Source organism: Sinohyriopsis cumingii, chromosome 19 (assembly GCF_028554795.1).
Source record: "Sinohyriopsis cumingii isolate HCF-2022 chromosome 19, ASM2855479v2, whole genome shotgun sequence".
Classification (NCBI taxonomy): Eukaryota; Metazoa; Mollusca; class Bivalvia; order Unionida; family Unionidae; genus Sinohyriopsis; species Sinohyriopsis cumingii.
Genome location: NC_142979.1, coordinates 32,873,610 through 32,935,193, shown reverse-complemented (window position 1 = coordinate 32,935,193; position 61,584 = coordinate 32,873,610). Strand labels below are relative to the sequence as shown.

Here is a 61,584-nt window from a genome sequence, read left to right as displayed (position 1 = left end):
CGCAGGTTTGTTTGCGCATTGTAATGAACATATCGTCCATCCGTATCAACACAGATTTGAGGGGTTGATATATCGTACTACAGTTATACCAGCTCCGACACTGAAAAGCATGAAAACAAGCAAAACCACACACATGCAAAACTGAAGATTTGACAACTGTAGTTCCCAAAATGTATGTACAAATTGACATTTTGCAGAAATACATTTTTTTATAATTATGGATTTTATTTTGTTTAACTTACAATTAAGACATATTAACTTAATGACCGTCTGTCTGCTTTGGATAGTGAAATATTGCAGTTCTCATCCTCCTTGACTTGTATGTTGCATCTGACACAATAGCCCATACCATATTATTTCACCACCTCCAGCATGTGTTTGGTATTCAGGATACAACCTTTAGTCATATTTAGTCAACAGAACACAGATTGTCTTCCTAAATGGAAAACACTCCAAACCAGTTGATCTATGTTTTGGTGTTCTTCGAGGCTTTGCTTTCGGTCCCATTCTCTTTATTGTAAACACTTAGCTTTTCTCAAGTATCATCGAACCAGTGTCTCGCCAACTGCACGCTGATGACATTTAAATAATACAAATCTAGCTGCGCAACTGAAGTTGAGGATACCATTCAAGGCGTAGAGAGGCGCTTTTCGGATGTGAAGTCATGGATGGTTTACTTCCTTAATTTTTGTCAGCATGGTTTTGTTTTGAAATTTCATAGTGGGTTTTTTTTTTTAAAATCTTATCGTTGCATATGTTTGTATCTAATATTGTAAATCATTTGGAGCTTTTATAGGCACTGAACAAAGTCCAGATTATTATTATTATTATTATTATTATCATTATTCAGAGAAGTCAAGTGGATGAAACTCCTTTGTTACCTAAACATACGTATCTGCCGAGTTGAATAATATCTCAAACTGGATAGTAAATTTATAGCTAAATAGCTTAGGCGCTAATTACCGACAATGGTAGAGAGTGCTAACGGATGTATTACTATACTGGCCCCCTCCCTTACTTTTGGTTACTTGCATATTAGTTGATGAATACCTTTTAGTACTTCCTCCGTTCAAATAGTATTAGCAGCCATATCTGCAAGTATAATACAGACCATGCACACTCATTTTAAAACGGTCAGGAGCTTTCCTTGTAAAACCAGAAGAATCAGTTCCTAACAATTGGAAAAGGAATGTTCTGGCTGATGAGACGAGAGGAACTCTTACATCATTGTGATGATAAGGTGATTTCACATTTCACAACACATTAATGTTTGCACTGGCTGATTGAGACAACAACTACGTCAGACATCCGGTGTTCGTTAAAGGACGCTATAGTGTCCTCTTTGTTAGAATGTCATCATTCTTCAGTCAGATGTGGGTTTTCCTTTTTAGTGTCTTTTCAAATACATCGGACACTTTATACAGACGACTCAAAATGTATTCATACAGGTTTGTAGCATTTATGTTAGTATAAACTAGAAGCTAGACTGCAAAGCTGCCCAAGTGAGAACGTTATTTTTTCCATGCCGTTTGGAAAGGCTCTCATTTTACCCGATAATGCTATTTCGATGGCCCTTATAGTCAGGTGACCATCGCAGCTGCGCAGATTATGAATCACGGCAGGTACCTGTATATTTACTGGGTAGATGAGCAACTTGAGATAACATGCGTGATGAGCGCCTGCACGTTATCGTCCGGCAAAATGGCATTGATCTTGCACGTGGTATTGGTCAAGTTTCTTGCCGCAGACTAGTAATTCTGACGCTTCCTGCTATTTCCATTTCATCGAACGCCATGGTCGATGGATTTCGGAGCACATGTCTTATCTCTTCAAACTCACGCTCGAGGCTCTGGATGAAAGCGCGATAATCTCGTTGCCTTTGCATAACACTGGCTCACTGGATACTTAATCATAGCGGACAAACACGAAGCAAAAGCTATATGTAACTTGGTCGGAGATGTTCTGCGTACTGCTTTTATCCGGAGTGCTGGCAGAGCCTCCCCTGGGAGTTATCCCGCCTCGATATTCACATAGATGTATAGAACACGCGTCTGGCGATGGTGGTTCTGTGAGGTTAGGATGTTTTTACATTCCTCCTGTAAGGATACGCGCTGCGGCTTTCTTAATTTATACCACAACAATATTTGGCACGGTTTCCAGTAGGTCAACGCATCTTAGGACGTGGAGGCACTTGCTGCATACGTACTTCTTATTTTTGCATTTGTTTAGCTTGTATACCATACGGCTTTGGTCTTTTATCCAGACGTAGTAGCTCCTTTCTGCTGTCACAGCGGCCGTTTCACTTTGGGCACCTGCCGTGTTAGCAAGCAGCAGATGAAGAACGCGTGGTCTTAGTTCCTTGCTAATATGTAGCGGATAGAGTCTCGGTAATTGGGACCCCCGCTGACTGCCATGTATATAATAACATGCGTTTAAATATACCGAATATAGGTCAAAACCGTCTACTACTTAGGTATAAAAAGTATACACATACAAGGGACAGTTTCATGATGTATTTGTAGATCTATAAGGGCCCCCATGTATTAAGTGCACCGGGCCCCCAAAAGCCTTAATCCAGCTCTTCTGGTTCCCTGTCCTTCCATGATGTTTCAGACACGCACGTGGAGCAACACAGGACAAGGGTATCAGGCTACACAAACTCATGCAATGGAATTTTGTAGAAAATCTACGAGGTGTTCTGACTGTATATCTTAATTACGCGTTTGAAGTATGGTCATCAACGGTGGCGGAAATTTTCTTTCCGACTGCTTTAATTGGAAATATTTTAAATTATAATCTGATATCCTACTGATAACACGTGAGCGTTCTTAGCCACAATAATGGAGAGTATACTAGGCTACATTGTATATACATTAATTATATAGTGCGCATATTGTCCATTTTTTCCCCAAAGAAAATATTTTTTATTTATTCCAAATTGGTATAATGGTGTTTAGCAATTTACATAATGTTGCGTTGTAAAAGAGTCAACCACTCGAAAGATAATGTTATAAATATAACCGGTATGCGGTGGTAACCCGCTGTCAGGAGTATGATGAAAGAACAAATTCCTCCCCACATGATTAACAAAAGACCATGCAACGTGGTAAGTTGAAGTTTCGCTCAGTAGAGCAAAAACTGCCAGGCATAAATATATCGTCCTCCGTTTATAGACGCACATAATGCAACCAATCCACTACAACTTTGAGGCTATTCTGAATCTTCATCGTTGGTTTCTTCCGACAATACTACTCTGACATTCACAGGCGGGTCCCTTTTTCTAATCTTTATGAGGAGTACGAACTTGTGACTTGTACTTCCTTTTGCTGAAAATAGCCACATTTTTGCTTTTGTATACACTGAGAAGAGTATATTTACTTTTTCTGCAGATAGTGTTCGAATGAACCCTTTATATACTCCCTTAAAATCAGCTTCAGACATCCTTTACTACCGTTAAGGAATAATTTCTCTCTCTCTCTCTCTCTCTCTCTCTCTCTCTCTCTCTCTCTCTCTCTCATGAATACTATAAGAGCAGACCAGGAAGTTTCTGATCCGTTCTGGGTTTTCTCCGCTTTGCTCGTAGACCAGTATAGCTTATGCGATGGGCTTGCATCCATCGTCGGTTGGCAGTTGTACATTGTCGCCAGTTCTCTTTAACTATTTGGAGGAGAGTCACGAAACGATCTTTGGGTCTAATTTGTCCTAAAGAAAATAGTACCCAACAAACATTAAATATAGCTGCCAAAGGTGGCCATTTGGAAACTCTTGTTATCGTCAGACGGATTACAATATCGTCATGGGAATTTTACTAAAGACTTTTTGCCACATGGTGCTGATATGATAGCCACTTTGGCGCTTTAAAATCATTGTACTACTCCTCCTGAACGAATGGTCATATCTACACGCGGTTTTCATTTAAGACTTCTTATGATTTGTTACATCACAGTTTCGAATAAAACAGACTTCACTCTGATATCAATCGTGAAAATCTTGCTATCATTATTTCTCCCTAACTGACGTCATATCCACACGGGATTTTCACTAAAATATTTCTCGTGATGGTAGTTGGTAAAGATTGACAACAGTATGGTCTCCCAATATCGCTGCCACGTCGGTTATCATGACAATCTTGCCTTGATTTACTCCCAGGAAATGGTTTGTTGACTCGAAAAGGGTTTCACTAAACCATTTCTTGCAGTAAGAAGTTGGTCTTACACTAAAATGAATCTGATTTTATCTCTAACATGTCTGCCTGGTGGGACTCTAAAATGGATGATGACAATGACATTCGATTTATAGGTCAAAACTAACTACTCGAAAACTGCGAGTGTAACCGATATGAAAATAAATTAGGTTGGCGTTCCCATCAAGACAGACACGCCAATGACCGATTGGTTATGCTCTATAAATTCGCACAAAAGCTCATGACTATTTCCCTAATCACCTTACACAAGACGCTGAGTAGACATATACGCCCCATCATATTCGTTAATGAAGGTTCTGATATGATAACCCTATCTACACCTTGGCGGATCGAACAGATATATTGGTGATTTGTCCTTGCGACATCTATTGGATTTCATGAGTTGCCTCCTTTAATATGTAAAGCATTGACCATGGGCTGAAAATTGTGAAAGCAATTGACCTAAAAAATGGATACTTTGTAAATTTAACATGTCTTTTTGTGGAAAATTGCTTTTTTTATCAGCCCATACAAGTTGTGTCCACCCCTTGTCTCGATCATAAAGGAACAGTGTTCAAATTTGAAAAGCTTAATTTTTATTGGGGACGCCGAATCCAATGAAATTCACAGACCATAATCACATAAATACCTGCTCTATACGCCAACGTATAGATAGGGCTATCACATCGGAATCTTGGCTCTCGAAGATCACGCCCCCTTCATTCAGCTAGATTCAAGTAATGACCAGTTATTATAAATACTCCTGCTTTCCTGTGACCAAAATGTGCAGTGGAACAAATCTCCACAAATATTGCTATATCATCCGAATTATCCTTCAAATCAGAAGATCAGGTAGTCCATACTTTTACGTCCTAAAACCATTGTTTTACTTGCTTTAATTATAATTTCTTATGTGTTGACTCATTTTAATATTACACTTTCGTAATTTTTCCACTACTGTTTCTTCTCTCACTAATATGCACAGACTCGCAGCTGTACGTAATCGTCGAGAGAGGGTCATACCGTATTTATGGATAGATCCTTGGATCAATCACCATGTTTCTTCTGCTTAAATGCAGCGCTGTACATGTACGATCTTCAATATTATAGGTGACTCTTGTACTACCTTTACGCTGCTTACCGTGTGCGTTATGTCTTGCATCGAAATACACTGCATGTTGATGTTACCAGATATAAACTACCAGGGCCTACGAATACCTCTACTTTATATAGCCCACATAGTGTTATCGTGGCCTGCTCTAAATTAAAGTCGCGCATACCAAACATTTCAGGCGTATCGTAAACACCTAGCTGTATGAAGTCGGACGTGGCATACCCTATGCCATACAGCCAGATGTAAAAGTTCAGTAGGCACGATAGTGCGCTACGAATTGTTACTAAGGTTAGGCTTTGACGCAATCAGCGTAATTCAGAGCTTAACTCGGTTCAGATATGAGTTTGCTGTACTTGTTTACTTTACAAATAATGTGGCAATCCTTTGTTATGCGCCAGACACTCTGGAAATATAATTGATTTCTCGGTAGTTGCTTACGTCAATACCAATGAGCAATCGATATCAAGTCTCTTTTCCATATTAGGGAATATGACGCAAATCACGTGATCAATAAAAGCACTTCCTGCACATGAGTTACTGTTCTTGTCCCCCTAATTCATGCGCCTTGAGGACAAAGGAAGAGAAGTAACGGGGAACGGTGTATATTTAGAATGTGGTGGATGTGTTAACAAATTTGATGCTCTTATTACCGCAGAGGTAGGACTTTTTAAAGTGTATATTACCATTACTATACGTATTTTATACTAGTAAACATCATAAAAACGCGTTTATGGCTGAGACTAAGCGCCAGTTCTAATCTCGTACGAAGAGCAGCCATTACTCCGTAGACTACCTAGGATTAGGTATTTTAAGACAACCACTAGGATATGTAATTTGGAGAAAAATAACACGGAAAGCACTTTAGAGCTATTAAAGGGCATTTATTTAATGATAAAGGAACTGGACAAATTTTTTAGGAAATCTATAATATATTTTTGCATTTATTCATTATTGATTGAATGGTTGAGAAAGGGAGGCAATTTTCAGTTACACGCCTTTGTAGTGATGAAGGTCAGAATATTGGGAAACAAGTTCCATACAAAAATATAAAATAGGCAAGGTTGGCATCAGGGTTTCTGTGTGAGTGGGGTACAATATAATTATCCGTTGATTTTTTTCTTCGATGCTATTAAAAATATTTCACAATCATACCTTGCCTTATAGAAGAGATGCGAATCAGCCGCACGCTTCGGTTGCATGACTGTAAGCATGGTAATTCCGAAATGTGAGATGAGTGTGAATAGGTTATAAGAAGCCATTTTGATTTATAAAGTCAAGGTCGCGTGTCACACGCAGCAGTATGCAGTTGTCTTGTTAGTATATAAATTCCAATTATTTAAAAAAATTATAAACCCAGAAGCCTTTTTGTATTAACTGTAAAATCGATAAATTTAATACTGAAAAGAAAACGAAAGCTGTATGTTTATTTTGATGTATTGTTGTGAACTTTGTCATATAGAAAGGGAGGCTATTCTGCAACATAGGACAAGTGACCTTGACATTTCGAAGTGGTGTCACTGATTTTTTGTATATTTAATTCACAATAATTTGTTATGGAATACAGTCGTGCTAGTTTGATGATATGATTTATTCATTTTGGAATGTTATGATTTGCAAAATTATTTTGAATGATGTTGAATTTTTACAAAATATTTATATTGTTCCCCCCTCACCTAGAAACTCTGTTGCCAACTTTGAATATATATTTTTTCTTCTTTGTCTCTAGTATTTGGAGATCTCTTACAGTGATCGAGTTTCAAAGGTGCATATTCAGTGTAATACATGTTGTTTAATAAATGACTCATCCAACAATGTACAAGTCTACCATGATATTTATGTTGTTTGAGTACAAATTTAACTTCTGAAATAAACAGCCGAGTTCTGAAATAAACAAGTTATCAGTCGACTGAAAGGAATCAGGCAAAATTTTCAGGAACATCTCACTTGGTAGCCCATATTTACATTTTTCCAGATCATGTAATTCCTTTAGTTGGCTTATACTTTGCCATCTTTGATATAAATCCTGACAGAAGCAAGTGGATGCCATTTCAAGTTATGTTGAATTAAATGTGATGACAGCTGAGGAATGCTGAAGTTGTCTTTTTAACAAATTTAAGCTATTTAATTGCTTTCTTCAACATTAACGATTGCTCCAGTGGTCTAGTGGTTAGAGAATATGCCTTGGATGTGGGAAGTTGCTGGTTTGAACCCCAGCCAAATCATACCAAAGACATAAAAATGGTACTAATAGCTGCCTCGCATGGAGCTCAGCATTAAGATGTTTGTGTTAGGGCTGGTTGCCAGATGTCAGGATAATGTGACTGGCTGTGAAATCATGCTACATGTCTGTGGCATGATGCCCCAGTAATGACATTACTATAAACTACCACACTGCAGACATCATTATTGATATTAACCACAGTATGATGTTATTCATTACTTTAAATAAAGATAGTCCATTTGCAACAACTTTGGCATCCCTCAACTAACAGACTGGGCATCATGTTACAAAATGTTGTTTATTTTGGGTAAGATGTCAACCCAGGCAGGGGCCCCGAGTGGTCTAAAGTGCTTTCCGTTACGGATCACTGCCATCTCACCTCTGCCTGCGCCGGTTCGAGTCTCAGATTCAGCCAATGTGGGTATGTGAGAAAGCTTGCCAGTAGCTTCTCATGGGTCGGTGGTTCTTTCCAGGGTTTTCCTGGGTTCTTCCTCCACCATTAATACTGGCCGCCATTTATAGCCTATTGTGTGCTGAAAAATGGCGTTAAACCCCACAACAACAACAAAAATTCAACCCAGGCAACATAAAATCAGGGTGGTCATCTTACACTGTATGACTAGGTCAAGTTCATGGTCCAGGTTTTGGGACATTTTCTTTTCGCATAGACTTTCAAATTTTTTTATAGTTTATTTTGATATAATTTGAAGAATGAAACATTATGTGGCTATTTCAAGGCTTGATATTTTCTAAAAAATTGAAGCATTTGCAGTGTTTCCTTTTACCCTCATTTTTGATTCAGTGACCCCAAAAATTTTAATTTGACCACCAGTTTTGATGCCAAAATTTAAAAAAAAAATGCTTTGTCTGACCCCCAATTCTGACACCAAGGGGATTTTTGACTCTCAGCTTTCACCTTCTCGGGGATACACTGATTTGAGTTCAATGAAATAGAAATTAAAAGATCTAGACTACATGAGAATTACTCTTCTGGAATAATGGTGGTTGTTGTTGTTGTTGTTGTTGTAGGGTTTAACGCCATTTTTCAGCACATGATAGGCTATACATGGCGGCCAGTATTAATGGTGGAGGAAGAACCCGGGAAATCCCCAGAAAGAACCACCGACCCACGAGAAGCTACTGGCAAGCTTTCTCACATACCCACATTAGCCGAATGGAATAATGGTATATCTTATGTATTTTTGACACGAGTGACTGGTAACTTTTTCAGGAAGAATTCTTGATTTTTTTAATTTTGTATTTGCTCAAGGCAAAATTAGCATCAGCCCCTTTGAGATTTGATGAATTGCTATAAAATTTGGTAAATATTTTGGTTTTTACTGGAAGATGCTCATGTTGCCAAATTATTGTGCACATTAATGTTTGTGAGAGTTGTTGCCCTTTTGGATTTTCAGTTGAACACTGTGTATGACAGAATGAACAGGTGCATGGAGACATTTGTAAATGTACAGATCATGTACACCATACATTTTATTATTGTCTGAAGTAAGTTTAAATACAGATTGCATTGAGATGATCTGCATGTATTTTGTAACAAGCTACTGATCACTGTTTCTGCCAGTCTGATTAAATTGAGATCTGCTTGTAACAGATTTTTGACAAGCACTGATTCTGCTCATTTTTGGAATTCCAGTGGTAATTGTCATTTTGATGTAACAGCTAGAAGGAATCAAAGAAAAGATTTTTTTGTTGTTGTTTAACTTATTTAAATAGCTTGATTCAATAAATTTGCCAAAACACTGGAAGAAACAAATAACCATATTCCCTTCACTTTCTTCATTTCATCTTTAAGCATCATAGCACAGCAGGGTTATGATCAAAATCTTTACATTCTGGACCTTACTGCTTGGGTCATAAATTTCATTTGCTCCTTGTTTTAAACATACATGGCTCTGTTTTGATATGACTGTGGAGTGAGATTTCTATTACATGCTGTTGTGCCCCTTAAATTGCTTGCTAGAGAGCCATCTAACTCTCTCACCAATCTTATTATTTAAAACAATGATTCTAGATTTTTTCTGAGTAACTAATCAATTTTTGTCCTAGATTTCGTGGCAGTTACCTTTCATGAATGCTGAATGTTTACAGGTTCCGCCATTTTGATGTATGAGTTCATGTAGCGTAAATAATAATGTGACATAATGGCGATGTTTAAAATTTTACGAGAGTGAATAAGTCTCCTCTGTTTTTTGCTCTCCTGAGTTTTTGAATGAAACAAGCCCAGGATTATGTGACAAGAAATCTTAAACAAGACACTAATATTATAGGGGAAACCAGCAGCACTTAAGCTAAAACAGTGACTTATAACAGAAAGACGTCTGAGTGCATAAAGCCAATAATGTTCCATTGTTTTCTTGTATTGCCACCCATAGAAATACCCAGTTCTGCAGATCTCTTGGTCTGTATTCTGTATCAAAACAAGATGCATTGACTTCATTCTATTAGTAAGTCTCGCAGAAAACAGGCTTAAAATGTTGGCACTGTTTGTGCTCTTTCTGAATGTTTTGTTGCATTGACATGGATTTTCATTACAAGACTTAATATTTCTAGTGGATCCTAAATGAAAATATCTCAGTAATGTAGATTTAATTTGTATTGCTTTTTTGGATTTTCTGAATGGTCATATGTTATGTATGTCTTTTTTTTGTAATTGCCCTTTGTCTTCAATCTAGTTAATGGTCTATTTAACTAATGACATTTATTTTGTAAACAACATAACATAGATAATATTTCTCTATGATTATATATTAAATATTCAGATATTATTAATAGTAAACATGCTTATTTAAGTTTGAGTTATAGATATATCCTTGATTGTGCCCTGGGAAGATTCTAGAAACAAAATTTTCTGTAAAGATGACACTATTTTAAGAAAATTAATTGCATCCAGTGTTATTTGGAGGGGTATATAAAGTTGTTTTGTTTAGGATTTACTCAATCCTAACTTCAATCTGAAGCAGAATCAGTTCTTTGGTATATTCAGTTTTTAATTAGGGTAGTTTTTTTATTTGAATTATTCACTGGAATTACAAAGTGCTCATTAATACTTTGGACTAAATCATGAATTTGGATTGTGATATATCTAAAGACTTAAGACGTTGCCATGTTCCAAGGTATTGTGACATTCAAGACTACAGGCACATCAACACATTCAGTATTGGAATTTATTTGGAGCACATTTTGAATACACATAGAACTATACATTTGTACTTGTGACTTTTGGGATTATTTGGGATTTAATTCACAATACTGTGACTTTTAAAATCTGTATTAATTGGAAATAAATTATTTGTTGAATTTACAACAGTTGTTGGTTTTGCTCTTTTCTGTTGAAGAGCATGGAGTTGTAAAACAATACACCTCATAGATTACACAAGTAATCCACATTGAGGCCTTCTGAGATACAATACACCTCATAGATTACACAAGTAATCCACATTGAGGCCTTCTAAGATACATATACAGATATATGCTGAATAAATCAATCACTTCCATTCCAACACATTAAGACTTGCAAAAATGGTACTAACAGCTGCCTCACTGGGTGCTCAGCATTAAGAGGTTAGTGTTAGGACTGGTTGTCCTGGTGTCAGGATAATGTGACTGGGTGGGACATCATGCTACATGTCTGCAGCATGATGTCCCATGCTAAACATCACTATAAACTGCCACACTGCAGACATTGTAGCGATATGACTGAAACATTGTTAAAGCTACATTAAAAATCATAATCACACACACACACAGACACAAAGTTACAGACCTAGAGTTCCAACTTGCATTTCATGGAGAAGCAAGAGGAGGAGGTTAGTAGTCTATCCACTTAGCAGGCAGATCAAGTAGGTTTTTTTGTTTCTACTTTCTTGTTAAAAAGCTTAAAGTTGTCTGCCCATTAAGGTGGCAGTTAGATGGAGTGATCTACCCTTGATACCAGATTTCGTGAAATCATCAATTACTACTACACTACTGCTTCTCATGCTGAGTAGCAAAAACTCTACAAAATCCAGGCAGGCAATTTCAAAGTTTTCAACCTTAAAGTAAGTTGGATGGATTTCATCTTTGAAGGGAAGTATATTCCAACTATAAATTTTCCAACTTCTCTGTTCTTCTAGTATCATTGATGGCAAAATTTCTATCACTTTGCCTCCTAAACACATTCAGGTGCCTTTGGTACATACCTGCACTGGTTGTGATGGTGTCCCATATCATTGCTGCAATAAGTACAGATATGGTGTATGATATTAGAAAAGTAATTTAATATGGTTGTATAATTTCCATTATGATTAGATATGTACAGTAAGTCTATAATATCTGGTCATAGTGTCCATTTCATTGTTTTATACATGATGCTTTCCTGATTGTTACCAGTATAGAATGTCATTGGGCCTTTCCTACAGGTAACAGTGACTCAGAAATGGATATTGTAATGTTTACTTCAAAAGTAAAAATAATAATGCTTCTTTGCCAATTTTATGTGCATGTTTTTAGTGTACTTTAGAAAAGGAATTGTATTAATGTATAGCTTCTGCCATGGTTGGATATGTACTGTAAGTTTTCTATAAATGGTTTATTCATAGCATCCATTTCATACATGTATTTACTATAAGTGATACTTCAGTGATTTTACCAATATGGGCGGGGCCCCGAGTGGTCTAAAGCGTTCGCCGTTACGGATCACTGCCATCTCACCTCTGTCTGCGCCGGTTCGAGTCTCAGATTCAGCCAATGTAGATATGTGAGAAAGCATGCCAGTAGCTTCTCGTGGGTCGGTGGTTCTTTCCGGGGTTTTCCTGGGTTCTTCCTCCACCATTAATACTGGCCGCCATATATAGCCTATCGTGTGCTGAAAAATGGCGTTAAACCCCACAACAACAACAACAACAACAACCAATATGGGCAGTCAAAAAATTGGAATTCCTACAGGCAACTTGTTGGAATTATTTAGTATCCCATCTGCAAGTATAAATAGTCACACTAGTAATTCTCAGCCTTTTCAGGCCATGTGTACTTATCATAGTGTGTTACAACTCTGTGATCACAAACTTAAGTAATAGAAAAGAAGAAAAACCAACAAGTTTTATCAAACTTAACAGTTTAATATCAAAGTTATAAATGAAAAATGTAAGAGGAACTTAAGGTATAATTAAGCGAATCCAAGCTATTCCTTTTAAAGGTATATGAAACTTCTAAAAGAGTGAAAAGTTCTTATAAATTTCAATACTGGAAATGTACTGGTCCTCCAAGAACCATGACATTGTCAAGATGGTGTTGTCCAGATCTCCTTTGCATAATTTATAACAGTTCCAGAATAATATTATTGCCCAAACAATTAGCACTTTCAGTTGTCAGTGAACTGTTCAAGCAAATGTTTTTCCTCTTGAAAAATATCTAAGTACAACATAAAATATGTCTGCAGTCTAACAGGAACACATGAAGTGTGAATGACTCTGTAAATCGAAATCAGTTTGATTGCTTAACTTTCTCATTATATATACCATATATTGCGACTGTTTATTGCAATATACCCAATGTGACAGCATACACTATTGATTTTATGTCGAATTAGAGTATTCACATTACCTAGCACAACCAATGGGTAGCCGCAAAATTTTTCTTGAAACATTGATATCCCATCAGTCACTGAGAAACTGCACCATAGGTGCCATTATAAGTCTTATTTTTAAGATTATTATTAATAATTGTCAACATAAAGATCTGTTTATAAATCCTATGTATACTATACTCAAGACACCTAGGTCAGACTGAACTTTACACATTACAGCCATGCACTAGAATTTTACAAATTAGATCAAATCGTGTACTAGGAGTTACAGAAATATAGATATATATATATAATATTTTTCCAAAATACAAGTCCAGCTCACAGATGTCAAGTCACCCCATCAAACAGATTTAATTTGCATACCCCCCCAACTTGTATGCTTTTACGACTGAAAAATGCACACATTCATTTTCATTCATGCCAGTGCCAGCCTGCAGCAAAGCAGTTCAGATTTGTACACCTTTAGTATAGTTTCCCTTTGATTGGGTAACCGATCGTTAAAATCGACAGGTACTCAGTAGATGTTTACTAAAATTTTCACAGCTCTAGATCTGGAACTGCGCATTCGAGTAAGCAGAATATGTCTTACCAAGGAATGAGAATTGAATTGGTGCATTGGTGGATTCCTTGCCTATACTGAACAAGCCATTACAATGATTATATGGTCCAAATGGAGGCAAACTTTGACCATTGGACCAACTTTCACAATCTGCACAATGAAGTTCCATCGCAGATATTGGGAAATCTCACTGGAGTCCAGTCAGGGATACCTCTGGCAATCACAATCTGTATGGCTGCAAATACGGGGGACTGGGGGGAACCAGTATGGTGCCATTTTAGGATGCAAGTTGAGTGTAACCCCTTCAGGATCATTATTTACATTCTCAAGATGAAAACCATTCTGGAGGCTTTTCATTGGTGGTTGGGGGCCCCTGGGTGGCTGAGTGTTCTCAAGCTCAGCCAGGTGGATATGTGAGAAAGCTGCCATTACCTTCTCTTGGGTCAATGGTTCTTACAGGGATTTACCTCCTCCAGTTACACTGGCCACCATCTGTAGTCGATCTTGCACTGAGATGTCACATTAAAAAAAAACTAAAGAACAACAATCATTGGTGGCTGGAGAAAGAACATTAGAATAGAGTTTTATTCTGTCCAACTCCACACTGGTGACATATAAAGTCAGTAGGGCAAAACCATGTCTTCAGACCTTTTTATTTTTGTTTGTCATTTTCAAAAGGGGTGTCCACAATGACAAATCCATGTCCAAGTTCATCATATCCTAGGCTGGCTAATGTATTGGCAGATTCATTATCCAACAGGAACAGGCACCAACTAATACAGACGGAATGGTCTCCTGCTACTCCAGTTGCCTGAAGAGATAGATCTATTGGTGACAAGGTCGAATACCAAAAACCAGACATTTGTCTCCCAAGTTCTTAATCCAAAGGCCTCGATAATCAATGCTTTTTCTATTGATTTTAATGGCCAAATGTATACACCTTGGATTTCTGTGGTCATAAGGAAGCAGAAGAATTGGAGTGTCTCATATCCTGATGACTTCATTCAAATGGGAAATCACCAGGAATTATTCCTTCATCAGCTTTAAACAACAACAAGGGATGATCTTATTTAATTACATCCTAGGGAGAAAACAGTTTTCAGCAGTGGTGGAGTGAGATTGGCCCCTCCACCTTAAAGTCATATGACAAGGGAATATATTCTCACATTGGTGTGAACCTTTTATACCACAGCGGGCATCGATGCCTTAATAGCTAACTTCTATGGCTCTTTGAGGAGAAAAAGTAGTGTGACTACCTGCCTGTTCAGACTTTCCATTCAATAGTCACTGGCACACTGCGTTGCCATGAAATAGAGGATATTGGACATGTCAGTTTTTCTGTTTTTTTTTTGGGTTACACATGTCCCGTGACGTTAGATCTTTGCCCAAGTGAAAATCATAGGTACTAACCTGGCTGAACAAGACACAATTTGAACTGCTCTCAGGAGTTTTGTCGGTTCACATCTCTTACAATCATGCCTCCTGACTGCATTGGCGATTGGCATGCAGAATCTGCAAATACATGTCCAATTGGTAGAACTGGCTATATGCAGTTCTAACAAGATGGGTCAGTGTAACTCATGAGGCCACAGTTCGTTGATTGTAATTCCTGTATGCTGTGGACATTTCATCTCTAGGCCATCTTCAGGATCCAGTGTGAGCTCAGAAGTGGTTCTTAAGGAAGACTGTGCTGCTGTGTCGAGGGAGATCACACATCTTACCCTTACATAGGTAAGGGACAATACATCAACATGGTCACTTTCATCTTGGATACAGTGGTCTGGTCAATTTACATGTTGGACTAAGCCCTACATCAATGAATTTGCTTTGCACCACAGCTCACAAAGTGAGCAAAGTCATCCCAAACATTGCATACATGTGAAATTGTTCTTACTATTCAAGCCGTTTTTGTCTCAGATGTCATTCATCCTAAAGAGCTCAACTTTGTGTGGTGGGACCAATAGCAAATGTGCAAAAGATTACCTTCTCAGGTTGTTTGATACCTTTAGAAGGATGTGACTTTGCCATTTGCAGGAAGGAGCAGACTCTCCATCTGAAGGAGCTCCCATACATCTTTAGACTATTTTCTAGTAGTGTTATCTAGAAGTGGCATTTATTTTCAAGATGTCTAACCATAGAGAGATCATTCACATTATTCCTGCTGGTTTCTACTATTCGTCACATATACAGGAATACATTGTGTGCTGCATCGCTGTTTTTTGTTAGTCTGGTTCCTTGATGCTTATACTCTTTGCATTACTCTCTTCTAAAGGTGGTGCTCTACAGTTTCATATTTTGCATAGGGTTAGAATTTTAAAGAAAAAGAATTTCCCCAACTTTCCTCACTGGTTATACTGGCTATTTAAAAAAGACCTGCATATCTTAGGTATAATTCAAAGAACCTTTAATTCCCATTATTTTGGTTATGATTGATGGGTGTACTATGGGTTATAGAGTATACAGCTTGGCCTTACTCCAGATGTGCACCTTTCAAAAAAGTGCTAGTTCCACTTGGTGATTTTCACTTCCTGAACTTCAGAGGTAAATTGTACCTTTTTTTTACATTTTACATACATGTATTTGGTAATTCATTCATTGCACTTTCAGAAGCTGGTATTGTCTAGTCTGGCAAAATTCATTTTCCCTGTTTTAATAGCTGCTATGGATAGTGTACTTTAGACTAATTCAGGCTGATTTTTTTAGCACAAGGAAGCAATTATTTTAGTTAACACTATGCATAAATCATGTACAATTTCCAAAAGTACAATATCCAAAGAAATATCATCCACATTACATTAATGTAGCATAGAGGTATGCCAACATTCTCTCCATTGTGCATGTTTTAAATGCAAACAGTTTCACCTTACATACTTCACTCTCTCAAAAGTACATAATAACTGGTGAGCACCCCCCCTCCATAGTGGAAAACATCACAAGAAGCATTTTAATCAGGGAACCAGACTAGTTATTGTTTCAAATTCACAATAAAATAAGATTCCTTTTGTTTAAAAAAAAATATGAATATTTAGCTCGTAAAACAGCTGTCATTATTGAAAGTCAATTTTTTGTATTATTGTTATTATTTTATTAATTCAGGAATTACAAGGTACTACAAACTCCAAAACAAGCATCTCATTAATACAATGTATGTGGGAACCAGAATTTTATTTCATCAGTTACTATTTTTACTAGGATGTCTTTTAGTCAGTCTTTTGATCACATTTGTTAATGAGTATGCTAATTTAAGTCATTTTAATTATATTACGCTCACCAAAAATGTTATACGCCAAATTGTTCGATTGATCACTTGAAATGTCTAGACCTGACACTCGACATGGGCCACTAGCCATCACACAGGTTGGATTTGCATGCCTTTTAACTTTATTTATTCCAACCACATTTATTTTATACAAAAGACGTAATTGATGTGGTAATACAAAGAGGTCAGCTTTTGTCATTGCAACAAAACAACAAATACTTGTGCAAATCACCGCTGCATGGGTTTGAGTCTTGGTCTTGGTCAGTGTGGGTACATGAGAAGGCTTGCCAGTAGCTTCACGTGGGTTAGTGGTTCTTTCCAGGGGTTTCCCGGGTTCTTCCTCCACCATTTATAATGTCTGCCATGTAATGGCCTGTCTTTGTGCTGGAAAATGGGGTTAAACTTACAACAGCAACATTAACCTAAAAGGGCACATAAACATTAAGGCATCATGCTTTGATTTTTAATTTAATTGTTGGTGATAAAACATAAATGTAGGTGAACTTAATCATTAAAGTTGATATATGAATGAAATAACATAGATCCTTGTTTATGTCAGAATTAACACACAGCAATGGACAAATAAGGCATCACACATTAAAACTGTAACGATTAATCAGCCATACTCTTAATCATGCCGATTATTAGAACAATCAATATCGGCAGAAATAATCGGTGCCGATATAAACAAATTTCCAAAATATAAATTCATTCATAACATTCATCTTGAAATCAGAACTAAATAGTTGAAATTGAGGAATAAATATTTAATTTGAGGGTTAATTGAAAGACAATATATTCTTAAAAGTAAATATTTTTTAACATAATTGCTGTATACTACCGCTGATTGTTTGCACACAACAATCACAGCAGCCAACCAGCCAATGAGGCCTCTTATGGCTGTTGAACTTCCAGCATACACATTAGCAGATAGCTAGGCAGATTAGATAGCTAGCGAAAATTCTAACTACTACGAAACTGTGACTCTCTATAGTTAATCTGTTATTTAGCCAGTCCTGCAATGCTGCTAATCAACGAATAGTGGTCACACGCTGAAGCAGCTTAACACGGAATTATAAATATGCAGCATTGATATTAGCGCATCAACAACATTGCCCCTGGATACCCCAGTTGCTTCAGCTCACGACTGCATTGTGCGTGCATCCAGCCAGCCAGGTGGACAACTCAGTAGTAACTTACTTGATTTAAAACATTGTTTCAAGAGCGCGAATCGATTGGATTATTAATACTGACTAGCGATTGTACACTATTAAATATACTACTAAGCTTATGCGTAATGTCGACCTCAAAACACTCAAGTTTAGTCTGGAATTACTTCAGAGAAAATGCAGTTGACAAGTCAGAATCAAATTGCATACTTTGCAAAGCATGCATTTGCAGAGGTGGAAAGGATTCTAAAAATTATATGACATCAATTCTTGTCCAGCACTTGCGCTAAAAGGGCATCGTCGAACAAGGCCTGTTTCTGGCAGATAAAAAAAAATGAAAGGATGCTGCACAGTTAACCTCAGCAGCTGCAGCAACTCCTCGTACTCTGTTGATTCTATGCTGCACCGGAAGCAGCCAATTGCATTTGATGACCTGAGAACTATTAGTTGGCACAAAGCTATTGCAGAGTTCATGGCAGTAGATGTACAACCATTTTCCATTGTTGAAGACATTGGATTTCGACATCTGGCCAAGGCAGAATCGCGCTATAAAATTCCAAGTCGGAAGTACTTTTCCACTTCTTTGATACCTGGCATGCATAAGGCAATACAAAGCAAGGTGTGTGATTTAGTTTCTGCCCAATATGACCTTAGTTTAACCTCTGATGTGTAGTCAGACCCGTCCATTGGCGTAGCCTTATTGAGTCTTACGGCACACTTGCTGAGGAAAGACTTTTAGCGGAAACAGATGATTTTGAAACAGATGATTTTAGCAGCAACACCTCTTGATGTGATGAATCACACACAAGAGAATATTTGGCGAGCAAACTGGACAATTTATGCGAGGAATACAACATTCCCAAAACTCATATTCATGTTCTTCTGCTTGACGGATGTGCAAACATGTTTAAAGCAATGTCTGGCTGAAATTGACAGCATCACCTGTTTTGCACACACGCTGCAGCTCGTTGTCAGTGATGGCATTCTGTCGCAACGAGCTGTCAAAGATGTTTTGGCCATCTCGTGATCCATAGGCATCAAGTTCCGGCACTCCATCCTGGCACAACAGCAGCTCAAAGAGCAGCAGGAAAAATTGGGCGTTACCCATAAGAAACTTGTCCAGGATGACCAGACATGCTGGAATTCTACATACAATATGTTGGTTTTGTTATATGAACAAAAACAAGTCTTGGAGGCTTACGCTACTCTCCATGACCTGCCTATCCTTACAGACCAACACTGGGTCTTGGTTAACAATATTGTGGACATGTTAGGCCCATTTGCAGATATTACCAAGGAAGCAAGTAATAGCCAAACATAAGCATCCGTCATTCTTCCAATGCTGAAAATGCTTTGAATGTTGCTGGCTCAAGAGCATGACACAAGTCAAGATATTCAGACAATGCGCTGTGATATGTTGCATCACTGAACACACGCTTTGCTGACGTTGCCAGCAGCAAAAAGCTTGTTTTGGCCACCATGTTGGATTCACAATTCAAATATCACCTATTCAGGGAAAAATTACTTGTGACAAGGTCCAAAGAATGGCTTAGAGCAAAATGCATCATAGTTGCAACAGCTGACAAGCAGGAGGAATCCCCGACCAAATAAAAAGAAAAACTGAATCTGAAACAAACGCCACTGGACCATCAACATTGCGTCTCAGGGATTTGTTTTCTGTGGCCTGTTACCTGTCAGTACTGTCAACAAAACAACCCATGTGGATGATGCCGTTGATGCGATGCTTGAATTGTATCTGGCCATCCCTCTGTTGCCACAAGAAGAAGACATATGGCTGATGGAATGCTCACAGGTTTCAGTTCCCTTACTTGGCCAAATTAGCTAGACATTATTTGTCTGCACCAGCTTCAAGTGTTTCGAGCAAGCAGCTGTTTAGTGGCAAGGGCCAGATTCTTTCGGATCGTCATGGATCGTTATGTGGCGAGAAGGAAGAAATGTTACTGTTGCTTAAATACAACCTACCTCAACTAGGCTTTCAGTATCTGTAGTCTTAAATCATGCATATTATTAATTTTAATTATTATTGGGCTGTCGTTATTAGTCATTTCTTAGTCATTTATTAAAATCTAGTAATGGTGACCTACATAACTGCACATATGTTAAAAGACTAGCTTAACACATTTTCATTCATTTATATCTTGAATTGGCAAATCATAAGTTTTATCAGTGTTAGCTTTAAAGTTTTTCAAGTTTTATGTTTGTGTGATCGTTGTTTTCTATAATTAGCAATGTACTTCTTCTCCGGTTTCTGTTTTTGTATAGAAGTTCAAATTCACTTGCCGCATAAACAACCTTGTTATAACTCACATGGCAAAAACCTGCTTGCATTTCCCTAATAGGTTTATGTTTTTGAACCAGTCAATGTTATAAAACAAATAATAATGAAATAATTGGTATCATCAATTTTATTAATCGGATATGCGCTGTATCAGCATAATCTGTAAAGAGTAACATCGGGACAGCTTTATTACACATGACATGTGGTTGCATCTGGTTTGTGAAGCAGGGATTTTCTTATCATAACCACATACACTTTATTAATTACAACAATTTAATAGATATGATTGCAGATGTATGCTTTTATTATTTGTTTACTTACTCGTAGTGTCATACATTGGTTAAATACTATTTGCTTTGCTGCTTTTTTTCTTGTTTTCTTTTTATTAGCTGGAAATTGAAGGGGCATGAAATTGTACGTGTTCAGCTTTATAAAAGTACCTTGTGATCATTGCAGGTCTACTGCGCTTAGTTTTTGGGTTTTACTTGTGTATGGTGTTTACTTATGAACTCGTTATTAATTTCCTATTTTTTATAAAAATATTTTATCAAAATGGAAAAGCAAGTTCACAAACGCAAGTTGTTCTCTGCACTTTGCGCAATGATTAGTATAGTAGTTTCTTTCGATATTCACAAAATCTGAAGTAAAAGTTGCATGCATTCTGTTTTGATTGTTAATTATTCTTGCCGTAGTCGTTACAACAAATTGGAAATTTGCAATGGGTAAATGTACACGGAAACACATAAGAAAATTTTAGCAGTATGAAATTTGTATAGACACTGTTCATAGACATTGGAGCATAATGAACTGTACATGTGCTAGGTCTTTCTTAACCTAATTTTGCTCTTAATTTTTCCCATTGAATTTAGACACATAATGATCTGTGGCAAAACGATTTAATAGTTTAAATATGTACGCAATTTTTGCAATGGAATTACATGTATTATGGATTAATTGCAAGCCTCAACGGTACTATATCAGACGGCAAGTAATACTCTGTTCATGCCATATATTAGACGTTGAATTCAGACAATGATCTGGGATAAAATTAGTGAATATTTTAAATCTGTGTGCAATTTTTCAATTGAATTACATGTATTATGAATGAACTGGATGGCATGATAGTAAATGGTGTTGATACCCTATTCATCATATACATCATATTCATCATATTCATACCCTATTCATCATATACATTAGACATGAATACATGTATATGTGCCAACAAGTTTTTCTCTGAGAAAAAGTAAAATAGTGTTAAAAAACCCTGCATTAATGTGATCCAATTTTTGTAAAACCCCAATTTTTGCATTATAGCGGGGTTCCACTGTATATTGTAGTTAAAGAAGATGATATTTTATACAAATCAATTTTAATACATAATTGTTTAAAGAATAATAAATAATTACAAAATAAGTAAAACTGAAAAAATTTTGTCTGTTTATTCCTGGCATTTTAATGGACATTGAGCCACTTCATCATGTTGCTGGTGGGACTCTAATTACTTTTCCAAATTAAGAGTCCTGGACTCCAAGTTTTAAATTCCTAGTGAGACCGATACTCTTAATGCAGAGCACCTAGTAAGACAGCAGCTAGTACCATTTTTATGTCTTTGGTATGTCTTGGGCAGGGTTCGAATTCATGACCTGCTGCATCCAATTTGGATGTGCTGATCCCTTGGGGCTCATTTAGAATCACTTTTGTGAAATCACATTAAAGTTAGGGCGATTCGATGAAAAATTGTCTCAAAAAAGCAATTTATTGTGTGATAAAGCACATTTTTTCGACGCATTGTTTCTTTATTAAATGACTCCTATATTCAGAAAATTCTCTTGTGTTTTTTATTCTGAAGAAGAGGTCAAATTCTGCCACCCCTGCAGTGACTCGTAATTTTCAGTTGTATTAATGGATCCTGAGCATTCAGTAAGCCATTTATGAGCTGTAGCACAGTACTTACGTTTTGGTTTATAAAATTGTGTAATATCAAGTTCCGTTGGTGTTCAGATATCAGTTATTTACACTAACTTATCTTTACAGAAAGTCTGCAGCCATGTATCGTTTATATTGGTGCCATTTTATGGGAACGATCTTGCCTATAGTCAAGTCACTTATTCTGGAAAATCATTTGCCATTGAGATGATTGATCAGTGATTTGTTCACATCGTTTTTTCAATCATTTTGAAAGTGTTAGAAAGATAGAAATGAGCATAAAATTGTTTGATATCTTTTGCCACTGCCTAAAATTGAGTTAACCTTTGTAGTTTTCTTCAAATAAAATACGAATGTGATTTTCTTTTGACAGTAGCATGTGCTGCTGCTTTATAAGCTCATTCAGGAAGGCAAACCACTAATGCAGAAGGTATCTGTGGTGCCACCTGTGACATGAGTGGCAGGATTATGAGGCTGCTGCATATACATGCAGACACATGGCTCTCTGGATTCTTCAGTACAAGTGTGTGGCAATCTGATTATGATCACTGTATGACTATGAAGGAATGTTTTTCTTTCAGACGTGATTGTAGCATTCATTGAGGGATCTAAATAAAAATCAAAAAGGCCATTGTAACATATTTGTTTTTAGCCCCAGTGTCCTTGTCACAAAAGATTATTCATATCGAATAACATTTTAAACAGTCTAAACAAGTTTTAATGGAGACTTGTGGGACTTCTTTGCAGTGAGAAGCATTTCCATCTAATAATTCTCAATGATAGTTCCTTAAGAACCACAGTCAGTTTTTATTATTAATGACATTATACTCATTAAAATACACTGATCAATTAGTTATAAGTGCAAGGTGTACAAAGACTTGGAGTACAGGAAAATATTGCTCTGATTTTGTGTTCCAGCTTCTATAAGTCATTAAAAAATTACTTGTGTGGGTGTCCGACAGTAGCATTGTTGTGTTCTTTTGTTTTAAAGTAACAATAGCTCATGCTGCTTGTCATACAAATTCTGGTTCGTGACATTTAGAAATGTAAACATGACAGAAAATGCAAACTGCACTTGTTTTTTTTTTCAGTGAGAAGTCTATATGGAATAAAAGATGTAGTTGGCCAAAAGGAATACATCGCTTATGGCTTGGTCCCGGACAGAAAAGCAGGCAATTTAGGTAAAACATTGTAAAAGCTGTGATTGCCATTTGTGCATTTACTATGAATTTACTATTTCTCACAGGGTACCAATTTTCATGGGTTGCATGAAATTACAGTAAATTTTAGAAGACTCGACAAATACTAATCCTGCTGTGGAATCCAGTGAGTGCAAGTATTGATAAAAATGATATTTTTGTGTGTGAAACCATGGAAATGTGTACTCAAATAAATAAATGAAATCACATGTTTTGGTATTGTATACGGCTCCTCACTCATCTGTCTGCGTGGGTTTGAGACTTGGGCTCGGCCAATGTGTGTACGTGAGAAAGCTTGCCAGTTGCTTCTCGTGGGTTGGTGGTTCTTTCTGGGGTTTTCCATGGTTCTTCCTAGACCATTTATAGTGGCTGCCATAAATAGTCCATCTTGTGTTTAAAAATTGCATTAAACCCTATAACAACAACAACAGCTATTCCTCACTGTCATTGCCAAGATCCTGTTCTTTACTGTAATCATATACTCGACACTGTTCATGCTAAGATGCTTACACTATACAGCTGTTCTTTACCGTTAACATTTCTGAGAAAAGATATAATTTTCCAATCGATTTCATGCAAGTTTAAGTCGTTATAACATGGTTTAAAGTTTCTAGGCCTCCTGGTTAGCGACTATTATATGCCACTACCGCATCATGGTGGCGGCAAAATTCTGAATTTTCTAGCTGCAATTGCTCTGACCCCATACCCCAACGTAAATGTCCAAAGGTGAAAAATGGGGTGGAATATTCAGAGAAAATGGACTGCTATTTGTTATAAGCCAAATGTTTAGTCCAAAAAGTTGAATCTCAAAGCAAAACTTTGATGCGAAACTATTACACAGTGGCATGTAGCTTGAAACTTTGGTTTCAGGTCTTAAATAGAATGCAGGAGAAATGGGAAATTGTAGTCCCTTTTATTATATATACATTTACAAAATGATACTAGCCCCTGTATCTACACAGGTTTGGGGACTGGTTTATTGAATTACAAGAAAAGTGATTTGTCAGAAAATTCAGTCCTTGTTTATGCAACAGTATGGTATAGTTTTGAAGGTCTTTTGTTAAAATTTAAATCAACCATTTTGTAAATATTGAAAAAGTGAATAATTTTTAATTGTCTTAAGGAGTTTAGGTTGTTTGAAGAATCTTGTTTGGGATTTTATTGGCATATATATATTCATGGTCAGACTTTATTTAATCAAAGATTATAATACATGTACTTTGCTTTTTTTTATTCTGTTTTTTTTCTTCATGCTGTGATTGTAAATGTTAAATTCGTATAACATACATATATATTTATTGTGATAGAATTCTTTAGAATTAAAGGTTTGAAAGGAAACAAAACTAATTTAAGTTCATTATGTTGTTTCCACATAGCAACATAGAGCATGGCAACAAAGTAAAGTTAAAAATTTTATTCTGCACATTGAAATGACACTACATGCCAAAATATAGGAATATAGTCTTAACTTGTTTCGTGCGATACATTTATTGGTTTTGTACATGATCATCTTTTCTGACTTAGATATTTTGGAGGGTCTTGAAAGAGAAAAGTCTTTAGATTTAAAAAATGCATATTTTATGATCTAAAATTTATTTTAATTCCATTTAATAATGGTCATATGTGAACCTTGAAGAAAAAAAAATTAATCTAGGAAATTACCTGGAAATTTATCTTTAGAAAAGCATGGGAACCATGTAATTACATGCTGCTATTATTGCATTGCTTGTCTTTTCCTGTTGCTACTCCCAAGTCCTCAAAGGTTATTCTTGCTAGTTAGTAATTTCTGGTGCGGAACAAAAAGAAACCTGGTCCTGGTTTGTTGTGTCCCATGGGTACTTAATGTTTCTTATTTTCTTTCTCTATCCTTACTTTTCTTGTATCTGTGTCCCTTGTTAATGCATTTTAGTTTCTCATTTGCAAGAAATACATCTATTAGTAAGTGGTGCAAGGGTAAGTATAACCTACCAAATTCTTGTTCTGGTTCATTGTTTATTTAATGCATTTCCTTTCAGTGTTCAGTATTCCTCAAGGTGTAGGCAAATGCAGTCATATAAAGACTGTGTGGGTGGCACACCTTACCTGTTCAGCTTGTACTGTGCGTATGCCTGAAACAGTTGTCCCATTTGTTTCTTTGACCTGATGAGCTGTGGGACTTCACAAAAATTCATTGTGACTGCTGAGACTGGCAATTTCCTCTTCATCACTTGAAGATCCTCCTTCTGTTCTCAGGTGGGGTTTGTGGCACTTCCTGATTTAAGAAAGTCACTAACTCCTGTAAGGGAGGGGTTCAAGGCTCTTTACAGTGTTTGGAAGATGCCCACTTTCTCAAGGGTGGGTTTGCTGACACATGGGAAGGAAGATCTCGGCTCTGGTGAATAAGGGATCCATGGCACTTGCAGAGAGAGGAAGTTGCCAGCACCCGGTAACAAGCACTACATTTCAGATGCAATAGGAACATGGTTTTCTTGCTTGAAGAGACCTGTATATAAGTATAGAAGATCTTCAGTGTAGTCTTATTGCCAGAAGAGAGAACCCATGATATGGTGGTCTTCATCAGGGTTGGCAACCTACGGCATGCATGCCACGAGGTGACACATTGAGAGGTTTTGTGTGGCATCCAAAGGGCAGCTGGAAATCTTGATTTTAACTGTTACTCTCTTACTGATGGCACACTCGTTCATTCTGTAATTAATCTGGAGAAAAGTAACACACTAAGTCAGATAGGTTGCCAACCCCTGGTCTTACATCATCTGATCAGTTCATTTGTGCCCTTCCAAGAGTTCTCTTTTCATTCTGTCTTTATGGCTTTATGGATTCTCCAACCAGCAAGTCCTAGATCTTACCTGCCTCATTCTGCTTGGTTATTGAGGGAAAGGGACAAGAACTGCCATATGCCACATTTTGTGGTGGGGTGGGGGCAATGTTTGTCAATCCCTTTCTTGAGGGAGATAGAGTGTTAAAATGGACTAGTTCTGCTCCATTTTTCCAGGAGGAAAAAACCTAACATAGTCCTACTTTGCTCAAGTGCAAAGACAGGATGATGAACTGTCAATTTTTGTGTTTGCAGATGAGTTCCAAGAAAAATATGTCACTGAGTGCTTGTAATACATTAGGTTTTTCTTTCCCCCACCCAAAATGTCAGATAACAAGAGGAGGTCAAGGGGATACTTGTGACCTTTCTATCTGTTTGGAAGTGTGGAACCTGATCCACTGAAATGTTTCGAAGGAATCACTTTCTGCCATATTCTAGACAAGAGGAATATTCTTGTGGACAATTTGTCTAGGCAGGGATGAGCAGTCCTCATGGAATTTTCTTCACACCAGCTTGTAGCACAATTTTAATCGGGGGGGGGAGGGGGACCAGTGGTTGACTTATTATAACAAGGCTGAAAAAGATGCCTCATTATATCTCATCAGTGGGGGCCCCAAGTGGTCTAAAGCGCTCTCCATTACGGATCACTGCCAGCTCACCTCTGTCTGCGCCGGTTCAAGTCTCGGATTCAGCCAGTCTGGGTATGTGAGAAAGCTCACCAGTAGCTTCTCGTGGGTCGGTGGTTTTTTCCGGGTTTTCCTGGGTTCTTCCACCATTAATACTGGCCGCCATGTATAGCCTATCGTGTGCTGAAAAATGGCGTTAAACACAACAACAACAACAACAACAACAACAAAAATCTCATCAGTGCCAGTCCAGATGGCATTGGCACTGAGCTCCTTCAGTCTGAGGTGGGATCAACTCTGTACCGACACATCCAGCTTTTCATGATAATCCCGCAGGTTTTTCACAAAGTGAGGACTTTTAGAACATAGGTCATCCTAATAGCCACCCTGTGTCCCCAGGGATATTGGTTCATTGATCTTAGCCTGTTGGTTTATGATCCAAGGGAGTTACTGCTGAGGATGGATTGGATGCTGTGGTACAGGGGACCCATCATGCCTAGTACCTGTTTAATTCTCCACCTTCACACCTGGCTGATATGAAATTTTCTACTTGCCAACATAGGGTTTGAGCAAGGTTGCCTAATGCAGCACTAAGGTTAGATAGCATTCAGATTTTCTGTAACTGGTGCAGTAAGAAATGTATTGATCGTAACAGCCCATTTGGAACAGCAGTTACAGATTTTCCTTTTCTTATTGATAAGATTGCACAGTATCCACCATTATGGACTGTAGAGCAGCCCTCTCTAATAATACTTAAGTTCTCTTTGGGTTCCACTATAAGGTCAGCACCACACAATTCAGAACTGATCATGTAATTTGAGTCCCAGAGATGAGTCTCTTGCTTTTTAATGCCAGGATGGATCTTTTTTTGTTCTCTGGCCATTTTCTGAAACTTCCTTGAGGACTTGCTCCTGAAACAATCATCCTTCCTTTCCTGACATTCACGAGGAGTAGGTTTGAAATTCATACTGTGTCAGTGGAAACAGTTTGTTTATTTTTCATTGGTAACTGTGGTTTCATGTCTCTTCTTTGCCATGAATTCACAAGGTTCAGTCGATCCTATTCATTGAAATCCAGTCCGTTTCATCTGTGATTAAGATGATCAAGACAGACTCCTGTGGTCAGTTAGAGCAATATGTCTGTATCTATATCAAATTAGAAAAGGGTTAACCATAACCATCTTGGTACCCTTTACATTGGCATGATCTAGCCAATAATGTTAAACCAATGCTCACCCCCCAATTTTTTTTGTAGACCATTAGCCTTAGTCCCTGCTGGGAAATTCAGCAACACAGTATTGGGAGGTAATGTATTGCTGTTATATAAAAAAAATTTAAATATTTTTTTTCTCATGGCAATGGGGTTGGGCTGATTTTAATTCTGTAATACTTACTGCTTTCATTGCCACATGTCCTCCTCCCTGCCCTCTCAGATGACCTTTCATCCTTGGTCAAAGTAAAAGAAGAATGATATTCCACTTGTCAGAAGTCGGAAGGATCAGAATGGGATATTGTTTGTATTTTTTTTAATATTCTGTGCCTCCATTTTTTAATTGAACTTGAAGGGGAAATAATTTCTTGGAGGACTGGTGAAGGAAATGTATAGGAACATAATATTAGTAGGTACAGTTTAGATAAGTAAAACTAGCTTATCCTCTCCAAAAACTATTTTACTACAGTTTGAAATAGTATTGGGTTGAAGCTGCTGTTAGGAAGATTGGAAAGTTTTAGAAGTGCAGGGATCGTTTTGGATACCCACCATCTCCTCCCAAGAAAACGATCCCATTGTGTTTTGATGGACTTATGGTCCACTTGCCTTTCTGGATCAATCAGATTGAGTTTTTACTCTCAGTAATGTAAGGTCCCAGTCTGATGTGTCAAGCAAGCCTAATTTTGACACATGAGCAAAACAAATGACAAACGTTAAGTAGTTTTATAAGGAAAACACTAAAAATATATCAGCTAAATCTATTTGTTTGAGTTCTTGCAAATCAATGATGGCCTATCCAAGGAATATTGCTGGATGTTTACTTGAAATGTAAATGAATGCACACAGTAATTGGGATTTACCAATTAATTATGCATAATCTGTATATATAATCTACTTGCAGAACCTTCAATTAGATTTAAAGTTAAAGGGTAAGTTGCCAAAGTAGGCAAGAGGTTTTTGGTACCTCTTGCAATGGGGATACAGGTTTTATATTTTACAGTGGCTGGGTGTAAAGTAAAAGTAGCCAGGTAAATCAATTATCTCCTGGCTGATAAAGGAAACCTTGCTACTTGACTTGCAATGATAATGTACTCTGGAAAAGCACATGAAAGCATCCACATCCCAATCTTTACATGGTAAAATCTGTCCCAATGACATATGTGCTCCAAGGAATTATACAAGACACGTTTTATGGTACTTTTACTCCTGATACTGTAATTGTCTTAATCAGCTTAATTTTGTTATGGGCTGAATGAGGCAGTCCCTCTGGTATCAGCTATTTTAGTCTTTATCCATAATCAGAAACAAAGTTAGCGTGAGAAGAAGATAAAGCTTGTTGTTGTATATTGAACAGTTCTGTTTGCATGTGGCTTTATCTTTTTCAGTTTAAAAGCCTGCCAAGATGGATGATGGTAATGCAGTGCTGAAAACTTCAGAAGGATCAACAGAGATCAAGTCTGAGCTAGGGTCTTCTGGCACAGAAAATATGAAAGAAATTTCAGGGATTTTGTCTAACCAAACAAAATCGCAGCATGGCTCTCTGGATGAGCAGCAGAAAGTTGAATCAGGAGGAAGCTTGCCAACTTTGAATACTACCTTATTGTCAGGTATTTTAAAAAAGACTGATACATGGAGTGGTGAGGTTGGAAAGGAAACTGACTCTGATTCTCAGCATGAGTTGGTTATAGATTTGGCAGACAGTTCAGAGGATGAAGAAAGTGTAGTAAAAGTTGTAAGTGAGGAAAAGAGGCAGATAGGCATTTCAGAAGATGGAAAGCCAGTTCTAAGTGTAGTTGGATTGCACAATGGAAAAGAAAAGCTGGATGCTGATGCAGCCAAAGACTGTGAGAAGTCATCCTTGGAAAATGAAGTGAATACTATAGATGAGAAAGATTTCAGTAAGGTGAAGGATGAAAGTTTTAAAGACACGCTTAAAGAAATGAAAATGGTGATAAAGCTACCCAAACCACCAAATAAAAGCAGCTTTATCCAGAAAGCAACAGACGAAGATCATATTCTTCATGTGTCAGAATCTAGTGAGTTGTCCACAAAGGATTCAGGTGACTATAAACAGGGACCTGTAGAAGTTAGTTTCATCACTGATAATGAAGTGGATAAATCTAAACAAAAGATACAAGATAAAACCCTGGGTAAAACTGTGAGTTGGGACAAGATGGGTGTCAACAGGTGCCCAAACTGTAAGTTTACAACTGATAGCAAATCACTATTTATGAATCATACAACAACTTGTATCAAACCGCAGGGAGAAATACAAATTACCATCTCATTGAAAAATAACTTGTATGGATGTGATTCTTGCAGGATAAAGTGGTCGAAACGAGCAGATTTTGAAGAACATGTTATATGTCATCTGATAAGCAACCCTTATAGTTGCATAAACTGTAAAAGAAGTTTTGCCAGTCGTAAAGTGATAGAAATTCATGCAAGAAAAGACCATCCAGATGGTGAGAGTAAATGCATGCTATCAGGAACAAAAAAAGCAAAAAAAGTAGTGGATCAGTTAGAATCATTAGGATATTGTAAATTCACTGGCAGATATATTGTTCCAAAATGTGTTACAGAGATGCAGGAGAGAGGTGTAGAGAATACAAGAGTGTCATATGAAAATAGATCAGCCATACCACCTGTAAAAAGTGGAAGCTTGGAAAAAAAATCACAGCAAAACTCCACATTCAGCTATACAGTTTCTGCTAGTAATAGTCTTCCACAAAATAAGGTACAAACTGTTATTACAACAACATCTTCAGGAACATTAGCTGTTAAATCATCAGTTCCTTTCATCACAGTATCACAGGTCCCAATCACTCAACCATCTAGTGCATCAAATACATCAGCTTCTAACACTTCAAGGGTTGGACAAGTTCGACCATTTGTAAGAGACTTTACAGAATACAAAGCACCAATAAGCACTACTGCTAGTAGAAAAGAACTTCCCAGAGCAACTGTCAGTACTCAGCCTGTTCTTTTGATTCCAGTTCAGTCTTATGGATCTGTTCCTTCAAATGTATTAGTTCCTTTGCCACAAGGAAGCATTTTGCGACCAGTGACATGTGGACCAAATCTCTCCGCACCATTTACAGGGACGATATCAAATTCCTCAGCACCCAGAATTTTGATCCCCACTTCTTCAGCATCATTGCCAAATATGTTGCTGCCACTCCAAAGTGTTGGTGGAACTGTGATGCCAGTTCAAGGAAATGTTCATGTTGTTTCTTCAGCTAGTAATCTTAGAATGCAGACTACTCCCGCTCAGCTGATAGGTACAGCCTCAAAACCTATTTCATATACACAAGCTATTCCAGTAGGAGCCCAAGTTCAGCTGACATCTTCAGCTCCAACATCATTGTCAGTGGTAACAACACAAAGTTCAGTACAGGGATCTTCAAGTGCTGTTGTCATTCCACATACTGTTACACAGATTGCAGAAAATGGCACAGTGAGCACTACATTGCCTAAAGTAGTATCTGATTTTGTTGCAAATACAGCCTTTGAGAAAACAAAAGCAAACAGCTACACCATAACTCCAACTGCAAAAATGCAGTCAATAACCCCAGAAGTATGTAAGAATGATACTTCAGGCCCAAAGTCATGCCCACGAAAATTCCTTTTCCGAATCAAGCCAAGCCATGGATTTATGTGTGAAGCATGTAAAAAATACACTAAAGAAGAAAACACTTTCAAGAAACATGTCTGGGAACATTTTCATCAGGAAGGAATGACATTGTGCAAGCAGTGCAATTTCAGAGAAGGTGATAAAAGAAAAATGCAATGCCCGCTTGTTGCAGATGTTGTGAAGAGTCTGAAACAATCTTGTGCAAATCAGACTGGACAGCCTTTGGATGCAAAAGACCAGGAAACTCCCAGGGATGCAACAGAATTGTTAATTACCATCAGTGATGATGAGGAAGATAAACATACAGAAGATTCAGCTACTGGAATGCCATTGGAGAGAAAAAATGCAGCTGAATTGGTGCAGGGAAAGAAAGGCAGAGATGATGGTCCAGCAGTAATTGTAATCGATCAAGAGGCATCTGAAGAAAAAGAAATGCATATCCAGATAGAATCAACATACAGTCTAGCCAAGGACAATATTGAAGAATTTGATAGATTAAATGAAGATGGAAAAATTGGTGACGTAGCAGTTGGGTCTGATTCCTCAGAAGACCAGTTAAAGATGCAGAATAATGAGCCAACCATGCAAGAATTTGATGGTGCCATTGACATTGATGATGAACATCTCAAAAACAATGAGGAAGAAATAAAAACTTCATCAAAACCTAATGAAGATAGTCAGATAATGGCTGCTGTTAGAACGGATTTGTTAATCACTGAAATTGTGACAAAGGTAATGACAAACGAAAGTCCAGAAATTCTTAGTATTCTTAATGATTCTGAATATGTTAAAGCATCAGGAACAGAAAACATGTCTTCACTTGTCAGGGGTGTAGACAGTGAAGGTGATGAGATTGTAGATGTTGAAACTGCTGAGATATGCCAAAATTCTGTAGCTGATAAAATTGAGTCACATCAAGTACCGTCTTTGCTTGATTTTTCCCAGAAAGTTCCCAGTAGAAGAAGCAGTAAAGATGACATCATAGCACTAAGTAAGGAAATTTTTGAAAAGCCTAAGGAATCAGTAAGACAGCTAAGTACTTCATTTTACAAATGTGGCTTTGAACAGTGTTCTTTCGCATGTTTTGTGTCACAGAAGTACAGAGAGCACCTAACAATATATCATCATGGAGAATCCAACTATAGGTGTGACCATTGTGGACATGAAAATTATTCGGAGGATAGTCATTATCGCCACATGTTCAATCATGCCAGTGCTAAAGCATTTGAACTTTATATCTGTCCCTTCAAAGGTTGCAAGTGTAGCACCAACCTTCTGCAAGTGTTTAAACATCATTTGGAAACGATTCATCCAAAAGAACAAGGTTTCAAGTGTCATTACTGTCATCAAGCTTTTTCATCAGTCCAGGCAGTGATTGCCCATTTCAGGGAAAACCTGTTACAGTTCATAAGCTGTCCATTCTGCACTTTTAAGTTTGGAAGGAGAAGCAATGTTTTGAAGCATGTGAGGCATTCCCACCCAGATCGTCCAAAACAGATTGTGGTCACTTCTCAGTTGATATGCAAGGAAAGACTTCAAAACAATTTCAAGGAGAAAGATTTTATTATATCTCCTGTGATTGGAATGGATAGGTCCTATGCTACACCTGATGCAGATTTGGCCAGTGAAAGTAATCAATATGATGCACAAAAGGATCTCACAGAAAATATCAGAATAGAGCCTAATCAGTTTGTCAAGTCCAGAATAGATTTATCATTCATGCAGTCAAATCTGGTATCGGCGGTATCTCAAGGTAAACAGTCCGAGTCCTCTAGGTCATTAAAATGTGCTCATTGTACATATCTAGCATGGAATACAAATTTTCTTGCATTGCACCAAAAGGTTCATCAGCATGAACCAAATAGAGAGATGAGATTTTTGTGTCCCTGTTGCCCACAGGCAACCAGTAACTTTGGAAAGTTAAAAAAGCACATATCTAATCATATTGGACAACACAAAGTCAAAGTTTTTACATGTGTTACCTGTGGTTTCCATACTAATCAAAGATCCCATATTATTGACCATTTGAAAGACGCTCATTATGAAAGGTCAACCTACACAGAAAGGGTTGAAACAATTAAAAGTACAGAGTTTTCATGCAAGTTTTGTGAATATAAATCTAGAAGATCAGAAGAGATAGCATTGCATGAAAGTGCTATCCATGTGCATGAAAATTTTGTCCCTGAGGATTTGGGCATTTCAGCATTACAAGACAATTCAAAGAAATCTTTGAAATACCATTGTCAGTATTGTCACCTACAGTTTAAACACAGGAGCATTTTAAGAGAACACTTGGAAAGTAACCATAGTGATGTTCAGTTCAAGAACCTCGTTACTTTTCAGTGTAAACTATGTGACTTTGCATCGACACAAAAGAATTTGGTTTTGAAACACAGTCTCAGGAAACATTCAGGGAAAGCCGCTCGCATAATCAGAAAAGTTGAGAACATAGATGAAGAAGTAGAGTTGGATGACACATCAGGAATGCCAAATTCTTCAAATGTCCCTGATGGCATGACAATTTACCTATTTCATTGTGATTTTTGTTCATTCAGTACAAATTCATCAAGTGACCTTGAGAGACATGTTTCATCACACCACAATAGAGAAAACTGCCTACTGAATTCTGATGTAAATGAATATTCAGGGCCAAAAGAGGAAGTACCTATTCCGGATGGAAATATATATAAAATACCTTTTCAGTGTCCAAAATGTCCATTTAACAACAGAATTCGGATCAATGTAATGAGACATATAAAAAGACACCCTGAATTGGTACCAGTAAGGGAAAGCAGTATAGCTCCAAGCAGAGAGCATGATGTTAAAAGACCTTCAGTTGCTCGAAAGTCAACAACAGTGCGAAAAAGCATCATGAAGGCGGATGCTTTATCTCACAGGTCTAACATGCCAGATTCATCTTATAATAACATGTCACAAGACAATGTGGAGAATCCATTCACAATAGTCAAAGCAAATGTTGCTGAACTTGACAAGAAACCTTATCCCTTAATGACTGAAGAAAGTGCTGCAGAAAAGTATCGCATGGGTGAAGAGTCCCTGGATGTAAAGCTTTCACCTTGTTTTATTCATAAAGGGCCAGAGAAGGGTAACAAATGTAGAATATGCAAGAAGATAATTGCAAAGAAATATGTTCTCCATAGACATATTTTGGAACATTTACAAATAAATTTCTTCAAATGCCAATATTGTGAACATGGAACTTTGGAACAGACAATGTTATGTGCACACATTCACAAGGATCATCCTCTAAAGTCACTAACCTTTCAGAGTATTGCAGCAAAAGATGTTGACATCCTCATAGAAAAGAAGATACATGCCCTTGAATTGCAGGAATCAGACTCAGAAGAAGAATCAGAAAATTTGCTGCAGAACGATGAGGAGAATGAGAAGGTCTTTATACCATCATTCCCCAGTCAGATGTCAGAAACATCACAGCAGTCTGATCATTCAGGTCACATTGAAAACCAATCAGCCTTGAATAGCAGGAGGGAAGATTTGGTTTGCAAAATATGCAACTATGAAGCAACCACATCTTATTTCTTCAAGCTTCACTTAGATTGCCATGAAGAGGACAAGGAAAAGCGTTTTGGTTGTTCATACTGTGGATATAAAACTAACATAAAACGTGACGTTTCCAGACATATTGAAAAGCGACACGCAGGACGATCAATAAGAATAAGAACATACGGCAATGTTTCTGTGACAAAGCAGAAGCAGCCAGAGTCATCACAAGTCAATGAACAGCTCGTTACTGAGACAAAAGAGCAGCCATCTCTAGACAATAAAGAGTGTTCTTCAGGTGTCTTATTGAAATGTTCACAGTGTCATTACAGATGTACCGACTCATTTGTCATGTCATGTCATGAGGAAAGTCATCGACAAAAGGCTGAAAAGAAATTTGGTTGTTCTTCCTGTGGATACAGAGCAAATCATAGTAGTAATGTCAGGAGACACATAAGAATGTGTCATCCAGATAAACCAATGACTGTTCTTTTACTCTGTATTTCCAGCAGAGATAGTGAGAGTAAAATAGTTGAAAAGAAAGAGTTAGATGTTAGTTTCAAGACTGAACAAAATGCAGGAAATAATAATACTGATGCCATTAACAAAATAACAGAAGATGATGGCAAAAATGAAGTACAAAATGACATCATGGGTTCCACTCCATACCAAATTAGGGTGACATTCAAATGTAAAGAATGTGGAGAAAGACGTGAAAGTAAAAGTGGCATGTATAAACATTTTACAAACAGTCAGTGCAAAAAACCCTGGCATAAATGTGATTACTGTGCATTCACAAGTCATGCCAAATCTGCCATTGTTCAGCATACTAAGCTGAGACATCCAGGAATAAGGATTTCAATGACACAACTTCCACTGTCATGCAAGATTAGAAAAATAAAATGTCCAGTGAAACATAAAATGTCTGGTCAAGTTCAAGAAGTAAAGATTGATACGAGTTCTGAGATGAAGGAGGTAAGCAAGGTAGGTTCCACTGCAGAAGGAATATCACACAGTGTTAACCAGGCAGAAGTGGAAACTGATCTAGTTTCTGAACTCTCCTGCTACTTATGCCATGATTTCAAAACAAGCTCTCATGTTAAGATGCAGTTTCATCTTAATACAAAACATGGAGGCAAAACACTGTTTTGTATGGAATGTCCATTCAAAACATCTTTATTCAAACACATGTTAAATCATTGCAGGAATGACCACCAGCAAAGTCTAGTCCGATATAGTTTGAGGGCGAAGACCACACATGATGCCCAAGTATTGCCGCGCAAGCCGAGACCTTCAGTTGAGAGCCATGGATCTACGCAAAGTAGTTATAGTTCAAAAGTGTCCGAGTCCGATGATATTTCATCATACAGATGCTGTTTATGTGAATGGGAAGGTAAACAGATTGGAAAATTGAGAGGACATATGTGCACTCATTTGAATTACAAGCCTTTTGTTTGCAAATACTGTGGTGCTCGAGTCCAGTATTTAAACAATGTCAAGAGACACATTGTGACTGTTCACAGTGGTAAGGATCTTAAATACACTGTTCAGAGAGATGAAGGCATAGAAGCAAAGCTTGAAAAATTGTTAAAGAAGAGTAAACTGCTTAGCAAGTTGCCAAAGCTAAAAACAGTGGAGTGGCAAAAGGTAGCAAAGAAAGAAGATACATACTACTTGTGTAAGAAGTGTGAATACAGGACTGACAGAAGGAAAAGAATTGTTGAGCATTATGAACTAAAGCACGGTATCCGAGTTTTAAATGTACCTGATAGAAGGAAGCAGAATGGTGCCGCTCAAACAATGAGATCTCCAGCGAAAATTCCATTACAGACAGAGACTAAGGACATCCAGCCACTGAAAGAGATGAAAATGGACACAGGAGCCCCATTAGAAAACTCGATGTCAGTTGCCTCACTGAAATACAAAGTTGGTCTTGATCCAGAAACAAATCAAAGACTTTTTGAATGTGTCAAATGTTCATACAAAGCAGTTGCAAAGAAGAATCTTCTTAACCACATGACATCTCATGGAGTGAGGAATTACCAGTGCATGTACTGTGACTACTCAGCCAAGCTCATGTAAGTATTTAAATTTGAAAACATCAGTACACTTCTAGGAGAAAAACGGCTCTCATTTATTGAACCTCTACTAAGGTCTGCTGCCAATATCCAGTAAAGCTTTTTACTTTTGGGTCCAGAATGGATGGTCTTGATCTTGAATAGCATTTTCAGCATGTCTTACCATTCTCATTTTCTTCTTTTAAGAATCATTGGTGTAGATAATTCAGAACGAAATTTAAATCAAATGTAAAGTTTAGTAGCAAGAATATATCACCTACTACTGTTGCATTGGTTTCGTTTTCCAGGACTCGCATCCTAGCCAACCATTACACCGTAGGTGTAATCATTATGCTTTTTTTCACTAAATAACGCCTTGCATGCAAATGTATTTGGATTGCACATTTTCGGTATGTCCCCCTCCCCAAAAATTTAAATATTCTTAATGTTTTTAACATCCCATTAATCTTTCAGGCTGTATTCTAGAATACACGGCTTCTACATAACGACAGCATAAGAGTACGCTTGACCATAGCCTTGCATGCACTTTCCTAACAGTAGTATGTTCTATTTATAGCAGTTGCCCTATTTGCTTGGTTGTTGTTTTAGGGTTTAACGCCATTTTTCAGCACACGATAGGCTATACATGGCGGTCAGTATTAGTGGTGGAGGAAGAACCCGGGAAAACCCTGGAAAGAACCACTGACCCTAGAGAAGCTACTGGCAAGCTTTTTCACATACCCACATTGGCTGAATCCGAGACTCGAACCCACACAGACAGAGGTGAGATGGCAGTGATCCGTAATGGTGAGCGCTTTAGACCACTCGGCCACTTGGGGTCCTGCCCTATTTGCAAGAAACCTGCTGATTTTACTTTCAAACTTTTGACCTCAGTTTCTTTTAATAGCAGATGTATGGCTTAGTTAGGGGGGAACAAACTGGTTTTCTAATTTTTAATCTTTGCTTGCAGATTCTTTGTTGTAATTCATCTGATACAGAACCAGTCTATGGGTATTTGGCGCTAAAGGTCAAGTCAGATTTATTCTAGTAGATGTGTGTGTTAGGGCAAAAATGTTTGTCAAATAATTTCACAGATGGTTTAGAAAAAAATGAAAAACCAATTCAAAGATGACTATACAAATTAAACAATACAGCGTTACTTTATAGGACAGCTTCATGCCCACTGTATGCTGTGTAGAAAGGATTTTAATATTGGTCATAATGGTAAAACAAAAACCTTAGCTCGTTTTACAAACTCCAATACTAATGTAACTTGTAACTCCTTTTTTTGAAGCAGAACTAATAATTGCAGAGGTGTTATTTACCGAATTCTTAAAAGAACACGAACTACCCCTAGCAGTAGAAGACTGTGTTGGTCCTTTGTTCAAATGAATGTTTCCTGATTTCAAAAGTGCAGAAAATGTGCATCTGCAAGAATAAAATCATCTAATATTGTTAGGTGTTTAGCAGAAAATAATTCACTTAAAACTGCAGAAGCCGTGAAAATTGGGCCGTTTAGTATTGCAACAGACAGGAGCAGTGATTATGATTACAAAAAGTTGTACCCAGTCTGTCAGAGACTTTGACAACGAAAAGGGCATAGTCAGAGTGCTCTTCTTTCATTACCAGAATTAACAGTATAACAGTAAATTCCACTGGAGAAAACATTTTTTATTTGCTTGATAATGCTTTGAATAAACATAAGTTGGCAGAACTATATGGGGTTTTTTAAGCTGATAATGCATCAGTGATGACTGAATTCATAAAGGAGTTAATTCTATATTTTGAAAAATAGCGCCATCAATGTACATATCAGGTTGTCCCTGTCATATGATGCACCTTGCTGCAGTTAAGGCTGCTGATAAATTAGGAGAACCCCAGAAGTATCAAGTTGGCATTCTACCTGACAATGTACTTCATGCGGACTGAGTTAATATGCGATGGCACCTTATTTCCCAGCTAAAAAGGATGCAGTAACTGGAGGATATATATTTCCTGTTCTTTGCCAGGTTATGAAAGGAATATTGGTTCTTTCCTATTATAATGCTGACTGTGAGAGATTGTTCACTATTGTTAATAAAAATATAACTGAATTCAGGTCCAGGATCTGTAACCCAGCACTTGGTTCTCTAATGGTGTGTAAAACATTCATCATCTCAGCTGGTACAAAGTGTTTTGAAATGCAGTATGAGAGACTGTTGCTTTTTAAAGCTCAAAGTGCTATATATGAAAATTTGAAGCAGTAATTGAGGTTAAAAGACCAGAAGAGGTAAATAAATTATTTTGTACATACGCTCATTGAATTTTGTTATATTTGGATTATTTTTTTCTGCTTGGATTGCTCGTTTTGTCAACTTGGATTATGCTTTTTCCTCACCAGGGGTTGGCATGTATGGACTCGTAGTCCCCAGTCCAAGCTAATTATTCTTTCCCCCAATTTGTAACAGCAAGAATTGAAAAGAATGCTAACCATATTTTTTCAGTGGATATATGCATTACAAATGTGCTATATCGCATATAAATTTGCCTTTGGTTTTTTCTTCTTCTTCTTTTAAGATCATTTTGGCATGTGCTTATTTTTTTGTATCCATTGGGTGTTTGTTTCCATGGTCCTTGGAGAGGGAAGAGGAAGGATCTTCACTGGATAACCGACTTTTTCCCCATATGATCTTGGTTCTCTTGCTTGCGCAGCAAGAATGTTCTGCAGCCTCCATAGTTTGTGGATTGCAGTAAGGCCCAGATGGTCATTATGATGCTGTCACTTCCATTGAGGATAAGGTTGTTGACCCCTCTCAAGGGAGGGAAACACCTTAGAGCCAGTTACACCCCCCACTTAGGAGCATTGCCATTTCAAGGTTGGTGCCCTGGTGATTGAATTGATTGTGAATTTTGCCTATCTTGAGGGAAGAGCAACAGTTGAGATTAGATAAATTTGATGTGGGCTCATTCATCAGATCTTTGTCTCCAGATTGGTCTTTAACTGGTGTATAGGATCTGTAATTCACTGGGAATCAGGTTTTGATTATGGAGACAGGGATCCATTCTAACTTGGAGATGGGAGTGGTTCATCACTTTCTTCACCCTGTGTTCCTCATTAATCCTTAAGGCATGTGAGGATCCCCCTTTCTGATAACTGAGATGTGCCCCTGCCACCCCCAGCGCCATGAATGGCCTTTCATCTGTGTTAAGACAGATCCTCACCTTCAGCCTGGACCAGCAAAAAGGAGGGAGGCTGCCACTTGCCCACCAGATGATCTAGGAGAGATCAGCAAACCCATTCACCTAAAAGAACCAGTATTAGATTTAGTCCCCTCTGGATAATGGTAACCCTACTTTGACATCTCCCACTCTTGACAGAAACTATGAGGACAGTCCTGACTTGCCTGGAGATCTGGCTTAGAATGTCATTTCCATTAGCGATGATGTCACATCGTGTAATCATGTTGTTGATAGTCTCTTGGGTGCCAGAGATCATAGGCACTTGCATTTACAGGTTGCTCTGCCACTCAATTATGTCCATGCAAGTTAAGTCATGGCTTGAACAATGCAGTTATATGACGAAGCTTGCAAGTTGCTTCCAGGTTTCATTCTCTGCCAATACACTGGCCATTATGTAAAGCCTATCATGCACTAAAAAAGTAGCATTATACCCTACAAAACCAAACAGCATTTCTGCAGAGCTTCCTTGCATCTTAGGAAGGCTTATACATCCAAGGAATCACAGGATTTGAGGGACCATGAATTTAGGTCTCTAATAGCAGATCTGGACCATTCAGAAAAGTCCAAGAAGTGTGCCAACACTGACCACCCTTAGCTTGCTTCCTTCTCCACCATTGCCCCCATGACTGAATCCAGATTTGTTTCCCATGGCAAAACCCTTGTGACCAGTATTGACATGGTACAAAGTCCCATCTGAATTAAGTATGAATTGTCGTGATGCTGGTTGGTGATGTTTTTCCAGACATCACCTGCACCTGAGGGCTGGTCTCACTTCAGCTCAGATATGACCGTCATCTACAGATTTTGGTATTTGCTATGGTGGCTAAGGTCCTGTCCAGGATGGCCAGTTACTTGTAACACATTAATGGCTATATCATACTGAGAACATGGGAGCTAAGTTCTTTCCTAAGGCATGCTGAAGCAGTCAACCTGGGCAGACCTAGATATCAAACATGTGACTTGTGGATTATGAGTCTGATGCCCTACCGACTGTTACGATGTCTCTCCATTTGGACCAGGATGGTGGATATTTGAACACCTGGAGGTAACTCTAGATTTACATGGACAGAACTCCCAGTCTTCTTTATATACCTGCTCAGGCTGCTTCACCTGCAAACTTATAGCACTCATTACAATTGGTATTTTATGCTACTGTACTTAGAATGTGGCCTTAAGAAGTATGGTGGACCAGAAACAAGACAATTCCATCACTTATCTCAGCTGGATGCTCTGTACCAGTCCCACACCATAGGTGATGCACCTGGAATCCTTTGTTGACTGCCTGATGTTTCACTTCCTCAGTTACATGCTGAATCCCTCACAGGTGTATATCTTGTCCCACTTCAGGGTTAATTAAAGTCTTTGTCTTTCAGCCAGTAAAATCTGGCATCAAATGTTGAACAAAGATCCTAGCTTCTGAAGTAAATTTTAAGAACAGTAATGTAAAAAAAAATCTTGTTGTGAACTCATTATATTTCACCTCCTCAGTTACATATTGAATCCCTACTTTGAGATAATAGAAAAGAATGTTTTAAGTTTCTTTTTTTCATGTTCTTTCTTGCCATTCCACAGTAATGTATGTATGTCATCGTTAGAAGCCGTGGGAGTTGATCCACTAAGCTCCTTTATCACTCAAGGTTTCTTCTGAGATTCTGTTGCTTTACAGCAATACCCCAATATGAGTCCTCAAGAAGAGAAGTTAACAATCTCCTACACCTCGATCAAAGAGCCAGTTTTACACGTTGATAAGTAACTATGCTTGAAAGAGAAGCTTGGAGCTGTGAAAGATCATGTTGGGTTACAGCATTAAGAAAATGTTGTTGTTGTAAGGTTTAACGCCATTTTTTTAGCACACGATAGGCAATACATGGCGGCTAGTATTAATTGTAGAGGAAGAACCCGGTAAAACCACAGAAAGAACCACCAACCAACTAGAAGCTACTATCAAGCTTTCTCACATACCCACATTAGCCGAATCCGAGACTTGAACCCATGCAGACAGAGGTGAGATGGCAGTGATCCGTAATGGAGAGCGCTTTAGACCACTCAGCCACTCGGGGCCCCTTAAGAAAATGTTAATGAAATTTCTGAGGAGTATGCATAAACCCACCAGTATTTAACCAACCACTTTTAAATAGTTGGTCTAGTATGTTTATGTCAAAGAAAGCATAGCACATGCAGTCATGGGTGATAAAGATGTGTAGGAGATTGATGCATGTTGCTTTTTACAGTGGTGTGTATGTATGTATGCAAATGCAGTGCTCCAACTACTAAGAAACATCACTCCTCCTCACCATCAAGGTTTACTGTTCTAACATCTTGGACACTTTGACAGCACAGAAGGCAGAACATGGGCAAAAGAAAGGACCTCTCCAACTTTCTCCAGAACAATAGCTTTAGTCTTCTGTTCTGGTGGAATCACTCATGTGTTCTGACACGAAGAACATGGCACATTTAAAACCCAGTCCAGACTTTCAACGACTCTTCTCACATTTGAGAGTTGTTTTTAGTCTCACAGGCTACAGCACGTAGAACTAGTGAGCTAATTTCCATATTGGTCAGCCTTAGCTATCTGCAGCTCAATCAGGAGGGTTCAGCTTCTCATGAGAGCCTTGTTTTTGTTGTCCCACATATTGGCAACAGATTTTATTTACATCATTAAGCCTCTTTCTTCCTTGGACCCTTCCACCAAGGGCATGTACAGGACCCTGCAAAACTAGGGCATATTACAAGATCCTGCAGAACTGTGATGTGGTTGTGCATTGAGTGGATCAGAAGAGGGAGATCACGATTATTCGTCCCTCAGCTAGGTAAAGATTACTTTTCTGCACAGGTACATTCATCCTGCATATGTTGGGTTATATTTTCAGCATAGAGAGAACTAACCAGGATCAGATGGGTTTCTTGCACATTTCAGCTCGTGAAGTTATGGTGGTCACCACAGGCATAGCATTAGAGCAAACCTACTCCAGTATTGCCAATATCTCCAATTTCACCATAATACCAGGAATGAGGTGGATGTCAAAAGACAAAATTTCCTAGCTTCCTTTTCAGGCGTCTCATCCAAAGAGCTCAGTGTGACCTGATTTGGCTAGGAACAGCAGTGCAGCCAGGCTACCTTTCCAGGTCCCTCTGCAACTTTGTACATGTAATAATACAAATCACTCTACTTATGTTATATATGTGGGAGCAAAAATATTGTCTCATGACCTGTGTACAAGTATCCCAATATATATATTAGAGTTATGTATGTATGTATGTATGTATGTACAATGGTAAGTCAGTGGTCTTCATCACGGATGCCCCAGGACAAGTGTTCACCAGCTTCATATGGCTTGAATCCCATGGTACTAATGAGTTTGTGTTCAAAACCACAGTTGCCATCTAATGTGGTGGACATATTAGTCAATATACCTCTAGCTAGCAGCCATGTAATGGGGTATACAGATAAAAATGTCATACCTCCTGATTGCTAAACTTCAGAGTGCATATCTAATCATTGTCCACTGAAAGTGGAACACATTTTTTTGTCAAGTGTGTAGACTTCCAATTTATGAAAGTTTGCAAACTTAAAGAATTTTATGATGTAACACCAGAGAAAATCTTAAAAGTTTCAGATGGAATATGGTTCACATAAAAAATATTTGACCCACATCTCTATTTTAAAAATGATATTTTTAACCAGTATGTTGTATTAATTACACATTTTACAGAATTTTAAAATCTTTACCCTTTATCTTGTATTACTTTGCATTTATTGTATGGAAGTGTTCATGTTCCCAATTATTTGGTGCCATTTTTCATTTTTACATTTTTGGAACTTCACTTTTAATTGGCATCATATGGAATTATCGTGCTTAGGTGACATTAAATGATACTGATTGCACACATACTCTTGCAGATTACTAAGTGTTTCTTACGTTGGTCATATTCTGTTATTGCATCAACCATTTGGCTGTCCATGAACATTTGTTTGCCTTTTCCCTTGGTAATGGTTTCTGAGATTTTCATTAAACAGTGGTCAAAAGTATATTATGATTTCAGGGGTTGAACAGTCGGTTAAAAAAGTGCTAAGCATTTGTACTCACCCAGTGATGTTTAAGTACTTAAACCGAGACAGTCTGCTCTCCCCCTTGTATGTGTTTATTAGTAGTGGTAGTGTTAGGAAAGTGCTTGTATGAATGTGATCAAAATAAATGGTGAGTCATACCAAAGACTTGTACAAATGGTACTAACAGCTGCCTCATTAGGCGCTCAGCATTGAGAGTTTGTGTTACAGCTGGTCAGCCTGGTGTCTGGATAATGTGACTGGGTGGGGCATAATGCTGCCTCAGTGTTAGACATCACTATAAAAGGCCACACTGTAGACATTTTCGCGATATGACTGGAAAATTGTTAAACCTACATTAAAAATCCAAATCACACACACAGCCTATGATATTGAGTACACTCAGGGGTGGCCTGTCCATATAGGCAAACTAGGTGGTCGCCTATGGTGCCAAGTTAAATAAGGTGCCATATTTGAAAAGAAATTATCAGGGAGGAAGGTGGCACCGATGGCATGGTTTGCTTTGGGTGGAAGCTTGTTTGGCCACTGCTTAGTACACCTGTTGGACCAGTGGTGTTGTGCCTTTTGCTATATGTATGTACATTTCTCACTTTAAATGTTTTTAATATCCATTTGTCTTCACCTGTTAAGCCTCCATTCACACCTCCATTACCAGACCAAAAGTGGAGAAGTTATAAGTTCTATAAATTTTATCAACATGAACTTTCTATCTATGAAATTTTTAACAATCCTCCTGTCTCCTAGCAGACATTTTGGTGGGGTGGAGGATGTAGATGACTTTCCATGTCAGTTTGTGATCTACATGCAAACAATATGCACCTTCTCTAAGATATGTAATAAATATGCTCATTTTTTGTTGTTGTCGCATTTGAACTGCCAGCAAATCTCGGTGTGAAATTGTTATTACTGGAAGAATTATTTTTAGTACATAGATGTATTTCAGTTTGTTAGCAGAACATTTATGTACATTTGTTATTTTACAGAAACAATGCCTATCGTCACATAAAGAACGTCCATAAAGGAATGCCTTTGAGGGTGTACAACCGTAAATACCGCAGAGAAATGATTCCAAAGAAAGATGAGGATACAAAAAAGATGGGAGACAGCACCTCTATTCCCCATGAAAAAGAGGAAGTCCAGGAAGAGATGGAGCATGATGCAGCAGAGGGAGGTGCGTTTATGCTGCAAGTAAATGGAATGGTTGCCGAGGCCAGTCAGAAATCAGCAGCACAGAAAGGTAGTGTGCCCATGTCTAAAGTTTTTCTTTGTCACCAAAAGGTTAAAATGTATTGTAGTGTTGGTATTTTTGTCTGATGTCTGTCTGCCCTTTGTGTATGGCTCACTTTCCTTTTAAGATCACAAAAGCAGGGATACATATCCCCCATTCTAGAAATTTGGCAGACACCTAGCATTTAAAATCATCAAAGTAAAATAGTATATAATGTACTAGTAGTGCCAAAAAGATAGTTTTTCCTTAAATTTGCCATGTACACTGAATTTTTTTCTTTTCCTTGGACATGTATATTATTGTGATAAATCTTTCATCAGGTGCTTAGGTAGGTCTTGAAGCCTTGAACATGTTTGAATATCTGGTTAACTGAAATGAAGTGCAAGATGGAATTTTCCATTCCAGTTCTTGTTCTTGATGTTCACTCTCTGTCTACCAGCATTTATTAAATTAAATAATTTTTACTTTTATTTGAATTGTTTTTCTTTTCAAGTTTTGAATTCATTTATGAAATGACAAATTGTGTATCTGCATACATATAACCCTTTTGTCATTACTTCTACTTTGAAAAAATTGTATATTCACTACCGTAGACCTGCCTTTGTCAAGATTATGAATGTTAATTGCCATTATTTTATGGCCTTTACTGACTTGTGTCATTGTAAGCACCTAGCACAGATAGAATGGTCATATACCAATGAAAAGTAATGGGTGTATTTTTTTTAATTTTAAAGTTCTGAAATTATCATATACCAATTGGATGCACCAATGTGATGAAATGGGTGGGTGCATGGGACAAAAAGTTGCGGGAAACTCATAATCCCGCATTTAATGTGCAACAATTGGTTTGGCCACGTGAGACTGGCTTGTGTCATTCATGCTGTCCTTGAACATTTGCAGTTTTAAACTTAAATCAGGGCATTCCAACATTAAGATCTTTAAAATATGTATTAATGATGCCAATCTGATATACAATGTGACCACAATCACTAATATAAAATCCTATAACAAAACATCTAGAAAAACCGATAAACATAATTTAACCAAATTCAACAGAAAGCATTTTGGAATGAAGCTGTATTAAGTTGTTATACATGATACCAATCTGACATCCGATATGATCACCATTATTAATACATCGTACACAGATAACTCACTTATAACATGGGAGTTGGCATAGATCCAATTTTTACTCCTAGAAAATGCCAAAAATATTTACCCGTATTTGTTGAACATGAACTAAATCTTGATAAAATATGGTAAACAAAATATATTGCTCATTTTACTACATCATGAAATTCTCGGAATATAATAAGTCCTATAAGCGACTTCATGCAGGAGCTTTATTTGGTAATGTGCACTGACACCACGCTTAGCCAGTATGTTGATTTCTAGTTCAATGAAAAAATTTTGTGTGTAAAAATGGGCACATACAAGTATAAATGGAATCTCGACTGTGTTTCCACTACCTTAAATTATCACGTCATTCACAGATATAAACAATGATAGTAAGGCAACCATATGATGGTAGTAGTTTTGTTTGATAAATATGGTTCATTATGGAGAAGTGAATTGCGAAATTTTACTGAACTTAAAATTCCTGAATTGGCACTTAGCGATGTATTTGCTCAAGAAAGAGCAGAAGTTTTACTATTATTTGCAATGAAATCACAGCATCATTATTTCACAAATAAAACAATATTAAAAAATTGAGTTTCAACATTTAATTTTTTTTTCACAAAACAAATTTTGCTAATTTTGAAAAGAAGGAATCTATTTTATATGTTTCTAATGGAACAGAGTTTGGAAAGTACAGTAAGATCAGTGTTCTTGGATGATTCTGCTTTTTCTTTGATGGCTTCATCGTGTGTTATTGAAACCCTTGCACAAAGCAAAATCGCTGGCACACTATTGGACCAGGCAGTTTGCCCTAGCTGTTTAGAAAAAGTCGTTTAAATTAGGGAGATAACCAAGTTTCATTTTAATAATGGCTATCATCCTTTAGAGCCTGCAAATAGTGTTTTGTCCAGAAAGCCAAATTGCATGAATTACCTCCCTTAAGTGAATTATCCCTCAAGAGTGAGTGAACACGCAACAGTCAGATACAGATTTCATTTTTTCATATTAACAGATCTTCAAAATCTAGAATGTTAGTATTCGGACTTGTAGTCATTATGGTTAAATTAAGCACCAAAATCAGGTAAACTGACAGCCTTTTTTAAAGGCATTTTAATCCAAAACACGTTTTTGATGATGAAGATATTGCTGGTCCATTAACATTTCTTTGATCTAAAACAAGTACATTTCTTTGATCTAAAGCAAGAACATGTACATTTCAGTGATCTAAAACAAGTGCGTTTCTTTTATCTAAAAACAAGTGTGTTTCTTTTATCTAAAAACAAGTACATTTCAGTGATCTAAAACAAGTACATCTCATTGATCTGAAACAAATACATTTAATTGATCTAAAACAATTACATTTCAGTGATCTTAAAAGTACATTTCAAGTGCATTTCAGTGATTTAAAGCACATACATTTCAGGATATAAGGCTGAAAGATTTGTCAGAGCTCCATGTTTTTGGCAAGTAGCTAGATATGAAATGATTCATGTGCAAGTAAGCTGGTAAAGAGAATCAGCATGCCAAGGTTGCATAAAATTTGGACATCAAACCTCGTTAGACATTCAAATTCATTATAACTAGGACATTTTTGAGCAGTTTTGAAGCATCAGTTTCTTATGTAATTAACAAAGGAGAGGCTAGGATAGGTAGGAGCAGTTTTGAAGCTGTTGTTTCAGATATAATTGCCAAAGGATAAGAGTCATTTGCAGTTGCATTTCATTCATTTAATTTGCTTGCTAAGGAACACATTGCCAGAGAAGTTGGCATCTCTTTTCAAATCTTGGGTTGTGATGCGTCAAGAATTTCAACAATGTGTAAAAATGCTAGTTAATCCATATATGCATCTGCTTAAGTAATCTAGTGGGTTGTTGCTGACTATGAATAAAAACATTGAAAAAGTGGAACAAAAAGATTTTATTTGCATACTTATATGTATTGAATGTTACTAGTAGGTAAGACAATAATTCTCTGCCGATCTCAACAAAAATGTTCCCCTTTATAAAATGAATTACTCTCCCTTGAAAAAATGGCACTTGGGCAAATTTCCCCTCTGTCATAGAATCCTTGAGAAAACACTGGTGCAGTTTTTTTTCGGCAAGACCAGCTATCCACATGTTTGTAATTGCTACCATTTCTTCTGCAGGTCACCAGAGTCCAAGAGGAAATAGATCAACTGTTCTGAAATACAACTGCAATATCTGTGAATGCACCATCACTGGGCTGTACCATTTCAGGCAGCATTTGTCTCAACATTCAGAATTCTCCTATTTTACAAAGGGTTCGGAAATAGAATCTCGTCTGTCATGCGGTTACTGTTCATATATGGCCATTGACGATGTGGACTTCAGCAGGCATATCTCCTCCCATCTGGAGGAGCGCCCATTCAGTTGTGGATATTGTGATTTCTCTGCTTATAGAGCCAGTGGTATCAGAAAGCATCATGCAAATGCTCATTCTGATGAACCAGAAAAGGTAGTGAATGTAATGACCAGTAGTGCCCACATGGCAGAACTGCGCCCCATCAAACAAATCATGCTGGTTGATTGTGATCCAAAAGTTGCAGTGGAGAAAATTGACCAGTTGCCCTGGTTCAGGGAGCTTACTGAAGGAAAGTTAAAAGTAACAGATAAGTTCTTAAAATATAGTTATAAAAAGTTACAGCCAAAGACTGGAAAGAAACAGCTGATGAAAAGATCTTTGAAAGAATATGGTTTTGAAACTACAAGCAGTGAAACTAAAAGTGAGCCTGTTATGCAAGGTGTAAAGAAAGACCAGAAAAGTAGAACTGATACATCAGAGATGAAGTCATTACAAGATGGGGCAGATGAGGATATCGAACAAAATTCAATAAAATATGGTGAAGAAAAGGAAGTAATTTCATTAGGCATGGATAAAAATGCGGTTGGTGATACCGTACAATCAGTTTCATCAGACAAGGAAGAGAAGTCAGTGCCATCATCAGATATAGGTGTATCATCTACAAGTAATGATGACAAAAAGGAAGCACTCTTGGGCAAGGAAATATCAACTTTAAGGCCAAAAGCAACAAAGAGGCTATTAGATAGTGATGTTGATGATCAGGCTTCAAAAAAGATCAGAATGAGTGAAAGTGCAGATCTGTCCTCTTCAGCTGAAAGCAAGGGAAAGATAACCTCTGAGTCTGAAGGAGAGGGTGGTAAATATTTAGATGTTGCCATGAACAAAGGGAAAGATATTAATGTTCCTGAAAAACAGAAAGAAGCAGAAGTTGTGTTTAACCACACCAGTGATGGAAAAACAGACAGCACAAAAAGTCAAGCTTTTGAAAAGAATACAATAACAGAGGATAATTCCAAGACTGCAAAGGATAAAGAAATGAAGGAGACATCACTAGACAGCAAGACAGTAGAAGCCGCATTGACAAATGAACTGTGTCCTTCAGGAGATCACAGTGGAAAAGATACCACTACCCTGACTCAGGACAAAGTTATAAAGACACCAGAGAAGAAGAAAGTGGCCAATATATTTGATAAGCTGGCTGAGGAGATGAGTAACTCCCCAGCTAGCAGTGATTATTCAGCCCATGATGATGTATGACCAGCTTGTAGGGCATCCAATATCTTTAAGTGTTCTTGCCAGCTTCATTGCAAGGACAGCATGCATTATCCCTTGACCCTGCATTGGTCAAAATATAGAGAAATGTGTGCTGTATATTTCTTTTATCACAAGTACATTATATAAAATTGGTTTTAAACTGTAGGAGGATGGAATTACTCAGGAAAGCAAATCTGATGGATATTATGTAATATATGTATGCATTTATCTGTGTCCCAAGGCTGGTATTTGAGTATAAGGATATAGATTTTACTACTCTTTGGTCCTAAGATGGGGACCAGACTGTTGGTATCATTACCATACTTGCTTTCTTGCTTATGCTTTGAATAAATGGAGTATGTCATTTTATTCCTTATGTAAATATCTGTTAACACAGTAATCACATTGAGAAACAGTGAAAGCAGTTTGGTGGATTATAACAGTAATTGCATTGAGAAACATTGAGTGCATTTTGGATTTATAACACGGTCAGAGTAATCACATTGAGAAGCAGTTAGGTGGATTATAACACAGTGATCACATTGAGAAATGGCGAAAGCAGTTGGGTGGATTATAACACTCGTAACATTGAGAAGCAGTGAAAGCAGGTCAGTTATAACAGTAATCTCATTGAGAAACAGCGAATACATTTGGGTTATAACACAGTCCTAGTAATCATATTGAGAGGCAGTTAGGTGTATATAACACAGTAATCTCATTGACAGTTAAAGCATAGTAATCACACTGAGAAGCAGTGAAGGCTGTTAAGTGAATTATCCCTATGCACTTCCATTAAGATTTCGTAAGTGTTTTATGTGTAGGTGACTCCCAGAATTTAATTGGAAATCATGTGCTAAAACTTTGTTCCAAATATTTTCATGATGTTTGTTCATAATCAAGTCTGTGTGGTGTTCATATTCTAAAATCATCTTTTAATGAATGCCATTGTTGTGTAAAGTTGTAACATTTGTTTATATCTGTATTTTGAATGGACAAAAAACACTTAAGCCTTGGTGCTGTGTACAGTGTTTAAAAAAAATGTGAATATTTTTCATATCTCATTACTTTGATTATGTACTATGTTGGAAATTTTCCATAAATCTCCCCCCCCCCCCCCAACTGATGGAGTCTGGGTGGCATGTTTTTCATCATCAGAAAAGAGTTGGTATTCTGACTGATTAGAATCAGATCGGGAGGGTAATGCCTGAATAATGTTGTTTTATTTTGTGAAGGTAAAACTTAGTTTCAACACAATGAAAAATTTAAAATGAAATTTAACTCTACAAATCACATTTTACGGTTTAGTCAATCAGAGCAAACCATGTCCGGAGTGTACAAGGGAAGAAATATTTTTGAGAAAACCTTAAACTATGTTGACATATTGAGCAGTGCTCTACTCAAGTACACGAGTACAAGTTCTTGCCTTGCACTGGCATGGAGTGCTCAAAAACTTCTTTACTGTTTCACTGTTTGTTTAACATTTAGTGGTCAGATATGGAGGTTTCTGTTTAAACTTGTACTTGAATCCTCCATACTTGAAAACCCATCTATGTTGTTGTTATTATAGAATTGCATTGTATTATTTATGAATTGTTGTATTTATAAGTATGACCCTTCCTAAAGTACCTGCACCATGATTAATGCCACATGTACACTCAGTATAGTTATTGATAGAGAAAATTAGAAAATAAATGGCAGCATTTATTAGACAGAAGTATGAAAATATTTTGCATTCAAATGCAGACATGCAGTCCTGATACATTTTGTAACTTTTATATCTTAACTCCTAAAATATGTACTGCATATTTTTTAATGTTTAATGTGGACTTGGTCCCCTTTAAATGTAATGTCTCATCTTGAAAGGTATTGCACAATATTTGGCTTGATATGTGCTGCTTCTATTTTCCATCGTAAAGTGACAAGGCAAATTTAGATAGGTGTTAATTGTATATTGTTCAGTCCTCAATGAAAGGGGATGACTTATTCTTCTCATTCTCTTATTTTTCCCCAATGATCACCTGAATAATGTCTAAATCCTTTAAACAACATTATTGAGATTTGTGATTTGCTTCGAGAAAATAAGAATGAGCAGTTGGGTCTGATCGTTAAGAACTTTATAATTTTTCAAGGTATGACACAGTATAGTTGGCAGATCCCTAGTCTCTGCATCTTTTATAATTTAGAAAGGGAAGAAAGTAATACGATAGCCTGTTGTCTGGTGCTGCAAGTTGTGAATGTACAGTGCATGAAATCCATTATTTTTGTTTGGAATGGAGCTTAACTCCATAGTTGACCTAAGTACATACATCATTCAATGCTCGATACAGGGTATTAGATACCTGTAAGCAAGATTTTATCATAACCACTCTGAAACCATGATACAATTTTGAAATATAGTCTAGAACCAAGTTTTTCTTCTATTTTTAAGCCATGACCATGTTAATTAATAAATATTTTATAAAAAGCATGTCCTATGTTATGAATCATTTTTATATTACGGCATGTAACGGACAGGTTTCAATACGGGCCTGTCTATAAATCATAACTGTTATCATGTTATATTTCTCTTGCAATGCTTCATTTTATTAGTGGTGTAACAATATATTTATATATTGGTACACATTGATATACTACCGTATCACGATTCATATTGGTACAGATTCTTCTGTATCTGCATTGTAACCTGTCTATTGATATGGTGGAATCTCTCCTTTAATTTGAACATATAAGTACAAAATTATTTTCATTTATTTTAAAAACAGTGAGAAGCATGGCTGGCAGATTACATTATTCATTTTAATACAAATTCTGCATTATATCATGCATGTGATTGTACATGGGGTAGGACAGAAATACAGTTTAAAGTCCATCTTCTTTGCATACCATTTTATAGTTGAAATATTCTGCTTTTCACGGGACTGGAAATGTTGTACTGGTGAAATGAGGTGTGGCTGAGTAATCAGGTTAGAAGGCTAATGTGTACACAACAAGCTGTTAATTGATTACCTTATTGTCGTAATCTGGAGAGTTGAAAGCCAAATGCAGTGTTTTATATGGCGCTTTAAGTAATACAGTGATCCAAGTTGGTTCTTGATGGCTTTTAAGTCTTTTAATAAAGTGTGCAGACCTTTCCTTTGATGAAGGTGAGTTAAAAAGGAGACCAGCCACAAAAAGTATATTTTTGGCAGAAGCATTGAAGTTAGTATCTTGAGCTTTTGTATTGTTTAATTTTTATTGCAATGTTCAAGATGTTTTTAGAGGAATAGTTACGGGTGGCTCAAATATTTTTGTGTTCCTGTCAAAAATGCTGAAATGTGCACTTTCTACCAATGCTAAAAAATACAGGCCAAAAAAATATGAGACTCAGGAGAACACATCTGTAGTCCAGTCTGCAACTTCCTCATTGCGGTTAACAATAGCTTCATCTGTAGTCTGGTCTGCAGCTTCCATCTTGGAGTGAACATAGCTTCATCTGTAGTCCAGTCTTCAACTTCCTCCTTGGGGTGAACATAGCTTCATCTGTAGTACAGTCTGCAACTTCCTCCTTGGGTGAACATAGCTTCATAAATAATCAGCAGCCTTAAAATCCCAGCCACAGAAAAACTGGTTAGAATTTCTTTGCCGGCTGAGCTTAGTTATTTTGTAGTTGCTGGAAGATACATAATACAAAGTGATTCAAGGGAAATCTTTACTAGAAAACTCTTCAGATCCTGTAAAGTGAGTTGTTGTTGTTCTAGGGATTAACGCCATTTTTCAGCACAAGATAGGCTATACATGGCGGCCAGTATAACTGGTGGAGGAAGAACCTTGGAAAACCCAGGGAAGAACCACCTACCCACAAGAAGCTACTGGCAGGCTTTCCCACGTACCCACGCTAACTGAGCCTTGGAGGTGAGATGGCAATGATCCGGAACGGTGAGCACTTTAGACCACTCAGCCACTCGGGGCCCCTGTAAAGTGAGAACATAATAATCACAGTTAATGTCATTAGTGATAACTAGTCAGTATCTTGTAAAGGAAGCTAACAATGTTTGTGGATTTTTTTAAAAAAAATTTAAAAATCTTGGCAGTGAACTGAAATATAACACTCTTCCCATTTCATACATCATACACTAACAGGTATTCGTTCATTAGTATTGTACATTTTCTTTTACAGTTTGATTCAAGTTTAAAAGTTGCTGTTTTATAATAAAATGAAGAGAATACATATTGTTTAAAAAATAAAACATTTGTTTTCATTTCATTCCCTTTAAAACACCTAAAATTTATATCGATTAAAAATCTTCAGGTTTAGAAAACATTTTGCGGATCAGATTTGTAAATCTACTGGTTTGATGTCTTGGTTCAGTTGCATGTGTGATGATATAGCCTGATAATAATTTCATAAACGGGACTTTTGAATCACTTGGATTGCATCAAAAACAAAAGGTCCTTTAATTATGCCAACAGGTATTTGGTTCAAGTCATTGAGGATTTGGAATACAAAACCATCACCAGGTGCAAGTGTTTGACATGTAACACCATCACCAGGTGCAAGTGTTTCATGTGTAACACCATCACCAGGTGTCAACCACTGGCTGAGTAAAGCCATCATCAGGTGACAACGTTTTATGACAAAAAATGTGAACTTGATGTTAACTTATGGCCAGGTGTCAGGTGTTATTTAAAATCATTATGCGATTGTCTTGCTGAAAAATTAACATTGATTATAATTACATTATCCAGCACAGGGAATTAGCCATTCATTTTATGTGGTTCTAGTGCTGCAATTTTTTAAAAATTTTTTTGTTAAAAAATAATGTTGCCATTGCTTTGCTTGCAGAAAATTAATGTTTAATGTTATTGGTAGAGAAAAAGAAGACTCCAACTTGAAGAATAATTCAGTTCCCTCTGCACCCCCCAAATCCACTTTTTTTTCTTAAGAAAAATGTTAAGATTTGTCAGAACCTAGATGAGTACATGTACCAGGACAGGTCATTTGGATCATATATTGTCTTCCATATTGCGTTTTTTTTAAAAAAATACCCCACCCCATCTGGTTGCCTTTTCATATGGACCTCGGCTGTTCTTTCTTCATGAGAATATAGTTAGTAAGAATGTGGAAAGATAACTCCATGTATCGCTTGTATAGATGACCTGACCAGCTTTTGGGTCATTAGAGATTTTTCCTTTTGGGTATATTTTGTAGACATTTTTTAACTTTTGGAAGGCCTTTTTTTTAATAAAAAAAAAGCTTAGATGTGCAACACTATATGTATTAAATTTTCCTGTTTGCTACATTTGTAACACGTTTTGGACTTAGGAGTTTTTGACAGAAACCTTGTTAGCACAGGAAAGGAAAAGGGTGAATTCTATCGATGAATTGTCAAATGCAGTATATTAGCCCATGCCACCCATGTTACACAAATATACCGTAATTCAAGCGAAAAATGCGCTATGAAAATAACGAGACCCAAATTTTCGGCAAAAATGAATGGGGGAAATAATGCGAGGTAAAAACTAAAATGAAAATGATGTACAAAGTTTGTGTTTAACGAGCCTCGGTAGCGAGGGTATATAGAGACAATATGCTGGCTCCAATAGGGTAGAAAACTGGTTTAATCCAAGATTAACTTGTTAATGAGATTAAACATGAACTTTACGGGCTCAGTGGTAATCACACTAATTAAATGACAATAAAGTGATGTTTTATGTGGAATGTTATTTATTTCCAGTTTAATATGTGACGGCATATGAACACGTGCTCAACAAGAGAGCAGGCCGTTCTTATCGTTCAAACTCGTAGATATACGTAGATATTTTCATGATGTGTCTGTAAGTCGGGTTCAAAGGAATTCAGATAAAAGCAATGAAATCAACTTTTAAAAAAACCGAAGAGATTACAATACAATTAACACCAATAAAGTCGACTGGAAACTTGTGAACTGACAAAACTCCGACCATGGTTCTGTAGAAGTAACTTAGGTGGACATTTCCTTCTAAGAAACTTATGACAAAAGACCAAATCAAAAGTTAAGTCTGCCAAAACAGGCGTAGTCTGCCGCTCTCACAGCAGAGACAAATCTAATAAGCTGTTTCTGAAAAATACAGCAGTATTAAGAAAGGTAACAATTCTGCTATTACACAATATAAACGTTGGAAGAAATTATTGCGAACGTATTTCGTTCTCATTTTTTCACATTATTGTCTATTGTTTTATTTGCATTATTTTATTATGTACGTAACTGTAAGACATAGCATTCATTGTATCTACCAAGAGTTTAATTAAGCATAAAGAACTTACATTAATTTAATCAGGCAAAAAGAACTCACTTGAATATCTAAAATCTGCATTGCCACTCACTTCCCTCCTCGTCCATCTCCTTTTTCTTTGTACAAAATACCTTTCAGTGAAAATATTACTGCAATTCGTTTATTATTTAATTAAGTTACCTGTATGCTTGATCATGTCTGTTATTGCTTTTAATTGTAAAACCAAAATATAATGATTTGTATCCTAATTAGATGTAACGGACGTATTTAAAACCAGATCCCGCCTAGAGATTGGTCCAGAATTCCTCAGAAGATTCTAAAGTGATGTCCCACACCAGCCAGCGCCCTCTCGGCTGGTACCCCGTCGTTGGCGCGCAGGTCAAAAGCGCGCCGACAAAAGCTCGCAGCGAAATATGGCCGTCGAAAGCGTGCAGCATAAACTACAAGCCTGTAATCTTATTATGACTGATTGATAAATGTCTAATTTCGAATGAAATAAATAGTTTGAATCATTGTTTCCAGTGAGCAGACATCAAAGTGTGTACACTCTTAATATTGAGTATAAATAAAGTTATAGTTTGAATCACTGTTTCCAGTGAGCAGTGATCGTTGCAATTTGAAAAATGATAATGAAAATCATATTAATTTTTATAATTGTTTTGCCTTGTTTGTTTTGAGTATGCACATAACGTTGCATTTTGAACAGTAATAGAAATAATATACTGAAACTCATATTAATAACATTATACATTTTTTTAAAGCGAATATTTGACTTTAATTTTTATAATTTATGCCTTGCGCGCTTTTGTCGGCGGGCTTTTGACTTGCGCGTTAACGACGGGATACTCTCTCGGCTTGTCCAAAAACGGAGCCGGTCCATCTCCTCTCGACGCTCCGGATCTCTACAGTGATTTTATTATAGAAGGAGTGGTGAAAATGTTTGTTGCATAAACGCGTGTCTGGTTAGTGAGTTGAAGAACAGACCTATCTCGCGGTGGTTAGATTCTTTAATTGATTTTACATTTACAGTTACGTGGATACTCTTGTCACAGGTGTGACAGAAGTACTGAGAAAATGTCAACAAGCTTCTACTTGAGGGAGATGAAAGACCATACAATGCTCAACATATTCGCCCAGATTTCGAAGCGATCTTATGAACCGGATGCTTACTCACCTATGTGTAAAAGAACGTATGCATGGCCACGAATGTATTAATTTCTTAAGAACGAAATAGTTGCAAAGTGAGGGTGAGACTGGGCACCCTTGAGCTTCGTACAGGCGAAGATTTGATTTTCCGCACCGGGACGACGCTCGGAAGGAAGAACTAGGCGTGTTTGAAAAGCAGATTCACTAGAGGTGTAAACCATTAAGAGACCTTCCACTACTATTTTGGTTTTTCTTTTTGTTTTCTTTATAAGACTTGTGGACATCATTTGACGATATTTGCCCTGGGTGCTTCCTTATAGATGCCTTTTTGCCTTTGGTGATTTTGATTGTATCAGCTCTTTTCTTGGATGTGTTTAGAAGTTATGCAATATCGCAAGCTCGCAAAGCTGTTTAACTGGTAGTCCACGACCTTCTCGAAAATCTTGTTATCACTACTCCACCTGAATGGATGGTCATATTAACACTGGGTTTGACTTCAAGACGTCTTATGATATCTCGTTCGTGCTAAATACAAATAGTGCCTATCTAACGTTTAATATTTGCGCCACGACATCCATCTTGCAACTCTTGTTATCGCTACTTCTCGTGAATGATTGTATCAGCATGGGGTTTACATTCAAAGACTTGTGTTGCCTAGCTGGTCGTAAATATTATGCCAAATCTGACATCTAAAATGGTCGTCATGACAGCCAGCTTAAAATCTTATCACAACTCTGCTTGAACAGAAAGTCATACTGATTGAGGGTTTTCATTAGAAGACTTCTTATTATGTCATATTGTCCTTAGAGGAAATTGGAGCCGATCTGACCTCCATTATGACTGCTTCAACAGCTTTCTTACTTCTACCCCCGAACAGAAAGTTATAGCTTGAAAATACTGTTATTTCTGCTCCTCTCCAAATAAATAACTACATCAACATGCTTTTACCAATATTCTTCTTATGATCCATTTTTGGTCTTAAGTGAAAATGGTTCCAGTCGTACAGCCAATACGACTGCTTTAAAAAAATGCGTGAACACTCCCTCCTGAATGGGTGATCATGGGGATGTTACCAAAAGACTTCTAATGATGTCTATTTTGTTTCAAATGAAAATATACGAAGCTGAAACCTAGTGTGTACCTCAGCGGCTAATTTGAAAATATCATTGCTGAATAATATCAGAGATGGTTTCAACGCCCGACAGTTAAAAGGAAGAAATAGTCTTATCTTGAATACCTGGAAACCTTTTACGCTCAGTTGAGCGATAGTCCCTTTGAGGGATTCTCGTTTATCATGGTCGCGTACTTGTCATATTCATCGAGAATGAGTCGGAATTGTATGGAGATAGCATTTTCCTGAAGTGCTCGGGTAACCAAGTCAGTGATGGAAACCAGCTCGTTTTCTGCCAAGACGTGAGTTTCGCGGTGTTTTCTCGTCTCTGTTGGGAGCTTGTAGCCTGTGAAACTTCCATCCACAGAAATCAAAGCGCAGCTCAGAGCCGTTATTTGAGTGGGAATCGCATTGGAACATTTATCACTATCAACAAGACGTCGACGCTTGTGTAAAGAGAACCGTCAGCGTTCTGTCAACACCATCCATCACGTTCATTGCACGCATGTGGACCTATTTCTTATAGAATGTATGCTGTGTTTGAGCTTTTGCCAGGAGAGCGGCATGATTCTCATATCTTTGAGAATCTTACATCATTAGCGACACAATCCTTATGTCTCAATAGGGAGCGTGATATCAAATTTTAATTGATCAGGGTGAGGTGTGGGTAGGTAGCCCTGATGAATTGGCGACGGCGATGATGTCAAAGAATATGTCAGATTCCTTGATAACATTCTCGCTAATGGTCAAAATTACGTGCTTTCTGTCTGCAGTTTCAGCGATTGTTTATTATGTGCAGTCGCCACGATTTTCATGTTGACAGAGAAGGTAAAATCTGGCGTTGGAGGTAATGATTTGATGAGGTTAAGGTGGATCCAGAGCAACGGGATGCTGATAAGCGAATGAAAAAGGAAAACAAAAGTTATGGACCAATATCTTCAGTTACTTGACAAATTGATACGTTGTAAGTCTTGAATTCAAATATGTTAAAGCTAGATTTTTTAAATAAAAATCAAGCAAATACGTATAGGTCATCGTATAATTTACAAACTGCAAGACATAAGTGGGTATTGATGGTATGTTTTATGAAGAAGAGATACCGTTTTGCAACAAATAAGATAACGTTTTGTTTTTTAAGTTGAACGTATTACGAAGATAATGACAATGAAAGTAGAAGTTACATACTCTTGAAATGAGGATATGATAATCGTTACCAGCTGGAATCGTTACTCCATTAGCAGATATGTTGGAAACACAATTCACAGATATCATTATCAATAAACATGACAAGGTTTAGTTGTTTATATAAAGATAATGATGTTTAGCATGCGACACATGGAAGAAACAACATTAAAAATGAAGTTTAAACATGCACGTCATGCGAATATGTACTAATCTCATAACCAAGTGAAGGGGAGCACATTTGTAAAACATCACAGGTAAGCAACACAATAAATGGTTCACATGAAAAACGTAAAAGGTGTTTATAGTGTAGACAGTGTTGTAGCTGGGCAATTGTAACAAGATAACCTGGTGGGATTTGGATTTAAAACATAACATTTTTGGCGGTGATACAAATGACGAATGACTTGGATGAGAAAATAATTTTAATTAATACGTGCGTATAATATCCAAATATTGGATCAATTAACATAATCCGCACGAACTAAACAATGAAAATACAAATAAATGACCTTACACACTACAAGGACATGGGGTGAATGATTCACAGTGATTTCACAACGAAAGAGTGATGTGTTTTACTCAAATAGTAAAACTGTGGCATTTTACTCATATAGTAAAAATGTATTCACTCAACTAGCAAAAATGACGAAAACAAAGGGACATATGTACAAAATATCTTTACAATCCCCAAAGTGCACTGGGTATTATAAACCCCAAAGATCAGCCCATGGCTAAATTATTACATGTATGAAGTTACACACTCCGTCACCAGCACACCTGGCTACCAGTCACACTTGGCTACCAGTTACACTGGTCAATCAATCAAGCAGTCAGTATTCCAGCGTGGTCATTGGAACAATCAGCGCCCACCGATCTCGGTCAGCAGCGCCCGATCACCGACTACTTGACCAGCAACACTGTTTACTCAGCTCTACGGCCGATATGGTTCAGCTTCACAGCTGCTATGGCCAACTTATATGGTTATCTCTGCAGCTTGTACCACGTCGACTCCGATAACTCTGATGACTCCGGTCACCCTGGTGAGCAGAAAATACATCTAACACCGTGTACTATGCATGACATGGACATATACGATAAAACGTAATGACGTTATTTATGGTTAGCTAAACAGATTAAATTATCGGAACAATAATTGCAAAACAATACAGTTCAGAAGTGAACCTAACTGTGCCTGACAAGAATCCTAAGGTACTAAACGTTTCTTAAAAATGCAACTTTGTATATTGCTAATATAAATCTCTTGCTAAGTCACAAATAAGAATAGAAAATATTTGCATGA

At 37.3% G+C, this 61,584-nt stretch overlaps 1 protein-coding gene across 1 annotated transcript; it reads left to right on the top strand.

Moving 5' to 3' along the window:
• The first annotated feature begins 5,863 nt into the window (after positions 1 to 5,863).
• Positions 5,864 to 54,816, top strand: LOC149775402 (uncharacterized). The gene is made up of 5 exons (XM_089943840.1): positions 5,864 to 5,954; positions 23,409 to 23,498; positions 29,552 to 37,400; positions 45,651 to 45,904; positions 49,161 to 54,816. Exons 3-5 carry the CDS (start codon positions 29,569 to 29,571, stop codon positions 50,591 to 50,593), a joined length of 9,519 nt encoding a protein of 3,172 aa, XP_089799966.1. The 5' UTR covers positions 5,864 to 5,954; positions 23,409 to 23,498; positions 29,552 to 29,568; the 3' UTR covers positions 50,594 to 54,816.
• The last annotated feature ends 6,768 nt before the right edge of the window (positions 54,817 to 61,584 follow it).

Bases quoted from the DNA above. Each gene is read 5' to 3' on its own strand.
- LOC149775402 (XM_089943840.1), top strand. From the start codon at position 29,569: ATGGATGATGGTAATGCAGTGCTGAAAACTTCAGAAGGATCAACAGAG. The intron at 37,401-45,650 runs GTAAGTATTTAA...GTTATTTTACAG, and splicing joins GACTACTCAGCCAAGCTCAT to AAACAATGCCTATCGTCACA. The intron at 45,905-49,160 runs GTAGTGTGCCCA...TTTCTTCTGCAG, and splicing joins GAAATCAGCAGCACAGAAAG to GTCACCAGAGTCCAAGAGGA.